The 71326-nt window shown below is 39.9% G+C and overlaps 4 protein-coding genes and 1 long non-coding RNA gene across 10 annotated transcripts; 2 read left to right on the top strand and 3 right to left on the bottom strand.

The window, feature by feature from the left end:
- Positions 1-13609: 13609 nt before the first annotated feature.
- LOC143850767 (CDT1-like protein a, chloroplastic) lies at positions 13610-16130 on the bottom strand. Of its 2 annotated transcripts, none has more exons than XM_077360017.1 (3): positions 15495-16130; positions 14569-14688; positions 13610-14391 (listed from the first exon to the last, which is right to left on the bottom strand). In XM_077360017.1, the coding sequence occupies exons 1-3, from the start codon at positions 15650-15652 to the stop codon at positions 14127-14129; spliced, it is 543 nt and encodes a 180-aa protein (XP_077216132.1). In that variant the 5' UTR covers positions 15653-16130; the 3' UTR covers positions 13610-14126. The 2 variants fall into 2 exon arrangements, with proteins under 2 accessions (XP_077216132.1, XP_077216133.1); XM_077360018.1 differs by having other exon boundaries at positions 14213-14448; positions 15495-16060.
- On the top strand, positions 15777-18039 carry LOC143850768 (uncharacterized). The gene is made up of 3 exons (XR_013236047.1): positions 15777-16458; positions 16635-16793; positions 17138-18039. It is a non-coding gene; the product is annotated as an uncharacterized LOC143850768 (long non-coding RNA).
- A 2162-nt stretch (positions 18040-20201) lies between these two features.
- On the bottom strand, positions 20202-59646 carry LOC143849978 (protein KINESIN LIGHT CHAIN-RELATED 2-like). 5 transcript variants are annotated; one of them, XR_013235919.1, is made up of 4 exons: positions 57862-59646; positions 33463-33682; positions 23614-23691; positions 20202-20566 (listed from the first exon to the last, which is right to left on the bottom strand). XR_013235919.1 is itself a non-coding variant. In XM_077359304.1 (3 exons), exons 1-2 carry the CDS (start codon positions 59538-59540, stop codon positions 33475-33477), a joined length of 1887 nt encoding a protein of 628 aa, XP_077215419.1. In that variant the 5' UTR covers positions 59541-59646; the 3' UTR covers positions 20202-20566; positions 33463-33474. The 5 variants fall into 5 exon arrangements, 3 of the variants coding, with proteins under 3 accessions (XP_077215419.1, XP_077215420.1, XP_077215418.1); XR_013235920.1 differs by lacking the exon at positions 23614-23691 and adding an exon at positions 22063-22113; XM_077359304.1 differs by lacking the exon at positions 23614-23691.
- Positions 26647-27703, bottom strand: LOC143850661 (uncharacterized). The gene is made up of 2 exons (XM_077359885.1): positions 27480-27703; positions 26647-27427 (listed from the first exon to the last, which is right to left on the bottom strand). Exons 1-2 carry the CDS (start codon positions 27701-27703, stop codon positions 26647-26649), a joined length of 1005 nt encoding a protein of 334 aa, XP_077216000.1.
- A 6195-nt stretch (positions 59647-65841) lies between the features above and the next one.
- On the top strand, positions 65842-68657 carry LOC143850660 (uncharacterized). Its single transcript, XM_077359883.1, has 10 exons — positions 65842-65996; positions 66076-66213; positions 66291-66347; positions 66443-66530; positions 66729-67299; positions 67386-67473; positions 67555-67653; positions 67737-67979; positions 68074-68168; positions 68248-68657. Exons 1-10 carry the CDS (start codon positions 65910-65912, stop codon positions 68411-68413), a joined length of 1632 nt encoding a protein of 543 aa, XP_077215998.1. The 5' UTR covers positions 65842-65909; the 3' UTR covers positions 68414-68657.
- Positions 68658-71326: the final 2669 nt, after the last annotated feature.

The raw sequence follows: 71326 nt of genomic DNA, 5'->3' as shown, positions 1-71326 counted from the left end.
GAGATCTCAAAAGGTCAAACGAGAGGAAGAGCGTCGAGCATAGCCACTTGAAGAAGAAATCGAAGCCATTGATAGTGGTATCGAAATCCAAAAACTCGAGAAAGATGGAATGGCAAAACTTTATCTCCCGATGAGCGCAAAGAATTGATAAACCTGTTTAGGGGGGGTTTAAGGTAGTCTTGCTTGATCCTATAAGGATAAACCAGGGGAATGCCCTATCGTTGCTCAAAGCAAGATTTCATTGGCTTTAGACATCCAGTTGAAAAGTGAAGATTTTAAAGAGCGAAACATCAGACATCTTTTGGAGCTGATGAAATATTGAGAGAAGAGTTTCTAGCAAGGAAGTATGATAAATTTGAGTCCTAAAAAAAAAAAAAAAAAAAAAAAAAAAAAAAAAAAAAAAGAGAAAGACAAGGGGTTGTGAAACCTTAAGCATAAATTCAAGATCTTCGAGATGGGAATGGAGCGCAGTAATTGAAGTTTTGCCAGAAAACCGCCAGACTCCTTGAAAAAAAATAAAAAAATAAAAAATTTTCAAAGGCTTTGAACCTTAAGCAAAAGAGCTTGTACATCAAATACATCAGGAGGCCATCATTGGACGTTTGAGCCTTAATAGCCAAAATCCTAACGTTTTAAAAGCCTTTTGAGAACCCTTTGGGCCAACAATTTAAAGCCAATACTTCTTTTCAAACACATTATAAACCCGGGGCATTTATGCGCCCGAACTACGTCGGACCTGATCCCCATCTCTTCAGGGGTACGTAGGCAACTTGATTAATTCAGGTTCGGTCAAACCTTGGGATAAAATCCCTTTCAAAATTTTGAAGCTAAATGCTAAACCATTCTTTGAAAAATCCCACAGCGAACTACGCGGATCTGATCCTCCATTTTTGGGGTACGTAGGTAGTCTGGCAAGACCAGATTCGGTCCAAATCGTTTGAACTTTAAATATCCCACCCCTTTTGAACCCAAGCCCACCTAGAAAGTCCTTCTGGTGAAACAAGCAAAGGTTCAAGGCAAATGAAAGCAAAAACAGAAAAAAGAACGAGAGTCTGAAGATCCACTAGGTTGAAAACCCGAAAGGGCGACCTAAATGAAATCATGTGCTTGCTAAGTCATTAACCAAAGGGATTGGCTTATGCAAAGTAAGGGTAGCGGTCTGCTGGATTGAAATTTTGAAGAGGCAATCTAGTCAGAGGCGAAGAATTCCCATGAAGAGAAAATTGATGAGATACCGAAGGAGTTCTTCAGTTGTGCAGAATTTTCAAAGTTTGAGTAGTGACTTCTTTTGAAGAGAGAAATCAAGGAGACGGAGAAGCATTCTCAAACAAGGCAGGATCCCAGAATCCGAGTAGTGTCGGCAAGACTTGCTTTGATACTTTTCTAAACTAGGGGCATTAAGACTGAGCAATCCGAAGGGGTTAATAACCATGACGAAAATCCCGATGACGGAAGGAAGTGCCTCTTGACATAGTTTTCGAGATTACTGTAGGAGTGGCTAGCCTTACCATAAAAAAATAACATATTTTATCTAAAAGTGAATCAAAATGTAGTCGAGTCCCTTGAATAATCTATACCTTCTTTGATAGAGTCCTTGGGAGTCTATTCCTCATTCATATTTGTTTTCTTTCAAGGTTAAAAAGTTGTATGGCACTGGAAGGAAGGGGTGTATACCTTCCAAAATGAAAGATCCTGGTTTAGGTATCCTACTCTGACAGACTGAATATGTCAAGTTTCATGCAGTTGGTAGGGGAAAGAGCGAACCTCACATAGTGGTCAATGAGAGGAGAAGTCTTTGAGCTTAGCCATTATCCCATCTTTATTCCAAAGAAAGAACCCATGCAAATCCAAAATTTCTTTATCTATCCTTGTTCTACTTTCCTTGAGACTCTTGTCATGGAAGTACAATACACTAGGGGCATCTTTTATGACTTGCGTCATAAAAGATATCAAGCATACAAAGGCAATCAGTGCCAGTGTTTACAACAAGTTGAAGTAAGAGAGATGCGAGCACGTCTTGAGCCAAATCTTTGAACTCTTCAGATGAGCCCTCTTTCTTAAAAGAGTCAAGTTCTAAAGAAAATCAATTTCCCCAGCGGAATCTAGAATTTGCTCCCACAATCGTCAAACCTTAGCAGAATGCTTTTCACTTGTTAAAGAAGGGTAAACACCTGAAAGCCCCGTCGAGTACTTAAGTCCGATCCTCAGCAAGGAACTCGTACTCCCATTTTTCTTAGCAAGAGACGTTTAATCCCAGAAAAATCAATTCTCCAATCAGTAAGTCTTCTGTGTAGGTCTTATGCATTCTTGGCTCTTCGTGGTCTACCATTCAAGTATACCATGGACCCTTGCTTCCCGAGTGGCTCTTCGTGATCTGCCCTTCAAGTTGTATCATGGACCCACTATCCATACTCATTCTATCCATCTCCAGTGCTTGTCATTATCCTTGTTCATTCTTGGCTCTTCATGGTCTACCGGTCAGGTACACCATGGACCCTTGCTCTATGAGTGGCTCTTTGTTATATATCCTTTAAGGTATATCATGGACCCACTATCCATGATCATTCCATTCATTCCCATTGCTTATCTTTGTTCCTATTGGGCTCTTTGTCGCTCATCGCTGCGGACCCCGGGTTTAATGCTTGGCTCTCCACGGTTTATTGTTGGGAACCCCCGATTCCTTTCCAGCTGGGCTCTTTGTGGTTGATTACCATGGACCTCAGATTTATTGCTAGGCTCTTCATGGTTTATTACCGTGGACCCTCGATTTTTGTCATCTTGGCTCTTCGTGGCATAATGCCACGGACTTTTGATATTCCCTGTGCGGCTTTTCATGGTTATTACTCTGGGCCCTCGATTTCCAGTTTCTTTTCAATTATAAAAAAATAAAAAAAATATAAAATCCTCATTGGAATTTGGAATTCAGATTTGCAATTTTCAAAATATAGGCAGAGTTTTTGGTTTACTTGTTTAAAGGGGCCAGTGCCCGCAAGATTTCATCAAATTTCTTTGAGTTGTACTTTGGGTAAAAGTCATGTTTTCCTAATCGCTTCTAGCTATGCTATGTTTTAACTATTTTTCATCCTCTCTGACCTCTAGGAGGTTATGTTAGGAGTGATCTGACCGTCATTTTCAGAATAAAAAAAAATTCGAGATATCATCACCCCATCCGGTATCGAAAGTTTGAGTCTCCTCAAACATTCTTTACCCGTTTTGTAATCCGGTAAAGAAAGTTTGAGTCTTCTCAAACATTCTTTACCCGTTTTGAAATCCGGTATTGAAAATTTGGGTCTTCTCAAATATTCTCTACCCGTCTTGTATTCCGGTATTGAAAGTTTGAGTCTTCTCAAACATTCTTTACCCGTTTTGAAATCCGGTATTGAAAATTTGAGTCTTCTCAAATATTCTCTACCCGTCTTGTATTTCGGTATTGAAGGTTTGAGTCTTCTCAAACATTCTTTACCCGTTTTGAAATCCGGTATTGAAAATTTGAGTCTTCTCAAATATTCTCTACCCGTCTTGTATTTCGGTATTGAAGGTTTGAGTCTTCTCAAACATTCTTTACCCGTTTTGAAATCCGGTATTGAAAATTTGGGTCTTCTCAAATATTCTCTACCCGTCTTGTATTCCGGTATTGAAAGTTTGAGTCTTCTCAAACATTCTTTACCCGTTTTGAAATCCGGTATTGAAAATTTGGGTCTTCTCAAATATTCTCTACCCGTCTTGTATTCCGGTATTGAAAGTTTGAGTCTTCTCAAACATTCGTTACCCGTTTTGAAATCCGGTATTGAAAATTTGGGTCTTCTCAAATATTCTCTACCCGTCTTGTATTCCGGTATTGAAAGTTTGAGTCTTCTCAAACATTCTTTACCCGTTTTGAAATCCGGTATTGAAAATTTGAGTCTTCTCAAATATTCTCTACCCGTCTTGTATTTCGGTATTGAAGGTTTGAGTCTTCTCAAACATTCTTTACCCGTTTTGAAATCCGGTATTGAAAATTTGAGTCTTCTCAAATATTCTCTACCCGTCTTGTATTTCGGTATTGAAGGTTTGAGTCTTCTCAAACATTCTTTACCCGTTTTGAAATCCGGTATTGAAAATTTGGGTCTTCTCAAATATTCTCTACCCGTCTTGTATTCCGGTATTGAAAGTTTGAGTCTTCTCAAACATTCGTTACCCGTTTTGAAATCCGGTATTGAAAATTTGGGTCTTCTCAAATATTCTCTACCCGTCTTGTATTCCGGTATTGAAAGTTTGAGTCTTCTCAAACATTTTTTACCCGTTTTGAAATCCGGTATTGAAAATTTGAGTCTTCTCAAATATTCTTTACCCGTCTTGTATTCCGGTATTGAAAGTTTGAGTCTTCTCAAACGTTCTCTACCCGTTTTGTATTCCGGTATCGAAAGTTTGAATCTTCTCAAATATTTCTTTACCCGTTTTGAATGATCTGGCTCTCGATTCCAGGATAAAAACTCGATGTATCCGGTATTGAAAATGTGAGTCTTCTCAAATATTCTCTACCCGTCTTGTAATCCGGTATTGAAAGTTTGAGTCTTCTCAAACATTCTCTACCCGTCTTGTATTCCGGTATTGATAATTTGAGTCTTCTCAAATATTTTTTTACCCGTTTTAGCACCCGATAATTAGCCAAGTGATTCTTGGTTTAAATTGTCAATCAAAATCTTCATTCTTCAATGCAAGCACCGAGTTAAGAGTCAGTGAGAAGTTATCTCCCCTTTGCTTTTAGTCTTTGAGTTTCATAGTGTTACTTTGATATTTTACCTTTGTGAATACCATTTTAGAATCAAAACCCAAAAAAATTATTTTGTTTTGACAATCGGGTCGGCCAAAATGTGTTGTCTTGTCAGCTTTGCCAATCGTGTGACAAGCACACTCTGCCAAAGAGGGGCATCTGTAGACACCCCATTTTGACCGTGCCCTGCACCTCCATGTTTTGTGCTTAACTTTCCCAAATCAGTGCGTTGGGGTCCCAAATTGCACCCTGAGCTAGCTTAGGGTCCCACCAAGGTCCCTGTGAAATTTCGTCAAGATCCGACCACGTTTGCCTAGCGAACGAGCTAAGTGTAGACACCCCATTTTGACAGGACCCTAAACCCGCGTATTCGAATGAAATCCCGAGGTCAGGCGGAAAATGAATGAATGTGGGGCCCGCTGATATGGGACCCGATTGTGTGGGGCCCGCTTGTGTGGAACCCGCTTGTGTGGGGCCCGCTGATGTGGGATCCGCTCGTGTGGGGCCCGCTCGTGTGGGACCCGCTTGTGTGGGGCCCGCTTGCGTGGGGCCCGCTTGTGTGGGGCCCGCTGTTTTGGGACCCGCTTATGTGGTCAAAGAGAGAATAAGGACAGTCATCATTTTCTTGGTTTTAAAAATGGGCGTAATGAGTAATTTTGGTTTTCGTATGGCATCCGATGCCATTTGAAAATTGTTTTTTATTTTTTTATTTATTTTTTTGCAAAATTTAAGGGAATTTGGGGGGGACAAGAGGGGGACAAAAAATTCTCATTTTCTCCCATCATGATGACTCATGATGGGTCTTCTGATCTCTCTCGCGAAGAAAACCAGGGAGAAGAAAACCAAAAAAAAAAAAAGAAAAGAAGGGAGAACGAGAGAGAGGACAGTGAAAAAAATCAGAGAAAGACCAAGGAAAAGAAAAAAAAGAAAAAAAAGAAAAAAAAAGAAAGAGGGAGAGAAAGAGAGAATTGCAGAGGGAGAGAGCTCATCATCTCCGGCAAATCCGCCGGAGATCCAACCTTCATCTCCTCTTCCCTCACCGGCCGCCACCACCGCCTTCTCCGGCAACCTCTACACCTCCAATCCTACGGCTTCCATTTTCTCCGGCCGTGTTCTGATCGTCTTCCCCCATTTTCCTCCGGCCTTTTCTGCAAATCTGAGATTCATTTTTTTCGATCTAAGCTCCGATCTGAGATCCTTCTCTGATACTTCTCCGATCCATCTCCGATTCATTTCCGATCCAAACCTTAGCTCCGATCGTCTTCTCCGATCTTTGTAAAAGAAGGTATTTCCCTTCATAATTCTTCTCATTTTATTTTTATATACTTTCAATGCTTATGCTTAGAACTGGAAATTTAAATCATGTTTTCTCTGGATGTTAGCTTTTCCTGTGTGATTTTTATTTTTTTATTTTTATTTTTTTTTTATATACAAAGTTTATGTTTCAGTTGATTGTATTTGAGTAGATTTGAATAGGAATCTGCTTTCGTTGTTTTAATGGATGTTCCTAACAATTTGGTTAAAAAAAAATAATAATAATAATAAGAGAAAAAAACTACTGTGAAAGGAAGTCTTCGCTGGATTTTCTGAGATTTTGATATTTCTAGTTATGAGGGCCCGTTTGTGTGGGACCCGTTTACGCTGATGTGGGACCCGCTTTGTGTGGGACCCGTTTGTGTGGGACCTGTTTATGTAGGGCCCGCTGATGTGGGACCCGCTGTGTGTGGGACCCGTTTATGTAGGACCCGCTTGTGTGGGGCCCGCTGATGTGGGGTCCGCTGATGTGGGACCCCTTTGTGTGGGACCCGTTTGTGTGGGACCTGTTTATGTAGGGCCCGCTGATGTGGGACCCGCTGTGTGTGGGACCCGTTTATGTGGGACCCGCTTGCGTGGGGCCCGCTGATGTGGGACCCATTTGTGTGGGGTCCGCTGGTGTGGGACCCGCTCGTGTGGGACCCGCTAATGTGGGGCCCGCTTGTATTCAAAGAGATAAAAAGGACATCATCATTTTCTTTAGATTTTTGCATGATTTTTAAGCATTTAAATGATTTTAATTCATTATTAAATGTGTATGCTTAAAATCACGATCTGCATGAGTGTTTCAAATCCGTTTCGTCCCAAAATTTAATACGATGTTCTACTTGAATAGAGTAAAATAACTGTCAGATCGGATCGGACATTGGATCAAAGGTTTTCAAAAATTTGAGTGAAGAGTGGTATTTTATTTAAAATAAGGGTGAGTCTTAGCCTTGCTTCCCCCTTTGCAAGGGCAATGATAAGGTTACTTGGAGCCCATTTTTGTGTGTGTTTGGGAGACCCGCCCGGTCTCATTCTCTCGTTAGTCCTCTTTGTGTGCCGTTTGGTTTTGGGGAACACCCTACTCGGCTTGGCTTCATACCCCTACCCTTATGGGTATTGGGTTGCACATTTGTTGCACCCTACGGCTAGGTAGCTGTCCGGCCCGGCTGGGTGTTTCACCTTTGCTAAATATGCACAAGGTCTCTTATTCCTTTTAGACCCGCCCGGTCTCATTCTCTTGTTAAACCTCCTCTTTGTGCGCCGTTTGGTTTTGGGAGAACATCCTACTCGGCTTGGCTTCATACCCCTACCCTTATGGGTATTGGGTTGCACATTTGTTGCACCCTAGGGCTAGGTAGCTGTCCGGCCCGGCTGGGTGTTTTACCTTTGCCAAATATGCACAGGGTCTCTTATTCATTTTTACGTCATTTGTGTCTCGGAGACAAGCCTCGTCTCATATAGAGAGTTTCCCCTTTATGAGGCTTACCTAGCCTCATGTTAGAGTGGCCTCTCCTTTTAGAGTTGAGTCTTTAACTCGGTAGTGTTATTAGAGAGTCTCTGACTCATTTGTTCCCCCCCTTTAGTGTTGTTAGTTCGGAGTTTCTCCTTTAGAGTTGTTGATTACTTCGCTCTTATTGGAGACTAACTCAGTCTTATTAGAGCTTTGCTTGCTTGGGATCTTGGATCGTTTTCTCTCTTTTTGGGACACTATCTTTCTTGTTGTGGTTCGTCTCTTTGAGGCGTTAGTTGCTTATTCGGGGTTTCCCCTTTTGGATTTAGGGCTTTGCCCTAGTTTATGGTTGTTCTTGCGTGTTCCCTTTAAGATTGAAAACATTTAAAGATTCTGAGCATTGGAAAAGCTTTAAAATCCAAAAAAACATTTGAAAACTTTAAAAATATCAAAAAAACATTTGAAAATATAAAAAACCTTAAAAAAAAAATCTAAAGTGTTGAGTGTTTCTTTTAGAAGCGTAGTTTGAGAGTTCGTTTCGAACTACGTTGGCTTGATCCTCTCTCACGAGGTACGTAGTGCAGCTTGGGATTTACATCCCAAGTCCAGCCAAACTTTTTTGTAAATAAATGTTTTAAACCTTCTTCAAAAACCTTTAAAATCTTGTTTTCAAAGGATCTTCCTCTAGAGTTAGGAGTTTCTCCTAGATAGAGAGTTTTAGAGTTAGGGTTTTTCTTTTGATAGGTTGTTTGATTGTTTGTTTGCTGTGTGTTTGTTTTAGAGTTAGGGGTTTGTCCTAGAGTTATAGGAGCGCCTCCGTCCGGTCAGTTGGCGATTCACATCGCCGACTGATGACTAGGTCTAGGATGCGTTAGTGATCCTATTGTTTTCCTTAGGACACACAGCCTAGTTATACATAGGTTGTAGGAACCACCTGCATTAGCCTAGGGCTAATCTGCATTTAGTTAGGGCATATAGGGTGTCCTAAAATTCACAATTCACTGGAATTTAAATAATCGTACAATAAACTTTAATAATTGGTCCGGTCTTTTAGATCGAGTCTAGGATAGAGGGCTAGGTGTCTTAGGCATCATAGCTTAGAATAGGCGCGAAGAACTACGTTGCCTTGATTCTCGTGGAGGCGGGGATACGTAGGCTTCTTTGGATGAATACCAGACCATCCGAGGACTCGGGCTAATAATTTAGAGTCTTAGGATTTGTTGTGTAGTCATCGTATGTTTTGATGTGTTTTCTTACTTTTTGTACTGATCCTATACCTTTAGCTATAGCTTGCATGTGTTTGCACATCAGAACTTAGACACCCATTAGGCTTGTCACTCATAACCTAGCTATGCTTAGGTGGCACATCTTTCATTTCATTTTATGCGCTTATTATATTATCATCAGGAAATGCATGCTTAGGTAGACGATTCCTGATGATTGTTCCCATTTCATATGATTTTTACCCAAACTTCTTTGGAGTTAATAATAAATGGCATAAGAGACCAAGTGTTCGCACTCGGGCGAATTGGGGGCGCCTAACCCCTTCCCCATTCGTAACCAGGCACGGACCCTTTGTATCTCTGGTTATCCATTGCAAACAGAGCATTTGTTTTGGTTCCATGGCTCGTCCATGGATGGCGACTCTGAGTTCTTTTTAGGTACATCTCGGTTTCGAGCCCTGGCTCCGGATCGAGACATATCTCTTTCTTTTTATATCGCCACTCGAGCTATGCTGTGAGGGTGGCATCCGTTCCGAGAGTTCCCTGGCAGAGCTCTCATTCACGTTGTGGAGATCCAGAGGGTGTTAGGGACTTGTTCCCTCACCGTCCTCGGATCGGGGTCCACAAAGGGAAAATGTGTTTTTGTTCGAAGGGGGCATTTTTGCATGTGGGGTGCATGTGGGTCCCACCCTAATGCAAAAACCCAAATCGATTTTTCATTTTTCAAATTGAATTCCTGTTACAAAGCTGCTAGCCAATTTTCGATTTCGTTTTTTGACTATTAGATGGCCGAATATGAAAAAGTCATAAACTACAAAGTTGTAATCCTTTCAAAGTTGCTCGAAACGAGTACTCATTTTGGCCAAAAGGTCAGAGAGTTGACTATTTTAGTAAAACGGATCTATAAGCTAAATACACACTTGTATTTAATTTTTCTTATTACATAAACTTATTTCCTCCCATCGAATGAGATAAAAGCTCTATCCATAATATTCTATAATTTTCAAAATACCCCTAAGTTATTAACTCTTTGGGTATTCCAAATGCATCATACGGTGGTGTGTATACACCAAAGGAACTACATAAATCTTTTCCCTCACATCAAATGCGACGAATCTAGTCTGTCCTTGCAATCTAGTAAATGCGGGACCCTTATCCAAATGATATAAATGGGTCACTCGAGTTATGAGTGGGTTCGTTGTAGGGATCTTACCGTCGATCCTGCAAAACCCAATAATGGCCCCACTGCGATTTTGCTCAGTAGTCAATAACTACAATCGCATTGGATCAGTATCCTCCATCAAGACCTAAGCCTGATGATGACCGTCAAATCATTGTACCCCTAATCACATCTGATATTTCCAATTCCTTTCTCCATTCTCAAATCTACTAAGTTAGTTCTACGGGAGTTGGACAATTACTACCTCTGGGCCCACTCACGCTATACCTTCCAGTCAAGTAGTCAGGGGCCCACAAATGCATTTGCAAAAATCATTTAAGAAAAATACTAGTGTTTTAATAAAACATTTGATAAACCATTCATCCAATTCGCTTGGCCAAGCTATTTTATAGGTCTAGTGCTCTGACTGAAACTGTAGATGATATCCCCCTAGTTGTGGTGGAGAATTCCATGCCGAGCATCACTATTAGCCTCGTGGGTTTGTCCAAGACTTCTTTATTCAAAACTAATGAATGTCGGGTCGGGGGTTTCTGCCTTGTCATAAAAAAGGGGAGTTGGGTAAAGCAAACTCCCTCCTTGGACGAGCATTCTACCCTCTTAATATCTCTAGGACCACGGTTAGATAGACTAAGAATCAAGGCCGAGCTCATTGACCAATATGACCTCTCAGGTCTAAGGACATGTAAAGGGTCATGTCTAGTGGAATAGCCTTACTAACTTATGTCCACAGGCTATTCTAGTGTGATCCTGTTCGCTGCGCTGTGCGCAATCCCTATTGTCGCACCCACTCTTCTTGCTTAGGGTCCACTGCCCAAGTAACTGAGATAAGCCACTCCATGACACATGCATGTAGACAAGACTGGTGCTGGTTGTGTACAGGTGAAGATGTCTAAATCTCGACCCCAACTAGAAACTTTTAAGGTCTGCAAAGAACCGGAATACCATATCTCCCTGCTCCTTAGGATCTGTGCATTTTTTAGCATGGTATTCCTACGTTGGAATATAAGGAATAATATGCGCCAGAATAGCCTTACTAACGTATGTCCACAGGCTATTCTAGTGTGATCTTGTTCAGTGCGCAATCCCCATTGTTGCACCCACTCTTCTTGCTTAGAGTCCACTGCTCAAGTAACTGAGATAAGCCACTCTATGACACATGCATGTAGACAAGACTGGTGCTGGTTGTGTGCAGGTGGAGATGTTCAAATCTCGACCCCAACCAGAAACTTCTAAGGTCTGCAAAGAACCTGAATATCATATCTCCCTGCTCTTTAGGATTTGTGAATCCTTGAGCATAGTATTCCTACGTTGGGATATGAGGAAGAATATGTGCCAGAATAGACTTACTAACTTATGCCCACAGGCTATTCTAGTGTGATCCTGTTTAGTGCGCAATCCCTATTGTCGCACTCTCTTTTTGCTTAGGGTCCACTGCTCAAATGACTGAGATAAGTCACTCCATGACACATGCATGTAGACGGGTGCTGGTTGTGTACAGGTGGAGATGTCCAAATCTCGACCCCAACCAGGAACTTTTAAGGTCTGCAAAGAACCGGAATACCATATCTCCTTGCTCCTTAAGATCTGTGAATCCTTGAGCATGGTATTCCTACGTTGGTATATAAGGAAGAATATGTGCCACACATATTCAATCTGTTAATACCCAATAAATGTCATGAAATATTTCCTTTATTAATTTTAATGTGACAAGATATACGAAATATACCGGCTTATAGGGCACTAACTCTAACAGATGATTCTTAGATAGCTGATGTTCTATCAGTTAGCACGGGTATGAATTATTTGTCGGATGCATGAATTTTTAGATTCAAGATGTTAATGGTATATGTGTCATAATAAGAACTGGTTTGATACATATAACGTGTGCAACAGTGGATCAGTGTTAATGGGTAATGATATGACCTATAATTCCATTGGAATTGGGAGCATAAAAATTAAGATGTTGTATGGAAGTGTACGAACTGTTAATGAAGCAAGACATGTTCCAGACCTAAAGAAGAATTTGATATCATTGGGAGTATTAAATTTGAATGGATGGAAGTATATTACAGAAGGTGGAGTGTTGAAGGTTATGAAAGAGGCCATGGTTATTATGAAAGGCCAAAAGGTTGGAAACCTATGCAGAGTATTAGATACAGTTGCAGGTGGAGGGTGGAGCTATCAGTTGGAACTCAGCGCTACAATCAGTGATTTAATTTTCGTTTATCGAGGCAGAATGTATGATAACCATAGAAGCTGCAAATTAAGTTATTTTAGGGACTATTTGATCGGATTAGAAATCCGACCGGGTTTTTCCGCACTAATAAGCTATGCCTGTTTGTTATTATCAATAGATATGTCAATTTTCAATTGGAAAAAAGAAGCAGCTGTGACTGTTTGCTTGGTTGATTTCTAAGACTCATTAGCTTTCTCTACGGGACGAATAAACTACTAAACTTGGTTTCCAAACAACCAGATACCCAACTTTAAATATTAAGTCATTCTAACACGGCTAGATATTTAGCATAATTTAGACCATAATTTATAGTACTCTGAAGATATTTCTACACCCTCATTAATGCTTCCTAATGAGTATTTTCGAGATTGCAGGTGTAGCTTGATATACGATTCATTAGGTATATCAAGCTACCTGTGCCTTTGGAGTATTCCAATTGATTCATACCATGAGTATTCCAATTGATTCATACCATTCACTTTTTTTTACTACATATTTTTATTTTCGAGCTGTAGGATGTAATAGGTTTAAAATCAGAAATTTTTTCTTTTTGAAAATGGTAGATAGAAGGTTTAAAATCCTATCGATTCATCTTTTAACCACTTTCTCAGCATAGTGTGATTTTGATAATCAATTGGATTTTCTTGTATTTTAACAAAGAGGATAACATTAGTTTTACCCATGGTTTTAAATTTCGACCGAAATCCGAAATTTCGGACAAAAGTTTCGGATTTTGGTGGAGACCGACACCGAAACCACACAAAACCGAAATGGTCATTTATTTCGGTCGAAATTTCGGAATTTCGGTCGAAATTTCAGTTTTTCCGAAATTTGACACAAAAAATCTGTTTTTTAAATATTAATTTAATATTTCAGCCGAAATTACCGAAATTTAATAATGAATAAAATATTGTTTTTTCGTTTTGTACCAAATTTCAAGGTCCGAAACCGGTACCGAAATCGAAATTTTAAACCTTGGTTTTACCCCCAAGTCTTTCGAATCAAATTTATTAGACCAAAAAAATTTCAGTGTCATTTATTGCCTTAATGTCTATTTAGATTAGGGCTGCAACTCGGCTTGGGCGGGTCGGGTTTTGGAGAACCCAACCCTACCCGAGAAATATCTCGCGTCGGGTTTTTTTTTCGGAAAACCCACGATTCCCAAACCCGGCCCTACCTATGATAAATCTCGGGTCGGGTCGGGTTTTTTCACGTTGACGCAATTTTTTAAAGAAAACTCTTGTTTGGCAAGGCAACTCAACTCATAGAAGCAGAAATTACACTCACATTACACTTGAATCAAACAATGATGTAATTACAGTCACATTACACTTGAATCAAACAATGCTGTAATCAAACAATGCTGTAATTATAATCAGACAATGCTGAATCAAACACTTGAATCAACTCAACTCATAGAAGCAGAAATTACACTCACATACTATAACAGTGCGTGCGTAGGTTTTCACTTTTAACTTTTAACTAACAATAAGAAAAAAAAATACATACTATAACTTATGTAACTCAGGTCGGGTCAGGTCGGGCCCCTTCAAACCCGGCTTGACCCGAGATTCATGCGGGCTTTTGGATGCTCAACCCGGCTCGACCCGAAACCCGAGAAACCCGAACCCAACCCAGGCTATTTTCGGGTCGGGTCGATGCGGGTCGGGTAAAACCTGGCTCGAGTTGCAGCCCTAATTTAGATGATCAACCTATCGCTATTTCAAAAAAATAAAAATAAAAATGATCAACCTTTCATCCACATAGAAATATAATATCGCACCATTGTGCTCATTAAATTTACTCTACAGACTCATCAGATTCATTAATAATGATTCTATTAGACAACATCACACTCAATTTTTTATGCCATTGTTCCTTGCCCTATTTTATACTAGACTATATAATGACTTAATCAATTTGCACGCATTGTTTTATTTGTCTTTGAGGGGTTCACTGTTTAAAAATATAGTTTTAACATCTATTTAATGTATCCAAGCTATATACAGTTTTAACATCTCAGGATGTGCATTGACAAAATCCAAAAGCCGTGCTCGGAACACCTTCGCCAAAATTGAATAACCATCAAGATTTTTCTTTCCATTATTTTTTAATGCATCAAGTTTCAAGGTAACTTGAAGATCTGGCTTCATACAAAGCGTCCTCTCATCGTGCACAAGGATCTTCTTTATACAAATGGCCTCGGGCAAAATGAACTTCAATTGTGCCAAATGACCATAAGAAAACCTCCTAAATACTCAAAAAAAGCTTAGTATATATTGTATGTTAACGTAAGCATTTAGGGACCTGTTGGAAATATTACACGAAAAGGTGCAAATTAAGTGATAATAGGTAAACTACAAAACAAATTAAAAAAAAGAGATATTAAATGCCTAATAAAATTTTCCTGGTAAGATAAAAAGATACCTATCAGTTAAAGTTTCAATCTTTGGAGAAATGTTTGAAAATGTTGTGGTTGCTCCTTTCAACTGAGTCAGCCTAATTGAACTCTGCAACCTGTCAAAGAACTCTCCCAACAGCTCATACCTAATCATCCAAGCAAATATTAAAATTTCAGGACATAATCAACCTGGTAAAATTAACAGAATTTTATAAGCATTGCTCCAATATAGAACAAAATTAAACACTTTCCAAACTTATGTTGACAACCCACAATCATATTTTATCAATAAAGAAAATATCTAAAAATGCCAAAGTCAAAATAAAGAGTGAAATATAAGAGTTCCAGCAAATTATAGTGTTAGCATTAGTTCTGTAAATATACTTTGGACACTGAACTCTGAACTCTGAACTCAAGCTCATGGATCTTCTGATGACATAGAACAGTGCAAAAATCCCCAAAAGAAACAAAAATGAAGAGCAGAGCAGATCTGGACTGACTACATAATCTCCATACTTTTTTGTTCTAACCATCTTCTAAAGGCTACTGATCTGGTATTTAAGATCGCGTAATCAACATTAATGATGATGAACCCAGATGGGTTAATTGCTTCAAACCAGAAACCTAATAATTTTTAAGAACATCAGGACAACAAAAAATATCACCATAATATTTATACAAAAACAACAAAAAAATAGAAGGATATAACAATTGACTATTACATAAAATGCATTTCAATTTTCAAGGCCCAAAACCTAAAAAATGCCCATAAATAACAAAAAGGAAAAGCAATATGAATAGAATGAATTTCCCCAAATAGAAATCTGGAAAATGCAGAAAAAAACTCTAGAAAATAGAATAAAAAATCAATTTATTTTATTGAATCACATCCAAATGCCAGATAAGTTTATAACAATATTAAATAACTCCAAAAAAGGGGGATAAAACTTACTTTTCAAGGAGCTTGAGATTGGATTTATCCTTTGAGGCCTTGCGAAAGCTCGAACTGATATGGGTCTGATCCCCGGATAAGAGATCTGTGCTTGATTTGAAACTATCTTGGTGATCAGAAGAACCTTTTTGTGATTTTTCAAGCTCTTGAGCCATCATCTTTACTTCCTTCAAAGAAAGGGCTACACCGCGGTTTCGACTCCGCTATGGGAGATGAATTAGCTTTTTGGGGGTTTTCAAGCTCCATGGTTCTTGATATAATAGTTTGATTTTGTCAAAGAGCAGATTTCAAGCTTGATTGGGTACTGAGTGAGGTAGAAGAGATTGTGTTCTCGGGTCCTAGTGGGTGTGAAGGAGAGGAGGGATTTATTTTGGATTCCATGGAGAGAGAGACAGAGAGAGAGAGAGAGAGAGAGAGAGAAATGAGAGAGATGGAAGGGTAAAGTAGACGTTGCTTGGCGGGAGTTTTTTGGCGGGAAGGGTGAGTTTGCTAACGAATGCATGTGGGTAAATACATACCTCCTCCTTAGGGTTCTCAGAGCCGTTGATCTTGGACATTCTGTGTGTGATGGGAATAGTTAAAAAAATCCCTAACAATTATTAACTTTTTGGGCCATGCCACGGCCGTACGATCACATGTGCGGCCCAGATTAGAAAGGCTTATAACCGGGTGATTGGGTTATCTGGTAAGCCATCTTATCTCTTCTCCTAATCTAATCTTTAGGGCTGATGATCACGAAAATCCAGTCCTCTCTCGCAATTCTACTGGTTCCTCCAATGGTCTCTTGCTTCGCAAAAAAGTTCCACCCTCAGGCATCCATGGTCACGGCTGATTAAAACTACAGCCGCAATCCACCTACATGAATTCTTTGAACACAGACCAAAGAGTAAAAATCAAATTCTCTTGACTCTAAGAGCAGGTCTAGCTACCATGAATTTTTCCTGGAATATTAGCTTACCCAATGGTGAGGAAGGATGGGAGTAACAATCAAATCTTCTTGACTCAAAGGGCAGCTTTGTCTACCCTGAATATTTTTCCCTGGAATATTAACTTGACTAATTCTAGTTTCAATTGTTATCTATGTCCCTTGATTTATCTTTAAAAAAAATTGCATAAATGTCTTCTATGAATCAATTACAGGCAGTCACATTAAAGAGATATCCAGCCCAACTTTCACTTACAACATGGATGAGCTTTGTTGGGGGTGCACAATCAGCTGTATTTGCAGTGTGCGTAGAGCATGAACCAGCAAAATGGATCATTGGATTCAATATTGACCTCTGGAGTATCATATACTCTGTGAGTAGACCTTGCTTTCTTTCTTTTATTTCATATAATCTAAATCCTTAGGCCCTGTTTGGATTGTAATAAAAACATTTATGGTGGAAAATTTTTCTTAGGATTTTTTTTTTCTTTTCTACAATTTAGAGGGAAATGATATGATTATGATATATTCTTATTATAAATTGAAGGTCCCTCTGGTTGGTTCGAGTCATCTTCTTTTGTGTGTAAAAAAGTAGTAAAATTTAGAATATTTTTCTTTCCAAATTTTCCAGAAAATTCCTGCAATCCGAAAGGGGCCTTATTATGAAATAAAAAGTTGAGTTTTCATGGAATTCTGACCCTTGGATGATGTTTTGTAGGGAGTGGTATGCTCTGGTCTGATCATCTTCATTCAACTGTGGTGCACAGAAGTAAAGGGCCTGTTTTTGTGACCATGTTTAACCCCTTTTCAACAATATTGGTAGCATTCCATGCATTAGTAGCCATCGGATTACCAAAGTTGTTAGCCAGCCCCATTCTTCCCATCCGTTTCTTCTGCAAAATGGATGGTCGGGATGAAAATGGCTCATGGTTTACGTGCGAGATGCAAAATTTAATTGATCGGACGGTCTTGATGACAACAACAACCCATCTACAATGCGCCCCATTAGGTTATTTATTCCAATCACACCGTACATGGTTCACGATGAACGGTTAATATTTGGGCAGATTACCAACATTGGTAGTTTACTTAAAAACTACATGGCTTGGATCATGTTCTAAGGGTTTGCTTTTGTCTGGTTTTGTTTAGCATTGTGGGAGGTGTAATTGTCATCATGGGTCTTTACATGGTGCTTTGGGGCAAAGAAGGGGACCAACAAGGCCACATCCAATCTCAAGATTTATCTTACTCTACTTGTGAAGAACAAAAGAAGGGAAGCCTAGAAGCCAAAGATACAGGTATTTTTCTAGGAGAAAAGGGAGACACCTTAAAGGCTGTGCCTTAGAGATCTAATGCTTCCTATGCTATCAAAAAGTTCACAATAATATGTTTTTACAAGGGCGTGACATGAACATTTCACTAAGAGATGAATCTGCCTTGATGTCTCTATTCCAAGCATTTGCAAACTGACCAAGAACTTTTGTTCATTCATCTTGTCTTAGCAACTAAGTTTTATTCTTGTCTGTTGGGTTAATTTTTCAGTTGTTTGATCTATTTTATAACTGATGAAGAATTATTTGGTCTTGAAGGAGCATGCCAAATTATAATGGTGCCAAGTCACATCATGCGACACCGTCATGAGAAGATCAATGTATTATGTGACCAAATTGTAAAACTTTAATTTGATCTAACCGTTTAGATATAAATATAATACCATCAGGATTTATAACAATCAACACTGTTGAGACAAACCTTGGTATGCCATCAAAGGCACTCAAAGTTTTGGTTTTTTTCTGTTGCTGCGAGACGATATCTTCCATTACTTCTCTCTTTCCTTTGATCCTTGCAATGGGACTAGGTCTCTTCTGTTGCATATGGTAGTGGAGGACAATCCCTTATATGATCAGATCTCTCAGAGTAATTTCCATCATGATCACTGATAGATTAAGCCATGTTGTCCTAGATTTAGGGTACACCTAATGTAATTAGGCATACATAATCGCCTCCTTAATCTGGTTTATATGACAATTTTGCATTGGCAATCTCAACAATCTAAACTACTCATGCGGCCGTAATCAATGAAAGCCACAAATTCTTACATTCTCCCACTTGGGTAATCATTAATTATGAAGTTGAAACCTTAGAACTTTTTCAGATTGGATTATTGTTAGAGTATGCAGCAATGATAATATTTATGTAATAAATCTTTAATTATTTGATTGATTTCACGACAATTATTGGGCAGTTAAAAGGAACATGTAGTGTACTTAATCATTGAAGACATATTTTTCCTAGGTAATAATATAAAAGTATCAACCCCAAGGATTCAAATACGCTAAGGGGCAGGTACATAAGATATGATATTCCAGTTCTTTGTAAATCTAAAAAGTTTGCCGAACTTTTAGCCAATATCAGCCATTCTTGAACACTCAGTCTACCTAGAAAACTCATGTTTCAATCTTCATAATAAGCTTGGAGCCATGCAGGGCTTAAAAGTTACCGAAGAAAGACTACTCCTTTACTAGATGGATGATTTTCCTCAACCAAGGAACAGTTTCCATGTATACAGGAGGCATCCATTTTTGTGTGGCATTTGAGGCTAGGGTATACAATGGTGCATACAATTGGCCATTTGATTTTTACAGGGCAATGTCTTGTTTAGGTAACTCATAAGACTTCCTCTATAGTCATTTAGACTAAGAGATTATTCATTCCATGCTGCATGAGCCTAAACTACATGATTCTCCTGGCCTGTATGAGTGTATAAACTGTGCACAAGCAAACCCTCAAACAAAAAAAAAAGGAGGATTGGGCCTCTTCAACAAGTTTCAATCCCAGCTTGTCTGATTTTAATTCAATTTGCGTACGTCATTTGATGCATTCAAATGTATGGGCTCCAACCCCTCCACGGATATCATTTGGGAAATGATATCAGTACAACTATGTTATGATAATTGCAAAAACCCTGCTTGTCTTTTCTTTTTAATTGGCCTGTGAGAGCTAACCTTTGACAGCTCTTCAAGTAATATTGAGTTAATGCAAATATCAAAACATGGTTGTGCTGATATCATTTCCCTTCATTTATTGGCGACTCATAGTTTTTTCTAGATTTGATTATACATGCATATACACATGAGATGTAATACAGTATTTCCCTTTGATGATAATGTTTTTGGACCATAAATATAGGGAAATGATATTTACGCCCCTTTCATCACCAGGGACACCCATTTGCCAGTGTACTTTGCAATCAAAGCCACTGACATAAAGTACATCATCTCCCTTTTTGCCATTGATACACTGACGTTGGGTGTCCCTGGTGATCAAAAGGGGCGTAAATATCACTTCCCTAAATATAAGGTATAACTTTATACACTGAAATTTCACAAAGGGGGTCAAATCAAATGAAGGTGGTGAGGAGATTTGAATTTAGGATCAGAAAGAAAATGGAAATTCCTTCTCAAATCTGGAATTTTAAGGTCATGCCTGGGGTTTTCTTAAAAATGTGCATAAATTCAGCAAAAAGTTATCTATCAAAAAAACAATCAGCAAAATATGCTGGAATTCAATAAAGATCAGTTCTAATACTAAATTTGATGTGGAATTTTGAGGTTCTGCTTCTGAATTTATAAAATCGGATCAGAGACGCTATTTATAACAGTTTGAGTAGAAATTGTACACAAAAACAGATCAAAACAGTCCTAAAATCAATATGTTCTTGGAATTTGCAGAAAATATCCAGAAAATGCAGAAAATAGGCTAAAATTGAAGTAAAACATAAGTTGAGCAAAAACAGAGATGAATTGATTCTTTATTGAATTTCAATGAAGATAACAATAAAAGGAAACTTAGCTCGGTCTAAAGCTCAAAACTGAGAAGTAGATAAAGTGGATGGCCTTCTTGAGTTGGAATTCCCTTCGAACAATCTTCAAGCACCTTTAACAAGTGATTTTTCTCTCCCAAAGCTTGAGCTCCAGCTCTTACAATTCAAATCTCTGCTAAAGTCCCCTAAAATTCAAAAGAACCCCTATTTATATGGGGTGACCAACACTAGACTCCCCACATTACAAGAATACCCTCACTACATCTCTCAATTACTTGAATGCCACTCCTCGCTCACTTATTACAAATACTAGTAAGAAACCCCCTGCAGTGCACGGGGCGAGAGAAAAAATTAATGGGAAATGATGAGAAGCATTAACAATTTTAGAATAGAAAAATTAAATAAGAAAAAATGGAAAACAAAGCCTCTATTAAAAATTTGAAAACGTGAAAAAGAAAAAGTTTCTTCAAAATCTAGTTCATGGGATGAAATTGTTCATAGTACAAACGTAAATAGCATTCAAGAAATAAACTTAGTTGATGTTTATACCTACTTAGCTGTGGGATTATACAATTTCTTAGTTGATGTTTATACCTGCTTAGCTGTGGGAGTATACAAAATCGAAAAAGGAATTCATCCATATAGATTAGTGACATATTATTGGAAGAAATAAACTTGTAATAATGCGCAATAATTTGGTGAGAGAGCCTATAGAAGCAGAGAGGAAAAGTAGATTGCAAAAAAATAATACATAATATGGTTTCATATAACATACGCCATCAAGCCCACCAGAGGGATCTCATCTGAACTAAAAAAGTAATAAATCATTAATTTTTTTAAAGAGGTAAATTTCAAAGAAGCTTAAAGTGGTGATATAAAGTTTTCATAATGGACCATACGAACCGAGAAATTTCATTAAAGGTTCTCTTAACGTACCCTGAAATCCTCTAGAAAGGATCACAATTGAGAAAACTTCCCATGGCGTAATTATAGGTCTAAAATTACATCGAAAAGGTGTCCCTTATTAAAAATAGTCCAAAAATTCAAACGGAGCTTCAACCGTTTACAATGCCCAAATTTGTGATGCATTAAAGAAAGTCTTTAACTGGTTATTGGACTCAAGATTAAACTTAAATTTCAGTCTGCTAAACAGTTTCAGATTCGCAATCAGTTCTCGAAATTCAAAACAAACAGTGTAAATGTAATTTTGAGTCCAATAATGATCAGTTTCTGACTCACAATCGGTTGTCAAAATTTAAAAACAATAGGGTAAATGTAATTTTGAGTCCCATAATCAGTTTGGAACTCACAATCTGTTCTGAATTCAAAAACAACATGGACTTAGTAGGAGCAGCCCCTCTTATCCATGTTGGAAAAACCCATATCAACTACAAAATTTCAACATAGGGCCTTTCAAGTTTCACAACCATTCCAATATCCAAAAATCTAAATAACAAAAGGAAAGAGAGACTGAAGGGAGAAAAATGAAAGAATGAGGTTCAATGTATTTAAAAGTCTACATTTGTGAAAATTATCACTAAGTTTTTAGCTTTGTTGTATTTGGTGTAGGTAATTACAAAGCGTAAAGCGTAAAACAGAGGAAGAAAGGTTGTTATCTAAATATGGAACTGCGGATCGAGTAACATAACAGTCACAGGAATGACACGAACTGAGCATATCTTACACATCTGAACTTTTAATTAGCTAATTTTTAAGGACAACATGATAGATGAAGAATTGAAAGCCTGAATTTGCAAGGGATATCTTGCCCAAGTGCTTCAAGCACAATAATTTTTCAGCTTTGTAATGAATCTCAATACCTTGAAAGAATCCTTCATAACTTTGCCTCTTCTTTCTGATTGATTTGGTACCTATTAATAGGTGTCGAGTGTCAGTTCAGTTTTTTGGTTTGTTTTTTCTTCTGGATTTTGCTTTGTCTTTATTTTATGTTTTTGTTTTGTTTTTTCGACAATAAACAAAAAGGAAAACCCCAAAAGTAAAGGTAGATAAAAGACGAACAGAAGGGACATTTCCCAAAAAAACTCTGAACTACCTCCTTTTTATTGTACATTGAGGGTGAAAATAGTTATCATCGGTCAATTGTACTGTGTAGAATTTGACATTCAAAAGATTTTCACATAAATAATTATGGTAAATCATATACATTTATGCAAACAAAACTGACAGAGAGAACTTATAGAAAAAAATACAGAGCATTGATGCTAGTGTAAAATGAAGTTTTGAAGCAACCGTATGCAGGAAATAGAAAGATAACTATAAGCATGAGTTACAATAAATACCTGAAACATTTGCCTGAAGAAAACAACAATTCCACCTAACAATGCAAATTATCACTAAGCGTTGTTTCTTCCAGTATCTCAAAGCTTTACCAATGCAAACACTAAGCTTCGTGGGTAATGGCAGAACCATCCGAAAAACAAAGAGAGGAAAATGATGGCTTGCCAAAAAAAGAAAGAAAAGTCCAAAGATGCCCAAGTTTGTGATGCATCAAAAATGTTCGTAGCTGATTATGGAACTCAAGATTAATCTTAAATTTGAGTCCACTAATCAGTTTCAGACTCAAATTTAGTGTAAATGTAATTTTGTGTCCAATAATAATCAGTTTCGAACTTACAATTGGTTCTCAAAATTCAAAACATCAAAATTCAAAACAAACAGGGTAAATGTAATTTTGAGTCCAATTATCAGTTTGGGACTCACAATCTGATCTGAATATTCAAAGCAGAAGGGCCTTAGTAGAAGCAATCCCTCTTAACCCTCAGTTCTAGTTTCCAGGGTTGTGGCAGTTAATAAATGTAGAAAAATTAGAGGCCCCATGAAGTGAAACAGAATATCAGACCAAAATTGGTTTCAGATATGAAAAGGCACAAAAACAAAGGCAACAAATCAGTCCCACTATGTAAATCCAGCTACAAAACAGGAATAACAATAAAAAGTAACATTTGCAAAGGCAAACTGAAAAGAATGAAATTATAGCCACCAAGATCCCAATTGCAAAAGCACTATTAACCTAGTTAATATACTACCATTCAGAAAAAAAAATTGACAAAGTGTGTAGGAGAACAATAAAAACATACCATTCTGAAACAACAAAGAAACATAAACATGGGAAGCTAAATAAGCATGTATGAGCACTAAAGACCTACATCAGGAAAGTAGGTTCTTCGGAAGGAAAAAAGGCCTGTAATACCTGGAAATTTCATATAGGGTTGTCAATACAACCAACAAAGGCATCCATTTTAGAAAAAAGAGATGGAAAAAAAATTGATTCTTGTACAAAGCATCATCAGAACCATGAGATCATCAAAGAAACTATCCCAAAGCAAAGCAACCAATATAAAGAAACATACATTAAAAATGCTTGAAGAATTCGGCAGAGGTTGAGACATGAATAATCGTGGAGAGAAGCAGAAAAATTCGAGGCATGCCTGAAACCCCAAAAAAAAAATTGAGAGATGGAGGCGAAAACCAAACAAAGGATCCAAACATATTCAAGGAAAGAAATTCTCCTAAAAACTCGTAGGATCAGAGAAAGAATTCTTGATCAACTACTTCAAAGCTCATAAAAAATATCATTCTCGATCTCACATAGATGCCATGCTCTTTCATAAAACCCCAAAATTTCCTATTACCATTAATCCATAAAAGTGGCTTTTTTTTTGGAAAATACCGAAGTTTAGGAAGAGAGGATTGCCGAAATAAGAAAAAATCCATGTTCACCGAAGTTGAGAGAGAGGATTGCCGAAATAAGAAGAACTCTATTATCGGAAGAGAGACATAAAGGGATAGAGATTTTAGGATGCTAGCCGAGGTTTTAGTATGTGTAGAGAGAGAATTCGTTCAATTAAGTTCGTCTAGAGTAGAGAGAAAGAGTTGGGCCGTGGAGAGACAGCGAGAGAGAGGCAGAGATAGAAAAACTTGCGTCAGGAAAACATAGAGAGAGGAACTTTCATGAAACTCTCTTCGAAATTTTTGGTATGGGCGAAAATCCAGGGATAACATTTGTTTGGGATTCTTGAAGTCTTTGAGTCTAGGTGCCACGTAGATCAAACGCTAGATGGGGGGACTGTCCACGCCATCGTGAACAGTAAAATCCCCATCCTGCAATATTATAATAGATATCCCCCCTACATGTGATGTAGCACCGTGAAGAAAAATTGAGGAAAGGGAGAGAAATAGACGAAAAGAGATTGAATTAGAAGAGAAGAAGACGAATAGAATAAATCTGGGAGAGAAGAAGAGAGGAAATTAGAGGGAGGAGAAGAAACCTGTAGAGGGGAGAAATATCAATCTTTATTCAATAATCATCAAAGTTTTCAATAAAGCTGTAAAGAGGCCTATAAATAGGCAATTAACAATCTAAAAGATATTAACCTACTAAAATAAGAATTCCTAAAAAACTAAACTTTCTAATTGTAAATAACATGGAAAATAAAAGCCTATAAAGTAAATAACATAGAAAATAAATGCCTAGAAATCCTAATGGGCAAATATGCCACTTATTGGCCTATTATCTGCATCAACATGTATGCCCTACAAGTATACGAATTTAACAAGAACTGGCCCTCTTACACTTTGGCCTAGACCCGGTCCTCATCAAAATCATACAAGACATTGTGGTTGAACAACTAGCTAGCCATGACAACTATTCAATCACAATACAAGAACCATGCTCTCTCCCATACCCTAACTACATATCCTTTGTTCCTTTCCCCCGAACTTCATCATGTTCCTTTCCCCTGAACTTTATCATTCCCCATTTCACTCGTTACAGTGGGACTCGAAACCCTTGTTCTCTTATAAAATCTTTAACCTTTAAGTGTTAATGTCTAACAAAACGAAGCCTTATTAATGCAACTTTTTCCCTAAAGTCTCAATGGCATAGCCTTCACTTGGTTCTCACAAATCCCAAGCCAATCTATTACCTCATTTCTACAACTGTCTCGTTCTTTTATTGAAAATTCCTCATATAACTTAGGCACTGAAATATATCTTGACGATCTCACCAACATGAAACATAAGTACGACGAAACATTTACATAATTTTACAACCGATGGAGAACTCTAGCCAATCAACTACCGGGACGATGGAGAACTCTAGCCAATCAACTACCGGGACACCACCATGAACCTTTCCTCATCTCCACGTTCCTTCGTGTTCTTGCACTAGAGATGATATTTCTGTTGTCTGTCTTATGTCCTACCTCATTTGACAAAGTAATTGATGTAGATCTGATGTACATTGGCTGAGCCTTGGCATGGCGTGAACATTGATCAGCTACCAAAATTTGGATAGGCATGGTTTAGAGATGAAGAACCTATGATTTGGCTTGGATAGGGAAGCTATGATGTGGATTAGTAGTAGCAGATGCATTTAATTGTGTATTTACATGTGTAAATGAGTAAGTGATGCAGATTTTATGCCTAAATAAGTGACATATTTGCCCATTAGGATTTATTTTCCATGTTATTTAGTTTTTAGGCTTTTATTTTCCATGATATTTGGAATTAGGAAGTTCAGTCTTTTAGGAATTCTTATTTTAGTAGATTTCTATCTTTAAGGTTGTTAATTGCCTATTTATAGACCTTTTTACAGTTTTATTGTAAAATTTTGATGATTATTGATATTGAATAAAGATTCTTCTCCCTTTAATTCTTGTTTTCTTCTTCTCTCTTCTGATTTCTTCTCTTCTCTCCCTAAATTCGTCTCTTCTTCAGGTTATTTTCGTCTCTTCTTCTCATATTCTTCTAATTCTATCCTCTTATTTAGGCCTAAAATCTGCATCAGTAAGTGAGCCATAAGTATAGGTGTGTGGATCACTAATGTGTCGGCCGCTTAAAGGGGCTGAAATGTCTATAAATAAGGGATGGGATAGAGTTTAGGGGAGTTTTGAAAATGTAATTTTTGGAGAGTTTGGAGTTTGTAGTGGGCTTAGAGATGTTCTAAGAAAGGAGATGGAGGTTTCATCCGTTAGAGATTTGCACCGTCATGGAGTGATGTGCATTTCCTCTTCGGATCGCCTGTTCATCTTGTCGAGTGCAAGATCCGGCACCTTTACGTGGGAAAATCTTGTCGAGTGCAAGATCACATGAAGTATGTAATTTTCTTTTCCTATCTTGGGAATTCTATCCAATTTTCTTTGCATTATCCTTCTTTACAGTTCTTAGATCATATGAATTCCTGTTTGAATCTTTAATTTCATCTTGTTTTTTATCCATAGTTTATTGAGAGAATAAATTTCCCGATCCGTATTTTAGACATTCCAATCCCTAAATTTCTTGCAAATCAGCCCTCTTTTCATGGGAATTTCCGCACATTTGTTGTAGATTTCAGATCTAAATCGGATCTGAATTTTTTCGTCATTTTCACCGCTTACCCTGCGTCAAAATGGTATCAAAGCAGTTGTGAGACAAGGCTTATCCGTATCACACTCTCTAAGCATGTCATACATGGGAGATGTAAATGAAAGTATATACTCGATAAAATCCCACCAAATGTCATCTAACACCTTCTCTTTCACAAACCTTGCTTTTTCAACATCATCCTGCTGATAGCAAGTCCATTTGTCACTAATCACTATTGCTTGAAGACCTTGCCTTAAGAGTTTAAATCTCTTAAGCATCACAATCACACTTGCAAATTGTGTCTCTGCAATGGAAAGCAACTTCAAACTATTAAACTCGTTGAAAATGACTAATCTCGTCGAATGATTTATGATGAAATTCTTGATAACCATAACATCTCCCGCAACATCCGAGATACAACTACATTCTTCATAGGCAACTTGATTTGTTTCAACATTCTTTGTTGCACAAATATTCTTCGAAGTAAGGTTGAGTGTGTGCAGCACACGCGAGGTCCAAAAAATGGAAGGAAATTGAGCTTCAACAAGTTGTCCGGCCACCTTGCAATTTGGAGCATTATCGGTAATTACTTGGACAGCATTATCATGCCCAACCTCATTAATTACCTCCTCCAAAAAGTTAGCAATGAAATATTTATCCTTTGTTTCCCCCAAACAATCTATCGCCTTAAGAAACATATGCTTACCTTCCGTTACCACCATGAAATTAATGAGAGGCCTCCTTTGTGACTCGCTCCATCTATCGCTAACAATGCTCACGCCTTTCTCCTTCCATGTATCTCCAATAGGTTGCAACAAACTATCAATATTACCCCTCTCTTTATAGTAGAGTTGTCTTTAGCAAGTTGTACCTCGGTGGCAAATAACCCGAAAGTGCATTATTGGCCGCAAAAGTGTATGAACTAGCGTAGTATTGGTTCATTGCTAGGTGAAATGGCAAGCCACCGGAGTAAAACATCCTAGCAATCTGGGCATGTAGTTGATCACGGGCCACCATGTTGAATGCCTTTACAATTGCACTCACACTTCCACTTGTCTTTCTCTTCTTTAAATCAAAACTTGGAGGGACAAACATACTTGTACAACCCAATTATCTACTACTAGATGGTTGCGGCAATGGCAATTTCTTGGGAGCATTTTGCCTCATGATCTCTTTAGCTTTTTCCTCAAACCTTTGCACTGTAACTAGATCACTCATTTTCACTTTAGGGCATGCTCTGATTCCTTGTCCGGCTACCTTTAACAAGTGAGCCCTAACCCTTGTGTATGAGCTCCTAAAACTCTTCTGACAATAATTGCATTGCCACTTCACATTCCATCCACCCTTAGGATCTCTAACAAATCTAGAGACATGCTTCCAGAAAGGCTTTGAGACATCTTCATCACTGGAAGGTGTATGTGCGGCACTTACACTAGCACCAGATGAAGATATTCTTAAATCTATTAAAAAACAAAAACAATTTTAGTACGCAAAGTAGCAAACCCAACAAAACAATGCAACAATTGAAACCTAAATAAGTTTTGGGTTTGGCCCTTTTGGGCTCTCAATCGATTGTCACGGACTCAAAAAAACAAGGCCTAAATGTAACATTGTGAGCCCCAAACAGATTAATGGACTCAAAACTTCACAATTTTGAATCCAATAATCAGTTTTGGGCTCTTAATCGGTTGTCACAATCTCAAACAAACAAGGCTTAAATCAATCGAAAAATCAAAAATAAACAAGGCCTAAATTAAATTAAAATATACAGGACCTAAATAAAGAGAGAGAGAGAGATACGGAGAGGGAGAGAGAGAGAGAGAGAGAGAGAGAGAGAGAGAAATAAAGAGAGACAAAAAGAGATAGAGAGACAGAGACAGTGCGAATAGAGAGACGGAGAGAGAGGATAGAGAGACAAACATAGAGAGGTGAGAGACAGTGAGTCCCCGGGAGAGAGAGGAGGCGAGAGAGTCCCAGAGAGAGGGGTGTTATCGTGAGAAGCCGGGGGTTAGGGGGACATTGTGGGGTTGTCGGGGGCCAGCCGGAGGGCAGGGGAGCTCGCAGGAGGGGAAAGAGCAGGGGTAGGGTTTTGGGAGAATGGGTTGGGGAGAGAGGTCAAGAGAGAGGAGGGAGATTTGGGATGGAAAAGAATAGTAGGTCTCTTTAGTTGTTTTTAAACCCCCCTCCCATATTTTCTAAACCCACCCCCGTTTTTTGTTTTTTAAAAAAATGGTTTAAAACGTGTCGGGTGTACTGGGGTACGCATCCCTAGCGCACCCCGACACACTTTTTTTGAAAACATAAAGGGGTGTGTATCTCTGTCTCTCTCTCTCTATCTCTATCTCTATCTTTTTCTCTCTCTATCACTCCCTATCTCTCTCTCTCTCTCTCTCTCTCTCTCTCTCTCTCTCTCTCTCTCTTCATTTAGGCCCTGTATATTTTATTTTAATTTAGACCCTGTTTATTTTAGATTTTTCAATTGATTTAGGCCTAGTTTGAGATTGAGTCCAAAAATCTGTTTGGGGCTCACAATGTTACATTTAGGCCTTGTTTGTTTGAGATTGTGACAATTGATTAAGAGCATAAAAGAGTCAGACCAAAACTTATTTAGGTTTTAATTGTTGCCTTGTTTTGTTGGGTATACTACTTTGCGTACTAAAATTGTTTTTATTTTTTAATAGATTTAAGAATGTCTTCATCAAGTGCTAGGGTCAATGCCGCACACAAACCTTCTAGTGATGAAGATGTCCCAAAGCCTTTATGGAAGCATGTGTCTAGATTTGATAGAGATCCTAAGGGTGGAGGGAATATTAAGTTGCAATGCAATTATTGTCAGAAGAGTTTTAGTAGCTCAAACACAAGGGTTAGGGCTCACTTGTTAAAGATAGCCGGACAAGGAATCAGAGCATGTCCTAAAGTGAAAACGAGTGATCTAGTTACAGCGCAAAGGTTGGAGGAAAAAACTAAAGAGATTATGAGGTAAAATGCTCCCACGAAAGTGCCATTGCCGCAACCATCTAGAGAATGTATGACATGCTTAGAGAATGTGACACAGATAAGCCTTGTCTTCATTTGGTTTATAATATGTGGGACACAATTATTGAGAAAGTGAAGACGGCAATATATAGGCAAGAAAGAAAGACGAAAGAAGAGTCGTCTAGCTTTTATTATGAAGTGGTGCATGAAATTCGTTTTGATCGTTGGAATACAAGCAACACTCAACTTCATTACTTGGCACATTAATTGAATCCAAGTTAGGTAACTTTAAAATTTATTTGGATTAGTAGCTATGTTTATTTTTTACTTTTTAACTTGAAACTAAATTATTTTTTTTCAATTCTTAAAGGTATTATAGAGAAGAATGGCTTACTGCAGGTTCAAATCGAGTTCCTCCACATAGGGATATGGAGATTCATACAGAGAGGGTAAAGTGCCTCAAAAGGTACTTTCCCAATTCAGCGATCGCACGAAGGCTGATGTGGAGTTTGCTCACTTCTCTATGAAGTCTGAATTATTCAATGGCATTGATTCAATCAATGACCGAGCTACTTTAGAGCCTCATGATTGGTGGGTTGTCCATGGTACATGTGCTCCTATGCTTCAAATCTAGCTTTGAAGCTTCTTCGTCTTGTGCCGAGAATAATTGGAGCACTTACTCATTTGTGCATTCCCTGAAGAGGAACAAGATAACTTCACAATGAGCACAAGACTTGGTTTTTGTTCATATCAATCTTTGTCTTCTATCAAGACGATCTCCGCAATATAAACAGGGAGAGACAAAGATGTGGGACATAGGTGATGATTCATTTGATTCTTTTGAGGATGTTGGGGTGCTTGAAGTTACTAGTCTCTTTAATTGGATGAGCGGGAGTTGGAGGCCATTGTTTTTATAGATGATGTAGAGGAAGATATTGGAGATGAGGCGACGAACGTTGTCTCTAATGAATGATGCGATCATGTACTTGGAACTTATGAAATATGAAATAATATTAGATTTTGCCATTTTGGTGATGTTATTGTTATTTGATTGTTCTCCAATTGTTTTTTATAATTGTTATAAATATATAATAAAATATTAAAATATATAATAAAATATTTAAAAGGAAGACCGAGGTGGTCCACCCAAAGTACAGAAAAAGACAGATAAATACAAAGAAAAATAAGAAAGAAGAAACGAATCACGGTCAAGGGGGAACGAAGTCAACAACTCCAAACCCAACTTCCCCACACCATCTCTGGCAAGCCTATCCGCCACACTATTGGCAGATCTGTGGATTGCTTCAAGACAATACACGACCCAAACACGAGATCAAACATCTCGTCAAAAAAGGAAGCAAATCTCCATGGGGGGCAGCCAAGCCACAAAGCCATCCGATCACATAATTTGAGTCACCCTCCACTATCACCTTGTCCAAACAAGCCCGATCAAGAAATTTGATACCTCATAAACAGCCCTAGCTTCTGCCTCGCTAGCATCAGCGATCCCAAGAGGACTAGAGAAAGCCTAAAGAGCAATGCCGGAAGAGTCAAAGACCACCTATACCGGCAGAACAAAGATGGGCCATCAAAGTTGAGCTTGAGCAACCCAGGGGGGCTCCTAATCTTGAACGATGTGAGGGTGCCTTTCCACGCTGGCACAACCCTCTTGCCAACCCTCCGACAGATCAAAGGCCGACACAAAACGGAATGAGGAGAAACTTCGCAACCAGGCAATAGACAGTGCTATCACTTTAATGAATAAAAAAAGGGTGATTTAGCCACTCCGTCAAAAACTCTAGCATTCCTTTCTTTTCAGATGACCCACAAATTAGCAAGAAAGCAAATAAATCAAAGCACCTAGCCTTTATTTTTCCAACGGACTACCTCCCATTCCAAAAGAAGATAATAACGGGTAGACGAGAAAACCCAATGAATACCAAACCCGGAAAGAATACGGCTCCATACTTCAATGGCCACTCTACAATGAATAAATAAATGATCAATCGATTCCCCAGCTTCAAGACAAAGCGAGCAATGGTCTGCAAGCCACATCCTTATTTTCGAAGGAAATTAATCGTTTGAATCTGCCCTACGACACGCGGCCCAACCAAAGGTACAAACTCTAAGCGAGGCTTTGATACTCCAAATTTTAGCTGCAATGGAAGGAAAAAAAAAACAGAGCACAAGGTGGGAGTAGAATGATTTGACAGAAAAACACTCCACAAGATTCCCAGATCCATACCCTTTTGTCCACCCCAGACAATTTAATATAGCACCCACTTCCAGAAATCTAGACACCGATTCCAGTTCCCTATCAAATAAATTTCTTATAAAACCCAGCCGCCAGTTCACACGACCCTCATAGCGCACAAAGTAGTCTTTCACAAGAGAATCCTTAGTAGAGGCGACCTCAAACAATTTGGGGAAAGAAACACAAGTGGAAATTATGGAAATTAGACCTTCGGCCAATAATTCGGAGCAAACATCCAGGATTTATGAAAATTAGACCTTCGGTCAATAATCAAATCATAGCATCTAAGAGAAACCTTCAAATTCAAAACCTAAAGGATCTGGGGAGCAACAAAAAGAAGAGTATCATCTGCAAATTGGAGACGGGATACCTCCACCCTGTTATGACCAATTTTGAAACATTCAAATAAGCCAGCATTTCTTCCTCTTACAAAAAGACAGGTCAAGGTCTCGATAGCAATGACATAAAAAGGGGAGAGTGCATCTCCTTGACACAACCCCGCGAACATTTGAAAAAACCCCTAGGGAGCCGTTGATGAGAATAGAAAACCAAGCTGATGATACACAACTTCTTTTCCATCCTCTCCACCGATCCAAAACCCATCCTCTCAAGGAGATAATCTAGGCATGCCCACTCCACCCTATCATAAGCTTTTTCCATATCTAGCTTGCACACAATACCCCCAGTGATGGCTTTAGACAGAAAATCCACTGCCTCATTAACTATCAGAGAGCAATCCAAAATTTGCCTTTGACTGACAAAGGCACACTGACTATCAAAAATAATCATAAGGAGGACCGGCTTAAGACGTTTTGCCAAAACCTTTGTCAGAATTTTGTATAAGCAACCCACAAGGCTAATATGGCGGAAGTCTGACACCTTAGTAGCACCATTCACTTTAGAAATTAAGGCAATAAAAGTCGCACCAGTACCTCTATCTAAGTACACCCCTTCAAGAAACTCCCTGAAGAACTTCAAAATATCCTCCTTGACATAATGCCAGCAACTTTGAAAAAAAAAGCTAAACAAAAACCATCAAGGCCTGGAGCTCGATCTCTCCCAAGCGAACAGCTCGAATGGTTTCTCCAATGCTAAACTATCCTCCAGTCCCAACCTATCGAACTCCACATGATATGGGCACAGGGCGCACAATCCTTCTGAAGAGTAAAAACTTCGTAAAACCCCACAATTGATATAATGATTTCGAATTTACTGCTCACCAGTTAATAAAGGTACAAATATTAGAGGCTTCATGAAGAGAAACAGCACATCAGTCCAAAATTAGTTTCAGTCCAAATGCAGAAATATAAACATTTGATTTGCAATAAAAATGAGTTAAACAATTGGGATTAGCGAGAAAAATAAAAGATAATATACATTCGATGGACCTGACCATGAATCATGAAATTCTAGCATTGGGGACCATGAGCTCTGTTTTAGAAGCTGATGAGGTTGAAAATCTATCAAGAAACATGTGATTCAAGAGTAAGCATAGAGGTACAACTTGGGTTGGGTCAGATTTTGCTTTTGCTAAAAAAAGAATTGGAATCAACCCAAACCCAACCAGATTTTATAGTAAAATCTCAACACGAATTCCCAAACATCAATGTACTTCATAACTGACCTCAGCATCAAGTTAGATGCCTTTGGTGGAAACAGAAACAGAATCAATAGCATGGGGCAGCGGCAAAGCCTTTCTGTGAGTCTCATCCGATGATCCGCGTGCCTTTTTCTTTAGCTGTTCAAGAAGTCGGTGAGCTTCTCTGAACTCATCAATCGCATTTGGCCCATGGTTTCCCCACGCGTCAATTACTCGCTGCTGGAACTCCATTGCAAGGCCGTAGCTGCACCTCAAGACAGAGTATTAATCACATTACTCCCTCATAATGAAAAAGATTGGACAATTATAGAGCCGCATAGAGAACTTATTAGTACTTCCACATTGAGTCACTTAGATAGCTCACATGATATTATTAGGTTGAGTGTCCTGATGTCCTCTATTATTGATAGAACCCATGGTGTTTTGTGGGTGATGAAATATGGAAGGGGAGAAAGATTAATTCTTTAAATCAATTCAAAGAGTGCATTGAGTTACATGCATGCTGGAAATATAAAGAAAATACCTCGATGTCCTTCGCTTAGGGATATGGAAGAACATGAAGGTAATCTAAGATAAGAGAACCCAAGGAACAGTTGGAGAAACAAAATACTGGTGCATAAAATTTCCAAGATAATGAAAAAATAAACTCAATATATGTCTTCTTTTATATATAACAGAGAAATTTAAAAAGAATTAAAAAAAGTTACATAAGGCGATGAGCTTGCCCAGTTACAAACTCATGCCCCGATAGTCATTCGCTTGCCAAACTATCCACCATCACATATATGGAATAAGAAACATAAAAGTCTGTTAATATCCTACTTATTGACTCTAATGCCTGCCAGCCTCGAAGAACCTTCTCACTGTGTTCTTTTAGAAAAAAAAAAAAACCTACTCCTAACTGTCTTTATGCCCAAGCAATAGCATTGAATTAACCTTCTTCAAAGGACCGAAATGCTCTTTTCGAAAGATTGAAGGTCAATAAGAAGCTGTCTTCCCTTTGAATTGTTCAAATATTTAACACCAATTGGACTGGAGAGCACTTTAATGATATCATTTTTATTGACTTGCCACTGGAACTCTGACAAAATTCAACTTCATAAAAATTTTAACAGAGGTGGATTCCACTTAGTAGATACTCTCTTCTTCACATCACAATTGAAACTAGCTACTTCCGATTCCTATCAGGATCTGGAACTGTTGAGCCCCAAAAGTTCTATATAAAAATCGCTCACTTAAACTCAATCTCGAATGGGAAGGGTCAATACTTTAAACTGCGCACTTTAATGTAAAAATGACTGGAACTCATCAAAAAGGCTTTCAACTCTGTTTGAATAGACCCAACACATTTTGAAACATCATGAAAGGAAAATACTTGCCACCATACTATGTATAGAAACGTGTCTTGACAATGGATACACTTCTGTACACATGAGAAATCTACTGGCTAATCTTAACTTCTTTCTCTTGAGCATCACAAGTACTAATTTTGTTTCCCACACTTCTTCATTCTAAAATCTACAATCAACTTCTTTCTGTGGTGATCTACAGGGTACAAGTCAAGGCACGAGCATGTAGATTGAAGTTAATAAAACCCCAGATAGTAATCTTCCAGATCCAAACCCCTTTTGAATGAAAATTCTCTTGCAGCACCTGAGAATGAGTCGGAGACAGCGGGGAAGAACAATGTTGGGGGAGAGGAACTAGAAAGTAATGATAATATGGGGAATGGCATGGAGAATGAAAGGTTGGAATCTGCAAGCAATGGAAATATGGGGAAGGGATTGGAAAATGACAGGTTGGCTATAGTGTTGTGCACAGAAGACAAGGTGTTTCCGCTAGCATGGCAAGGCCCAGAAAAGGATTTGATTGAAATATTCGTGAAACACGGATTGTCAACAATTAAGATTTTGGGCATTGCATTCGCAGGCTTAGAGGAGAGTTTGAGGGGCCTATTTAATCAGGCAGAAGTCCGGGAGTTTCAAATGAGAGAAAAGTTGGATGGGTCCAGTTTGGAGGCAGCTAAGAAGATGCTAAGAGAATTGGCCCGGCTACAGTCAGAGGATAATTATGATGGATCAGGACAGAGTTGTTTGAAATGGAAAGGAGGAGGAAGTAGTAGTCATAGGGGGGAAAGTACTCGCCATTGCCATTCCCCATGAAGATTCTATCTTGGAATGTAACGGGCTGGGCTCCCTGGAAAAAAAAGGTCCATGTCAAAGAGATGGTTAGAAAACATAAATCAAGAATCATATGCATCCAAGAAAAGAAGATAGCAGCGTTGAATAGGGCAGACATCAAAGGTTGAGTTCGAAGTCACTGGGATTTTGCTTCCCTGTGTGCAATTGGGTGCTCTCTCTCTCTCTCCCTCTGTCTCTGTGTGTGTGTGTGTGTGTGGAGGGGGGGGGGTCGTCATCGGCAATTGAAGTCGATTCCACATAGTAGCCCCCTTCTATCGATTGTAAGGGCTTACCCACCGGGGCAGGATTTGATTCATAAACTTGTGGATAGAGTGGTTGGTTTGGGGCATCAGATGAGGGATTAGCTTCATTGAAGGGAGGAAAGACACCGATTATGGAAGGAGTCGGAGGAAGTGAGTGAGAGATCATTCAACCCCCGGTGCACTGGGGGGAGACTTCTATGAGTTCAATCGAGGTGAGTGCAAGGTGCAACAGATCCAGCCAGAACATGGTAGCTTTTGCAGATTCTATTACCCGACATGAGCTACTTGATTTGCCTCTGTTGGGGGCTCAATTCACTTGGGCTAGGAAAGCGAGTCGGAGTAGGATCGACCGCTCCCTTATATGTCCTTTCCATAGTTGCTAGAGTGGGAAGCGAATACGAGAAGCGATGCGGGAAGCGAGGGATTTAGAAATGAGAAAATGCGGGGAGAGAAAAGCGAAAAGCTCTAAAGAAACTAAAGAGAAAATATGTGGGAACTGGGAAGTGTCATTGAAAGTGTCATTGAAAGTCAACATGAAGCATGTAATAAGACTAATTGGAAGTGAACATGAAGTACATAGACTAGACTATAGTAGGTTAGGGAAGAATGATTAATATAGGTAAGGATTACAAGTTGACAAGAAGACTTTGTGATTATTTAGAATCGCAAGTTTTAGGAATTTACAATTTTTTTTTTTTTTTGAAAAGCGACATAGAATCTATTAATATAGAAGTTAGACGGGACCAGGAGTCCCATTCTACAATACAAAATATTAAGGAAGATTGGAACGGGCATACCCAAACCCAAAACAGTTTAAACCAACACCGTATAAATACGTTGAAGCAAAGACAATCCTGCTCAGACTTCATCCTGTTTTCTTTTAGCTATCCCCATACTTTTCGATACTGAAAGTAGGTTGGCTACCTCTCAGGCAAACCTGATGACCCTTCAGCCGAGCCTAAAAAAACCTGGAATATACTTTTCCAACACTGCCTCCAGTCTTACATGCTTGTAAAAGTAGAGCAAATCTACAGAGACGCGTAAGCAAAGGAACAGCTCACGTCAGGCTATAACTAAAGGCGAGTAACCACTGCTGAAGAGATAAATGCAAACATACTGCTGATAGACAAAAGTGTTACAAGAAATGTTATCCCTAAAATTCCACTCCATTCTTCCTCTTCAGACTAAAATTAGCCATCTATCTGCGTTTGGAACCAGCAGATTTTAGTACTAATAGAAGAATTCCACTTCCGAATCACATATGTCCCTAAAAAGACTCTAAAAAAGCCATAATATCTCACCCCTACCAAGAATTCCTTCTGTCCTTAAACAAGGATAACTATTTTCCCCCTCTTGGCCAATGATTGGGCTCATAGATGATTCATAATCTGCCTTAACCAAGAAGCTTATGTCAAAATGGAGCCAATTTTTTACTTACGACCCTTTACTATCGGTCCTTATGGTCAAGACCATCCTCTTCTATTCTTTCCTCCCTTTCCTTGGCATCCCTTTCTCGTATGGCACGATACATGTCTTTAGTTTTATCCAAATTTTCATCATAAGCAATTCCGAGGACATCCCCTATTCTTAGAAAATTACTGAACTTTTCCGGCTCTTGAGGCTCAGGAGATGTTAATATGTCACTAAGGCGTCTGCTTTTTCCATGGATATCCCCATCAGGTCCTCTCACCTCTTTGACGATGGGTTCAATTGTTTATTCATGTATATTTAATGTTTAGGTGTTTGGGAAAGATGCACTCAACTCAACAGAGCCTTTGTCCCAAACTAGTTGGGGTCAGCAAAATGAATCCTTTAAAAAAATTTCAAGAAGAAGGTGAAAAGAATCTACCCAGCTCTAATCCCATCTGTAGTTGGGTTCGTCTACATGGATCATTTTCTTCCATTCTATCCTATCAAAGGTCATGTTCTCTGTTATGTTCCTAGCTATCAAGTCTTTCCTCACTATTTCTACCCAAGTTGTTTTCGGTCTGCCCCTACCTCTTTTTACTAAAGCAATTTGGCACAAGTCGCCTCTTCTCACTGGAGCATCTAAAGGCCTATGTTGGATATGTCCAAACCATCTTAAGCGGTGCTCTCTCATCTTCTCCTCAATTGGTGCCACTCCCACCTTTTTACGAATGTCTTCATTTTTAATTCTATCTAACCTTGTGTGGACACACATCCATCTAAGCATTCGCATCTCCACTACACTCATCTTATGCACATGCTGCTTCTTGGTGGCCCAACATTCTGAGCCATACAGCATGGCTGGCCTCACAGCTGTCTTATAAAACTTTCCCTTCAACTTGGTAGGGATTTTACGGTCACACAGAACTCGTGAGGCAAGCTTCCACTTCAACCAACCTGCTCTTATTCTATGGTTACATTCCACTTCAATCTCTCCTTCCTTATGTAGAATTGAACCAAGATAGCAAAAGATATCCCTCTTAGGTACCTCCTGTTCAATCATATTTACTACATCCTCGTCCCGCATCCTTACATTACTAAAGTTGCACTCCATATACTATGTCTTAGTCCTACTCAGTCTAAAACCTTTGGATTCCAAAGTAGTTCTCCATAACTCTAACTTAGCATTTACTCGTGCTTTGGTTTCGTCTATTAATACTATGTCATCTGCAAATAACATACAACACGGCACCTCATCCTGGATACCCACATAATTTTTATTTGAAACTTAAGATTGTTTCCAAGTTTTAAATGCACTCTTTTTTAAATACGCTCTTTTAGCATTGCTAACTTACCAACTTCTCCAAAAGCTTAAGCTGATGGAGAAAGGCGTTATTTATCTTTTATACTTTAACACTCCCCCGCAAGTGCGGCCCACTTGGCAAACACGTGGCACATGTGGTCCCATTTTGGGCCGACCATCGCATGTGGATTTTTCCTATCCGGGAGGTTTAAATTCGAGACCTTTGGCTCCGATACCATGTTAACTTACCAACTTCCCCAAGAGCTTAAGCTGTTGGAGATTCACATTAATTATCTTTTATACTTTAACACTCCCCCGCACATATGGCCCACTTGGCAAACATGTGGCACATGTGGTCCCACTTTGGGCCGACCATCGCTAGTGGATTTTTGCTATCCGGGAGGTTTGAACTCGAGACCTTTGGCTCTGATACCATGTTAACTTACCAACTTCTCCAAAAGCTTAAGCTGTTGGAGAAAGGCATTATTTATCTTTTATACTTTAACAAGCATTGTCAAAAGGAGAAAATATTCTTTTAAAAAGAAACAATAATCTAAATAGGACGCATTTGGGAAACGCGTTTCCCCTATATTTGGGAAGTGAGAAGAATAGCTTTCGAAGCGAGTTTCTGGGATGCAAGCTTCCCATCTAACTAGGAAGTTTCCAGTAACCATGGTCCTCTTTGGCTCCCCAGCTTTCCAAAAGTATGTCAATAAGCTCTAGTTCACTCAATCTCATATCATTGCCCCCTTATCTTGGATCCTAGGGCTGGAATACTGGGGCCCTACTCCTTTCAGATTTCAGATAGCTTGGCTAGAGTCACCCAAGATGGAGGAGAGACTGGGTGTGTGGTGGAATGAAATCGGGGCAGATGGGGCCAATGGATGCGGCGATAGGGAGGAAACTTTGATACATCAAGATGAAGCTAAAGGAATGGTATCTAGACAATCGAAGGACGGGGGAAGAATGGAAAAATTGGCCGACATCTAGAAACAAGGAGATTGCAGAGGGTGAAGAAAGAGGCCCAGCCAGTGTGGAAGAAGTGGAAGTTGTGGGAAGATTAAAAGAATATAACCGTTTTCTTTTGCAGGAAGAAATCTCAGGGAGGAAAGAGTCTTGGGTTAGATGGCTGAAAGAGGGCGACAAAAATACCGCTTATTTTCATGGTACAGCCAGTGAAAGAAGCCGAGGAAATAGGATTGGAGTCTTGAAGGTAAATGGAGATATGCCGGATAATAAGAAGACAATTATGAAAGAAATTGTGGATTTCTTTGCTGACCTTTACTCGTTAGAAAGAATCGCTAGCCCAGTCCCTGAGGGGATTGAATTTAGTAGTCTCGAGGAGGAAGATATAAAAAATTTGGAGAGGCCTTTCTCATAGGAGGAGATAGAGAGAGTGGACTTTTTCTTTGGGAAAGGATGGAGCGTCGAGCCCAAACGGTTTCTCCCTAGATTTTTTCCAGAGGTGCTGGGAGGTTGTTAGGGAAGACATTGAGGTTCTTCAAATAGTTCTACGAAAGTTTGGAGCTAGATTGGGTTGCAGAAGCAACATTCATAGCCTTGATCCCAAAGGTAAAAGAAGCCCGTTAATATTGCTGATTTCCGGCCCATCAGTCTAGTTGGATGCTTGGATAAAGTTCTTGCAGAAATCTTAGCGGAACGTCTAAAGAAAGCCCTGCCCAAGATTATCCCTAATAGCTGCATTTATCCATGAAAGACAAAGTCTAGACTGCTCTTTGATTGCAAATGAGGTGGTGGATTTCTACTCAAAATCCGAAAATGGGAGAATAGTATGCAAACTTGACATGGAGAAAGCTTATGACCATGTTGAATGGGAGTGCTTGGACTATTTGATTAACAAAATGGGATTTGGAATCAGATGACCCCGTTGAATGGGAGTGTTTAGACTATTTGCTTAATAGAATGGGATTTGGCATCAGATGGGGACTGTGGATGATGAAATGTGTATCAGCAGCATGGTTTTCAGTCCTCATCAATGCCTCTCCTAAAGGGTTCTTTAGAACCTCCAGGGGACTAAGGTAAGGAGATCCCATGTCCCCATTCTTGTTTGTGATTGTTGCATAGACCCTACACAGATTGACAGCCAAAGGAAGAGAGAAAGGATTGATAGAAGGTTTCAAAATTGATATAGGTGGGACGGAAGCTTAGTTGTGAATACCGTTTAGTTTCGGCCAAAATGGCTGAAACATACCGGTTTCGTTCGAAAACGGGAACAAAATTAGCTGAAACGTACCGGTTTAGTTCAAAAACCAGAACAAAATGACAAAAAAATATTGTTTCGTTCCGGATTTCGTCCAATTCCGGTAATTTTGGATGAAATTTTCTGGAATCCGCAAATTCGGATGAAATTCAGATTTCGGCCGAAATTGGTTCATTTAGTTGTTTTTGTTCTACTCTCCTTGCCTCTTGTTGGTTCTTTTCTCTTCTTAGTATTTGTATGTAAAGTCATTTTAAGTAAATGTACATTTACTTAAGATTTACATGTAAATAATGGAATACCCCCCATTTGGATCTATTAAAAATAGTTTCAAGACCTAAATCTAAAAGGATAAAATGTCAACTCTTCAATTCTAGTACAAAATTCGATAAAAAAGGGTTGGGTCAAAATCTTAACTTCCAAATGGTGGGGTGTTTTTCCAATTTTAAAAATTCACAAATTCTATCATGTCCAAAAATTATTAAATCCCAAAAGTCAGGTAAAAAATCTCATAATTTGGTCTCCAAATTTTTTTTATCTTTTCCTGTACTGGTCAACACACTGGTCAACAGTAAACACAAGCATTTCAACTGACTAACAGTGATTTTCCTTTAAGTAAATGCTGGATCTTTTACATATTTGGTTCATTTAGTTGTTTCTTATATTATTCTAGCAATTTCTAATTTTTTGGGTTTTTTCCATATTTTTAACTATTAAAAAAAAAATTGTCAGCGTAGGGAACGAAAAGTGTCGAAAGAAATCGAAACAAAATTACCGGATGACCGAAATGTACCGTCCCGGTGACCAAAACGAAATGGTCACCGAAACGAAATTTACAACTAAGTTCGGAAGTATCCCACTTACAATTTGCATATGATACCCTTCTCTTCAACTCTTAGAAGCGCTAAGCAGGTGTGGGGGCGGACAAAGGGGCGGTGAAGCATTGGGATCAAGAGGACTCTAAGATTGGGAGCATCGTGGGAGCATTTATGTAATATTTTCTTTATATGTTTTTCAAAATTCAAAGGGCCAATCGGGGTGGCAGATCCAAATGACACGGAAGTACGGGTCGTGCAGCGAAGAATTAAACTACTTCAAAATGTTGACCTGAACAAGGTGGTGGTGGAAGGGGACTCCCTCAATATCATTAGATGGCTGAGAGACTCAAAAGCGGTACCTTGGAGGTTTCCCGCCTTATTTGATGATATTCAGGATAAAATTGGAATGGCGTCCATATCCTTTACTCATGTAAGGCGATCAGCGAATGGCGAGGCGGACAGGTTAGCTAAAGAGGGTGATTCCAAAGAGAGTTTCGAGCTCTTTGACTTCCTCCCTCCCTAGCTCCTCATTTTATGTATACTTGACTATGTTTCATACAGTGTTTAAAAACTCATTGACTCGACTCATAACTCACCTGAGTCGACTCCTTTTTACCTTGGGCGTGTTCTTCATTGCTTCCCATCCGCATTCCGCGTTTTGTCTTACATAGTCAATAAAAATTCTTTTGACCGTCCCAAGTCAACTCCTTTTTACCTTGGCCGTATTCTGCATTGCATCCCATCCGCATTCCGCGTTTTGCCCTACAGAGTCAATAAAAATTCTTTTGACTCTCCCGAGTTATGACTGAGTCAACCACGTTCTTGGTTACATCCGCGCCGAGTCGACAAGGATTTCTCTTAGCCGTGTTCTGCGTCACATCCGTGTTTCTAAACACTGGTTTCATGTGTAGGCTTATCTATCGCACTTTTCGGGACCCTCCCGATCTCTGCCTTTGTTAATGGAATCTCTTTACCATTAAAAAAAAAAATGTTTTCAAAATTCAAGTACATCAAAAAATAGTAATTTCTAACCATCATTACATATATCATTCAAATTTTAAGTATATCAAAAAAGTATTAATTTCTAACCATCCTCATTTTTGTTCATCTTTCCTCATGTCTTATGAAGATGCCTTTGGGCTTGCTCCAATGAAGTCCTTTGAAGAGTTGGACGAGTTTGATACAAGGAAGTTGGTGATAGTAGGATTGATGGTGTAATAGGAGCAGGTTGAGAGAGCCATGGGAGCGGTTCCCATCTCTTCGGAAGCGTCATGAGAGCAGTTCTCATCCTAAGGAGCGTCGAATCATGGTTCTGTAATGGGAAAGGCACCCATGAGGAAGGTTCCTGCTTCTAAGCTTCAGCTCCCCTGATCTGATGAAGGTTACGAATTAAAAGCCATCTTAAGGTACTACGAATTGATTACAGGCGAAAGGTCAAACCTTCACAAATCAAGATTATTAGGAATCCATTTAGACTCTGAGGTGATTTAGGGTATTGCGATGATAATGGGATGCAAGGCGGGACATCTTTCCCTCTCACTATCTAGGTCTGCCTTTAGGGGCGGGAAGACCTGAGAAGATGAGCCCGGATCACATCGTAGAGAGAGTAGAAAAGAGACTAGATACATGGAAGCGAAATCTAGTCTCGAAGGGTGGTAGAATAACCCTTGTAAAATCTAGTCTAGAATGTGAAAGAAAACTATGCCCCTACTTAAGCTAAAATGGCCATAAAGGACAATTAGAGCACAACATAACCAAACTACCCCTACTAGTACAAAATGACATAAAATCACATGTAAAGCCACTAAAATGACCAAACTACCACTAAACAAAAGAAAAGTCTATACTAATGAGCAAATATGGGCTGATGTAGTAAATTCAAAGGGGATGCACCTGCATCAGTATTCCCTTATTTAAGCATTTAGTTTTGCCTGTTTTGGACAAAACGGGACCAAATCCCATGTTTCGGCCGAAACAGGATGAAACGCCGAACGAAACGGAACAGAAACCAGTTCTATTTCGATTTTCCGGAGGAAACGAAATGTTTCGGCCATTTCGGCTGAAAGAAAACGAAATTCACAACTATGGTTACCACAGACAAGCTATCTGAAATCAATGGCGGCCTTACTGATGTCTTTGTATCAGCTTAAGTGAGAGTGTGGAGAAATAAAGGTTTTATATGTGTCTACAGGGGCAAAATTAGATTTTTCCATCTTTCTCACATATTAGTGGCATTCTTATAAATATTACACTTCATTAATATATAAGGGAAAGAGTGGTCAATGGACAAGCAGTCTTTCTCTTCATGATTTCTCTCATCTCCCTCTCTTTCTTCTCTTCCATCTCTTCACCTCCCTTCATTTTCATCCATCACTCTAAGACTTCTTGGTTTTTTGAATTTTCCTAACATTCCAAGATTTTATTCAATATTTCTACTCAATCATGTTCGTGTTGGTGTTAAAAATGCAAGTGATAAAATTAAAAACGAAATCTTGTTCTTGATGTCATTCTAGGTTTTTGATAATCATGTTCCCTTAGAAACTATTTGTTGATTTTTTGTGGGAAATGATTTCACCACAAACATGTTTTGATACATGACACTCATGTTTCTTGTCTTTTATATTTAAAGAGCTGTAAAAGGGTTTTTATCTATGATTTGTGGACACGGGCACGAGCGTCCCGTGTCAACACGGACATGGAGTGTCGGACACGGCAAACCGGCAAACTTTAGAAACAGGGACACGGCTAAAATAGAAAGTATATGTAATCATGATTTGTGGATAAGGATTTGTGTGTCCAGTTCGACATGGATACGAGTTCTCTAAATGAGGTAAACAGAATATTCAATAAAAAAGCAAAATGTCAAACTTGACATGGTACAAAAACATGTCCACACACCCACATTAAGTCTAACACTTACAGCAATACAGGTAAAAATGTCCAAAGGAGTGTCGACACGTGTGGACAAGCGTGTCGTGTCGAACACGGCAGGACACATGAGTCGGCAATAAATTCGAAGTGTCGGCCAAATCATAGGTTTTTATGGTCCCCAAAAAGCACTTACTGGCAGTTAAATGCTAAAGACAAGATACATGAGCGTCATATATCACATAGTTGTGCTGAAATCATTTCCCTTTTTTGTGATCATTTCTCAAACGCACTACATTAGTGACACATAAGGAGAAGGCCTCCTACAAGGGGTAGAGACCCACAAGGAAATAAAAATAAAAGCCATCATGATATAAGACCAAAAATAAAAGAAAAGGAAAAGGATAATGGGGGAAAACAAAGATGTAAAAAAAAAGCAAGTAGAAACTGAAAACTTCCCATATCCCTGCATGTGTACATGTGACTAGCAAATTGGACCCAATCCCTCCATTCATTCGGCCCTTTCCTTCACCACCAAAAACCCTATGTTTTTAAGAAGAGAAATCCACTGATAAATGAAGAATATTATTACATCTTTATCTTTTTTTATGCATTGTTTTCCTATGCCTCTTGTCCCAACCTTCCCCTTTAATCTCTCTCTCTCTCTCTCTTTAATCCCTCCTACATATCTACCTTCCAACACAAAAGAAAACAAAACAAGTCCATGAAGAAAAGAAAACAAAGAGATAAGCAAAGTACAACCTCGTCTTACTCTTTCCCTCTTCAAGAACAGAAATTTGATCACAGATGTGGCCATTTCTTGGCTCCTCACTGTCCACCAGAAAATTAAACACCGGTGTTTTTTTTTCAACTTTGTTTTGTTTTTGGCCTCTTAGGGAGCGACCATCATCGTATCATGATCCGCCTTAGCTTGCTCCACAACCCGTCGTTGTTCTCGGCATAAAGGGGAAGAGGGACAGAGGAAGGAGGGTAGAGTCGTCATTGTCAGTAGTTAAGAGATAAGAAATAGAAAGAAATCATGAGAGAGAATTACTTTCTTTTACCAGTTGTTGAAGAGGGGCAGAGGAAGGAGGGTAGAGTCGTCATTGTCAGTAGTTAAGAGATAAGAAATAGAAAGAAATCATGAGAGAGAATTACTTTCTTTTACCAGTTGTTGCCAGTTGTGAGGCTGGAAACGAGTAAAAGGGGGCAAAATGTGGAAATAAGGTAATCATTCAACAACAACAAAAAAGGTGAAAATAAGGCAAATGTATCATCTCCATATATTCGTAGCCAAGCTTATTAAGTAGTTGCAAAGGAACTTCTTATGGGATGACTCAGCTTAAAAGAAAGTGTTGTCCGGTAGAATGGAAAGAAGTATGTAAACCTAAGAGTTGCAGAGGATTGGGTTTTCGAAGCCTAAAGATGATTAACAGAACCCTTCTCGACGCATGTAATTGGAAGTTCGGGGAGGACAAAAACTTCCTTCGGACGAGAGTTATTGCAGTCAAATATGGCAAAGACGTAGGTGGATGGGCCCCTCTAAATGAGTATAGAAATAGAGGGAGTACGGTCTGGAGAGGTATTATGGCAAGAGGGATACAATTCCAAAGAGAGATTCAGTACAAAATTAGGAAAGGTAATCATATAAGATTTTGGCATGATTTATGGTGTCAGTGCATGCCTCTCAAGTCTAAATTCCCAAATTAGGTCAGGGAGGCCACGGACCCAGAGAGCTTACTTGGGAACACATTTTAGAGATAGGGATCCAAAGTTTCTTGGAGAGTTCAGTTCCACAGAAACTTTTTCGATAGAGGGATGGAGTTACCGGAAACTTCCTTGTCGGATGGGAAGCTCGCTACCCCGGAAACTCACTTCAGAAGCTAAGTTCTTCTTGCTTCACAAATTTAGGGGAAGCGCGCTTCCCAAACGCTTACTAAATGTTTCCTCTTAATTAATAGTATGCATCCTATTTAGGTGATTATATCTTCTTAAAAGAATATTTTCACCTTATGATAATGTTTAAAGAACGTATTTAATAAAATAGTGCATTTAAAACTTGACAACTCATCTTAAGTTTCAAATGAAAATTAAATGGATATTTTTCAAAAACTTAACATTAAGTGTACATGAATAAAACATATGAAATTGTAAATTCTAATTAGTTGCAAATTATTCTTTTCTACTTTTAATCCTTAACTTTATTGATCATTCCTCTCTAACCTACTATAATCTCACACATTTTCTCTTTACTTTCTTTAGCGCTTTTCGTTTCCCGCATTTCCCTTTTCTAAAACCCTCATCACTTCCCTCTTCACTTCTCGTACTAGCTTCCCACTCTGGAAACTATGGATGGATAGGGTGGTTGTGTTTCTGGAAACTTTGGATTCAGCTTATATTAAAAGGGATGTTGAGGACAAAAGCATTTAGGTTTGGGAGTTGGGTGGAGTGTTCTAGGTCCGATCCTTGTGCAGGTATCAATGTCGTCTACCTCGGCAGCCCACACAGCATGGAGCACAAATATGTCTCCCAGAGCATGCATTTGCTTGGATAGCATGCCACAATAAAATCCTAACTGTTGACCACCTCGGAAGTCGGAAGATCATTATCATCCACTTTGCATTATGTCTTCGTGCAGGTGAGACAGTTGACCACCTGTTGATTCACTGCTGTTTCACTAGAGAGATGTGGAATTTTGATTTCGTGCTCTTAGATATCGCTTGGGTCATTCCGGCACTTATTGAGGACATTTTTGAAGCCAGTCTCTAGCATCGTGGCCAAAGAGGGGTCCCATTCTTCGGAGCCTTATCATGCCCACAGTCATTTGGAGCATTTGGAAAGAGAAGAATAATCAGTTGTCCAGAGGTAGCTCTAAAGGAGTCCGCAAATGGCAACGGCAGATCCGCTCCATGGTAACTGGTTGGGCCTATGCGTGTGCATTGATGGATTTCAAAGGAACTTGCGAGAATGAGTTAAGAAGATCATGGATTGAATATATTCTAAGTGGAGTGTAGAAGATCAAAGCGACCCCTAGTTGGACTCCCCCACTGATGGTTTTCTTAAGCTAAATTTCGATGGGTCAAGCCTAGGGAATCCCGACCTGACCGGGGTCGGAGGTATCTTTCGAGAGCATGATGGCTTCATGAGATGGGCTTAATTGGGCCCCTTGGGGCGCATGGATGCAATGATGGGGGAAATTCAGGTCCTTCTAGCTAGAATCTGATTGTTAGAGGACTCGGACCTAGACCAGGTCATTGTAGATGGGGACTCTAAAAATATTATTAATTGGATGGAGCAAGGATATAAGTACCTTTGGAGATGTGCGGATGCAATTGGTGAGATCCGAGACAGAATTGAAGCTCACTTCGTATCATTTCAGCATGTGTTGAGATCTGCCAATAACGATGCAAACTAGTTGGCCTGTTTGGGCACTTTTATATCTGCATTGGAACATGTGAAGTCTCTGCCACCCGATTACAGTTTGGCTTCTATTTCGCAGTTCAATATATCTTTTCCTTTTTTTCTCCTCTTCTCTATTGTGTCGGGCCACCTCGATCCCTGGCCTTTGGCCCTATATACAGTACCCTGTTCTGATGGGATGGTTCCCTAAATTGTTTGGTGTCCTTATTAGTTCTGTGGACATTATCAAAGGGGTGCCAAATTATGATAGTTGTTGGTATATCAACATTAAATGGAGAGAATAGAAAAGAAGAGAATGGAGAATACGGTGGAGAAGAGAATTGGTTCTCTCTCCATACGTAAATAACATATATATATTTGAGTGTTCAGTAGGGTTACATAGAAAGACCAAAATACCCCTCTTAAGAGGAGTAATTACAAATGTCCACTCTCAACACTCCCTCTCAAGCTGGAGTGTATATATCATACATCCCCAGCTTGTTCCATAAGTCATTAAGCCTTGCCCTATTGAGTGGTTTTGTGAACATGTCTGCTATTTGATCAGCTGACCTTGTGAACACAATGGTAACTCTCTTTTTTGGATTTTGTGACGAATAAAGTGACAATCCACCTCTATATGCTTAGTTCTCTCGTGAAACACAGGATTCATGGCTATATAAATAGCAGACTTGTCGCAATGGAGCGACGCAGGTGATGAGTAGGGTAACCCGGCACTGTCGCTTCCTGTAATGATGATATCATCTACATACACAATTAGGAATATCCTGTCATCTTTACCCTGAGAGCTAAATAGCAAATGGTCTACAACGCACTGTTTCAATCCAAATCGTATTACTGCCTCACTGAACTTCCCAAACCAAGCTCGGGGAGACTGCTTAAGGCCATATAATGCCTTGTGTAACCTACAAACAACATTCTTCATCTCCCCCTGAGCAACATACCCAGGAGGTTGCTCCATGTACACTTCTTCCTGCAGATCACCATGTAAGAAAGCATTCTTGACATCCAGCTGGTAGAGAGGCCAGGACATGTTGACTGCAAGAGAAATCAAAACGCGTATGGAGGGAATTTTAGCAATAGGAGAAAACGTATCAATGTAATCAATGCCATAAGTCTGTGTGTATCCCTTAGCAACCAATCTAGCTTTCAGTCGCTCAATTGTCCCATCAGGCAAATATTTAACTGTGAACACCCACCGACAGCCAACAACATGTGCCCCTAGAGGTAGAGGAACCAACTGCCATGTATTATTCGATCGCATAGCACCCATCTCTGCATCCATTGCGGCTGGCCAACCTGGATGAGCCAAAGCCTCTACAACCGAACGAGGAATGGAAATAGAAGATACTGAGGATAAAAACGACATATAAGAAGGTGACATGCGAGAATAAGAAACTACACTGGAAATGGGATGATGAGTAAAATGTGAACGTGTACGAGAAGAAATAGGGGCATTATCAGAAGCAACGATTGCCTCAGGAGCAGGGGGCGACCTAGCAGACTGTGGAGGAGCTGGCGGGCATGAGGTGTCATTTGAACATGAAGGAGGCAACGACTCCTTATCCCAACGAGTATAAACTTGCAATGGCTTAGGTGGGGTCACATGTGAGGGAGGTGGGACCACAGGTGAGGGAGCTAGGGTAGGAAATAGTGACGGCAACGGAATCTGAGACTCAGGCACAGGTGTAGAACCAGACTGGATAAAATATGGGATATCCTCAAAGAATGAAACATCAGCAGACACATAAGTACGACGAAGTTGAGGACTTATAGCAACGATACCCCTTTTGAGTGCGAGAGTACCCCAAGAAGACACACTTGATAGCACGAGGAGCAAACTTATCGAGCCCCGGGGTAAGATCATGGACGAAACAAGTACAACCGAAGACAGGAGTAAGTAAGGGAAATGGATTAGCAGAAGGGTGTAAAACAGAGAATGGTGAAGGATTATGTAAAACTGACGACGGAAGACAGTTCACCAAGAAGCACGAGGTGAGAATCGCATCAGCCCAATACAACTTCGAAATGTGCATCTGATGAAGAAGAGTCTGAGCCATATCAACGAGGTATCTAAGTTTCCTCTCTGCTACACCGTTTTGCTGAGGTATGAGCACATGAGGACTGATGAATAATGCCATGACTAGATAAAAATTCATGAAATCCATTAGAAATAGAGGAGTATTCACGGGCATTGTCGGTGCGCAAGCATTTTAAAGAACACGAGTACTGGTTAGTTATCTCAGCATAAAAAGAATGAAACACAGTAAATACTTCTGAACGATCTTTTATTACATATAACCATGACATCCTTGAAAAATCATCCACAAATACAATGAAATAGCGATAGCCAAATAAGGACGGAGTCCGACATGGACCCTAAACATCAGAATGAACTAACTCGAACAGACGCGAGACACGACTAACATAACGCGGCTGAAAGGAAACATAATGGTGTTTTCCATACTGACAGGACTCACAATGAAAGGGACTAACTAGACTAGACACAATGGACGAATGCTACAGATGATCTGCTCATGGGTGACCAAAACGACAATGCCACATATAGGAGTCAGCCGAAGTGCGTAGTGCAGTAGGCGGAATGTCACCATCAGCGACAAAGTAGTAGAGTCCATTCACCTCATGGCCACAGCCAATCCTCCTCCCAGTTGCAAGGTATTGAAAAACACAATAAGAGGGAAAGAAGGTCACAAAGCAGTTACGGCGACGAGTTAACTGACTAACAGAAAGTAAGTTACAGGGAAAACTAGGAACACATAACACAGAGGAAAGAGATAGAGTAGGACCAAGGTGAGTGTTCCCTGTACCAGAAATAGGGCACATCACTCCATTAGCTAGAGTAACAGATGTAGAAGTAGATGAAGGTTGGAAAGGACTAATGAGACTATTGTTACCAGTTATATGATGGAAGGCCCCGGAATCAATGAGCCATGAATTTGAGCGACTCGGAGAGCAAGATGGGTTGCTACCTTCGAATGCAAGAGTGGCAGTGGCCTGGTTCCCCTTTTCCTGTAAACGTAAGAGTGACTCGTACTCAGCACGGGAAACCACCAGCGTATCAGAGGAAGTAGTCGTGGAGGGGACAACATTAGAGCTCTCAATGGGAGCCTCAGAAACATGATGTGCAGCTCGGTGGGCTCGTTTTGACTGGAGGAGGTCAGAATAAACAGCACAAATCTTCGTAAGATTGTTAGTTCCTGAGTACAGTGTCTCTGCACGCAACCAGACAGCTCGCGATGATCCTAAGAACAGCATATGACTGGAAATCCGAGGTTCCATACTCCGACACAGCAACGACTGAAGAAGAGCATCTTCCTGGCTCCACTTATCATAAGTGGAGTCCTTACGTGATGGTGGATCCGAGGTAATAAAGCTCAACTTTGCCTGGCCACGGAGATAAAGCTTAACCGATTGACTCCAGGCAGGGTAATTGGATCCATCAAGTTTTATGGAAGTCATGGACGTAATAGGGAAAGGACCAGAAACAGAAACAGTGGACGAAGCAGAGGGCGTAGTCATGGTGAATATCCACACAAAACCGTAACACGATGATCCAATCAATGAGCCAACAATCCACCCACTATGTACCCAATCAACTAGAACCACCAACAACAGTCTTAGGCACTATGTACCCAATCAACAGTCTTAGGCAAATCCACGCATAGAACCACCAATCACCATCACCTTAAATATTACTAATCTCCAAAAAAATAAAAAAAATAACAGCCACTATTGGTCTCCAACAATAACAACAACCCCACTACAATCAAGATGAATAAGAATCACCATCAAACAACAATCATATCAATAACAAAGACAGCCAAAGAGGCTATTGCACACATGAACATACGATTCTATGGCAAAAATAAGTAATAATCCACACACAAACACCATTAATAGAGAAGAATCACCAAATAAGTGCCCAGAATCAACCAAGAAATGATAAAGATCGAAGATGACTGATTTAGATCATGAATATAAATGGGAGCATGAACTGTTTTTGATGAAAAGAGATAAACTAGGGCAATAGAGTGTGTATAGAAGGGGGTTTAGCAAGGGTTAAAAACTAGGGTTTGTGTGTGACTGAAAAACTAGGGTAAATGGCTTGGGCGGTTGGGCAGAGGGGTGGAAAAAAATGGAAGAAAAGTGAAGAAAGATGGGTATATGGTTCAGTTAGGGTTAGGTTTTGGAAAAACCCAAATCAAGGGTTTCGTAGGTGTAAAAACTATCCTATAGGATAGATAGGATGAATCTAGGGTTCGAAGAGGTGAAAGAAAAATGAAAGAGAAATGGATCAAGGGTGCGGCTAGGGAACTCTTTGTCGTGTGGCTAGGGTTAGGGTTAGGGTTGCGATTTTGAGTATGATCTGACGAGGTCGTGTGATCTTTGTCTTCGTGAAGGGAACTCTTGAGCATCCTCCCCACTAATCATCTAACTTGGTGCTCTGATACCATGTTGGTAGATCAACATTAAATGGAGAGAATAGAAAAGAAGAGAATGGAGAATACGGTGGAGAAGAGAATTGGTTCTCTCTCCATACGTAAATAACAAATATATATTTGAGTGTTAAGTAGGGTTACATAGAAAGACCAAAATACCCCTCTTAAGAGGAGTAATTACAAATGTCCACTCTCAACAATAGTGTATCCTTATCATTGAAGATTAATGACTTGAAACCCATGCTTCCTGAGATTGGTGTGCTGTCATCTTACACAAAGGCGTGATGCCTTAGATCCTATGGTGTGATACTTAGGAGATTCCTGGTGTGATGCTATGTTAGTTTTCTTGTTTCTTCTCATTACTATCTTCTCCCTTTCTCTAATTTCTTTTCTCTCTTGCTCCCTTCTCTCTTTTGATTACATTGTTCAAGGCTTTGTATGCAACCTTGAACCCATCCAGCACCATTAACATTGCACCTCCATTGTCCCATCATCAATCCATCGACCAACAGCCTTAACCAAAACCTTTCACCTATCAACTAAATTCTTGGGCCTTCATTTAAGACTACCCATAAACCTTACTACATCACCCAGCAGGCCATATGACCCTTCCTTCTCACCCACTGCAACCCAGAACTGGACTGCCAACCAGTTTTTCACAACTTTTTCTTTCCAATACCTTGAGCCCCACGACAGTTTTCCAAGACCTCGAGTCATTACAGATTCAAGATACTTTCTAGATCCTTCATCCTATTTAATTACAGACTTCAAGCTCCACCCAAATCCAATCTTTCCCTACCCCTTCCCAACTCAGCCCCTATTTCAAACCCTGCAGACTCATTGTGACGTTACAGTTAAACGTTCGTGTACTATTTTACCTGTGGAATCCATATATTATTTTACACCCATAAACCGTAATGATTACAACTATCATTCTAGGAACCCTTTAGACCCTATGCTCCTTGACTGTAATTCGTATCAGACCCTTCCATCCCATAACAGTCATTGCAGCAACCGGAAATAGTGCAACACATAAAGCTTATACTGCCTAAGTTTACATCAGTGCTCACATCCTTAGCCAATCTGAAATTTACGCACCTTTATTACCTGAAATAAACCCATTTCTATAGTCATTATAGATCTCTCCCAACCTGCACAATCTTCCTAAACCTTACTAAATCACAACAAACCTTGTTCTCCTGCTTTCTAATCCTGTCCAGAAATTCTTCAAAATTCAAGAGGAAGAAAGACAAGGATCCTACCGTGAAACTATCCACTTGCTTGAGAATCTAGAAACCTTGACCGATGTACCTGACCACGAGAGCATACAAGTAATTAATTTCTTTAGCCATTCATATCCAAACTTGTATGAGTGTATTGACCGCCCAAAGATTGATTGAATTCAAGCCAAGAGCAGCACTAGTGATCCAAAATCAATACCTGCATTATGTGACTCTTTCCAATTATTTACAGATAAGGAATGTGGCAGTTGCAATTCAAAGCCAGTACCAATAACGCATGGTTCGACTACATTATTTGAGGATTAAAAAAAACCCCATGTACTCACTATTTAGATGGTCTAGAGAAGAATCGTTGCTAGACCGGCGTTGTATATGCTTCAAAAAGCGACAACAGTTATTCAACATGCCTATAGAGGAGTCGTTGCTAAAGCAAAATTCTGAAATATCAAATTGTGGCCACTGAAGTTAAGATTAGGGAAGTTGTCAAAGTCAAAGTTGACAAACAAGTTCAAGACACGACCCATACATTGATTGAGGTATAGCCAAAGTTGTGCACAGAACCTAGTCAATTACTGATGATCTTGCTGAGATCATTTCACCTCCATCCCGCTTAAGTGCATTGCATAGAAATCAACCTTCCGCTGTTTTATGACGGGCTGAGGTTAAAAAACATGCTTTTTACTGAGCTTCATCTCAGCCCTTCACAAAACAGCGGAAGGCTGATTTCTTGGCGGCAAACTTAGTCGTGACAGAGGTGAAATAGCCTCGATCTTGCTCTTTATGGAATTGAGAATGTTACCTCTCTATACCTCCTATTTAATTGAGAAAGCACAGGGTGAAGTTTACAAATCTGCGGATAAAGATAAATCAAGTTTTTATATGCAAAAGTTGACTCAGCACAAAGAGTCAAAGAGTATGTTGGCGGGGCATCACAATCAGAAGAAATGATAGACCAAAGTTGCTCATACATTCGAAGCACCTAGTTCGATCTAAAGGACATTCATTTTCGCCATGCACAAGGATCACCACAGACAAGCTCAAACAAGTACTGCAGAGTGCAGACTACTATACTCGACGGAGTTAGGTTTCCCAAACGGAGGAGTGTGATGGGGACCATCTATGGCACCCTAAATTTTGGATATCCTCATCATTTTTATGGACATAATTAATTGGGGTGCCAATATCATGAGAGGATATCTTTATCATTCTGATAAGATTATCAAAGACGGTATCAATATCATGTCATGGTGTCTTTATCAATCTTGAGGATATTATCAAAGAGGGTACCCGTATCACTTTCAATTGGGATCCAATAGAAACTTATGACATAAGGGGAGATCAAGCAATTATAGTCACAGAGGGGTCCATTCTTACCGAGAATGAATCCTCTTGGTCAGTGATTAGAGAGTCCTATTGTTGCTAGGAGTTTCAGTTGAGTTAGTATCTTTATTTTAGTTTGTGTAGTAGGATATTAAAGAGTACATGTAATATTAGACTAAGATTTTGCTCTTAGAAACTTGAATGAATCAATGGACATGTGTCAATTTACTATTGGCAGAAAATAGGAGGCCTTAGAATATCAGAATTCTATTTTAAATAGCAAAGTCCATATAAAAAGAGTCTTGAGTTGATAGGAGTCCAAGTAGGTATAAGAATAGGTGTTTAAAACTAGATTTAGGTGAGTTTTAGGAGTTCTAATCCTCTCTTAATCATGACTTACGTAAGAGTTAGACTCCATGCATTGTTATGGCCTTTGTCCTTTGAGAACCATTGAAGATTAATGTGAGTCATTGGAGAATAATAAATTGAAAACCTTTCTTCCTGAGATTTGTGTTATGCCAGTTTACCCTAAGGTGTGATACCTTAGATCCTATGGTGCAATGCGTAGGACATCCCGAGTGTAATGCCAGTTTATTTTTCTTGTTTCTTGTCTTTACTCTCCTCTCTCTTCTCTACTTTCCTTGTTTTAACTTCTGGTTATTTTCTCTACCTCCATTTTCCTCTTACCCTCCTCTCTTTTGTTTACATTGTTCAAGCCTGCGAAACTTAACAGTTACTCTAAAAGCTCAAGTTGTTGGAGACGGCATTATTTAATCTTTTATACTTTAACACTCCCCCTCACGTGTGGCCCCTCTTTCTAGGGTTAGCCTACACGTGGCACATGTGGCCCCTCTTTTTTGGGCTTGGCCATTGCATGTGGATTTTTGCTATCAAGGAGGTTTGAACCCAGGCATTTGCTCTGATACCATGTGAAACTTAACAGTTCCTCCAAAAGCTTAAGCTGTTGGAGAAGGCGTTATTTAATCTTTTATAATTTAACAAAGCCTTTGCATGCAATCTTGAACCCTTTAACCTTCCACCAGCACCTTTCCATCCTTTATCAATTTATCAAGCAACAGCCCCTAAACATTTCATCTAACCACTAAATCTCCCAACTTTCATTTACGACTAACCAGAAACCTTTCTACATCACTAAGCAAGCCATATAACCCACCCTTATCACAACCTACAACTCAAAACTGGACTGCCAACCAGTTTTTGCTGCTTCCCATTTTCCTCCTTTTCCTTTCCATTGCCTGGCCTAAAACCAACATCAGAGCTACCCCTTAACCTGCTATGCAACCCTAAACTTTAGATCTGAATCTGACCTTTGATCACCTGGATCTCGGATCATAGCCCAAATTCTTCATCATTTCTTGACTATTAAAACATGTAACCCATTGTCCAAACCCTATCATTTTCTTAAGACCCAAGACAGTTCGCCCAACCTTGAGTCATTACAAATACAAGATCATTTCTAGAACCTTCATCTTGCTTAATTACAGACCTCAAACTCCACCCAAATCCAATCTTTTCCTATCCCATCCCAACTCAGACCCCTATTTCAAATTTCAAACCCTCCCATTCCAACTCAGACCCCTATTTCAAACCATGGCTTCAAATTTCGACAGAAATCCAAAATTTCGGATTTCGGTGGGGACCGAAACCGGAATTTACCGAAATTTTGGTAATTCCGGTCCGAATTTTCGTTTAAATGCCATTATTTATTTTTAAAAAAAGTGTTACAAAAATTCGGTCCGAAATTTCTAACCAAATTACCAAATTTCGGACCGAAATTTCAGTTTTCGGTGGGGTCCGAAACGGTTAACGAAACCGAAATTTTAAACCATGTTTCAACCCTGCAGACTCACTGTACCGTTACAGTTCACTTTTGTGGACTGTTCTACCAATGAAATCCAAAACGCCGACCTATTTTACACTCACAAGCCCAAACAATTACCTTCTATCATTCTAGAAGCCCTTTAAACCCTATACTTACATTACACCCTTCCATCCCATGACGGCCCCCGCACCAACTGCAGCAGTCCAGATTTCTTGCACACAAAGCTTATACCGCTTCATCAGTCCTAATATGATCCTTATCCTATGTGAAAGTATGCACCTTTATTGCCTGAAATAACCCAGTTCTATCACCATTACAGATCTGAACAACCTTTCTAAACCTTATTAAATCACCAGAAACCTTGTTCTCCTGCTTTCTAATCCTGCCCAGAAATTCTTATTGAGAATTTGCTTTCCAGAATAGAGAGAAAGCTTAGCTCACTTGGCTCTCCTATGCCATGTTCATTCATAATTCTCAAGTTTATAAGCATTTTTAGGAACTGCATGTTCAAATTCGATAAATGTTGGTTGATCATATCTTGCATAATAGTAAGATGATTCAAAGCATCATTTCCTATTTGATCTCTTTGAATTCCATATTCAAAGTTCCGATCAGATATATTCATTAAAAAGAATCGTTTTGATACCTTTCTTATGTACACATAGGTGTTATATTGGATTCATATCAAATTTCGGATCAATCTTTATTGATTGACCACCTCAACTATGTTGTTGTTAGCAAATATCTCGAAAAAGTGATTGATTGATGCGAATTGGTATGATATCTGAGATTGATGATATCAATGAGATTGCTATTCAAATATTTCTCATTAGAACGTATTGATTGGACCCCATAAGCTGGACCACCAGCCAATAGCATGTTGCAGCCAGAAGCAGAACCTCATAATCTCCAAATTGTTCCCGATCTTGCAATTTTCTAATTTTCACAAGATAGTGCATAGAAATCATAGAATCAGACATAACCACTATCGAATAGAATAGCAACTATATGACAATCTCAGAAACCCATAAAATAGCAAATCAAATAAAGAAAAAATGAATCCATAAGCAGAAAAGCATCCTAACCTTCCCATGGCCCCATATGCATTTGCAAGATTCTGACATGTTTCTATAGAATCAGCATGATGCGGTCCAAGCGAAACATCCATGATGTCCTTGGCAAGTGCAAACATCTGTGCCGCTGACTGAGGCCTATCTAGCTCCAAATACGCCGCACCCAAATTGTTATAAATATATCCCACCCCAAAATGTTTGGGCCCAAAGCTCTCCTTCAACCTCTCCGCCGCATTCTCCAAGTATGGAATAGCTTGTGGCACTTTCCCCGTCAACAAAAGCAACCACCCTATACGCGCAGAGGCACTGCCTTCCGAATGTTGTTCTTGAGGAATTTTCTCAATTATAGAAAGGGATCTTTTCAAAAGTGAAATTGCCGTTTCAAATTCATTCATAGTCTCATATAACATCGATATCTCCATATAAGCCTCCGCCACCTTTGAAGGAGAGGCTTGCTCTTTTTTGTCAAGAATGCCACATGATATCTCCAAACATCTCTTGCAATCTCCAAATTTCTCCTGATTACACAATGCTTTTGCCATTGCAATAAACACCAATGCCCTAATCTCACTCTCCTTATCCGTTTGTTGGACAACCCCCTTCAATGTATTAATTGCCTCGTCATATTTTCCTAAAGCAATTTGTATATTCGCTGCATCGATCTCCGCATGAAGAAGATCAGAACCCAATCCCCAATTCTTCATAACCTTTTGGGACAACTCGTTCTGCTCTAACGCCTTTTGGTGCTCCTCCAACCCGCTATAAATAACACCGAGAAGCCGACGATCGTGGGCCACCTCCACCGAGTTACTCCCTAATTGCGCCTCGTGTATCTCTAGCGCCTTCAAACAAAGTGGTAGAGCCTCTTTAAAATTTAAAACAGTTACATAAGCTTCCGCCAAATCCCGATTCGCAACACCAAATTCCCTACTATTAGGATCCAAAATCGTCTCTTTTAATTCCAAACACATCTTAAGATTAACAAGTGCCTCCTCCCTTCTACCCATGGCGGTTTTCGTGTTTGCCAATTGGAGTTGAACAGCATGACTAACAGGCCTAACATCAAAATCACCACCAAAACCCCCTTCTTCAATCCTACCCAATACCCTATTAGCCCTATTTAGAAACCCTAAGCTCTCATTAAACCTTTTTAAGCTATAATTAACAGAACCCATCAAATGTAAAGCCATGGCTAATGGTACTAAAGATGTGTTATCATCTTTATCCAATATTTTCAAAGCTCTACTTGCAAAAGAAAGGGCTTTTTCAGGGTCAATACCTTCAGAATCCAAATGTTGGCCTACTTTTAAACAAGCTAGTCCCAACCTTTTGTCATCCTCATCAAAGGCAGACTCCATAGCTTTGAATGCTTCAAAAATCTCATCAGTTGTGGATGCAGACTCGAATGCTTCTTCAAGGGCTTCTTTGTCTTTGATTTTTCTCTTTCTAGGAGATAAAGGAGGGGTTTTCTCGACAAGGGTTTCAAGTTTTCGAGATGGGTTTATTTGAAATTGGTAGTTTTTGTTGGTGTAGAGTAGAAATCCATGGCTTTTGTGGCAAGATTTGAGATGAGAGGTTGAGAAAATTGATGGGTTTTCTTTGACATCTGAAAGGAAACATCTTGAGATAATTCTACAAGTGTTTTTGGTTTGGGTAAGGTGAGAGAGAAGAGAAAAAGAAGCTCTTCTCATGGCTAATGGAGGGGTTCGGGTTTGGTAAACTGATTGCAGAGGTGGGTTTTTCTGGGATCAGCATAAAACCCTTGATAAACCCTTCGGACAATTATTCGAAGCGATATAATTTGTGGCTTTTGATTTCAGAATGCTCTGTTTGGGATAGTTATTTTGGTAATTTTCATATGTTAGTACCACGTATTCGTAATTTTTTTGCAATATTACTACTTTGTTTCCATTTTTCGATCACAAATCTAAGGAAATTAGACATAAGGGAGCCAAATAAAAGGCATAATATCAGAGGGGTCAAGGGTTTGTTGGAAATGACAGAAGGGGGTCAAAATTTGGATTTCGAAATTTCGAATGACGAGAATGCCCCTCTGGCAGAAACAGTGAAATGACTAAGAAAAAATAAAATAAAAAACATTTACGTTTTCCCTCCTCTCTCTTTCCTCTTCTCTCCTCTCGTCTCTGTTAAATTTATTTCGTCATCTCCTCCCTCCGGCGATCTCTACGGCAATCACTCCGGCGATCTCGACCAAGGTGAAGTACGTATCAAACCTCGCATTTGAAGGAAACCCTACCTGGTACGTCGTTTCCTTCCCTTCCTTTATTCAATCTCATTTTTATTTATTTTTGAAGAGGAAAATCAGGTTGAGAGATGCAAAAGGGGGGGGGAATCCTTTTTCATGCTATATGTTTTTGATTTTTTTCAGTTCATATACATGTCAGTTACTGCATTTCCTCCTACAGAGTAAAATAGTTGTAAATGCTTTTAAATGTTGTTTGTTGCTGCTAGGGTTTTATGTTTTACATTAATTTGTGAAATGGAGAAACGTTCTGCTGTTTATTTATTGTAGGGTTTTCTTTTGTACATTAATTTGTGAAATGGAGAGATGGGATTTCATTTCATACATGCGTATCCACCTACAGAGTAAAATAGAGTTGCATGCTACGGTATTTGTTGATGCTATGGTTTAATTTTTGACGTTAATTTGTGGAATGGAGAAATGCGATTTTGTTTCATTTACATATGTTAATGCTAGGCTTTTAATTTTACAATTTGTGGAGTGGAGAAATGGGATTTCAAAATCACCTTCTTGAAAACCATGTAGAGCTCCCCTATATTGGCCTTGAAAACCCTCTTTTGGTACTAGTAGCTGGAAACCCTTTTCTGTGAACTTGGGGACCATGTTAGGCAGTTGATGGCCCCTCTATGGCGACTTCCTCTAGGTACTAATAACCCCTTTTTGTAGTTGAAAACCCATGACTTTCAACTTCAGGACTTTCTTCTGGATTTGATGGACCCTCCAAGGGTACTTCTTCTACCCCATTTGAGTGCCCATAATCCCTTCTCTAATACCATGCATAGCTCCCCTCGGTTGCCCTTGAGAAGCCCCCCTTAGGTACTAATAACCCATTCTTTGTAGCTGAAAACCCATGCCTTTCACCTTGAGGACCTTCTTCTGGATTTGATGGACCCTCTGAGGGTACTTCTCCTACCCCATTTGAGTGCCCATAATCTCTTCTCTAATACCATCCATAGGTCCCCTCTATTACCCTTGAGAAGCCCCCCTTACGTACTAATAACCCCTTTTTTGTAGCTGAAAACCCATGACTTTCATGGACCCTCGAAGGGTACTTCTTCTACCCCATTTGAGGGCCCATAATCCCTTCTCTAATACCATCCATAGGTCCCCTTTGTTGGCCTTGAGAAGCCCCCCTTAGGTACTAATAACCCCTTCTTTGTAGCTGAAAACCCATGACTTTGAACTTCAGGACCATCTTCTGGATTTGATGGACCCTCCAAGGGTACTTCTTCTACCCCATTTGAGGGCGCATAATCCCTTCTCTAATACCATCCATAGGTCCCCTCTATTGGCCTTGAGAAGCCCCCCTTAGGTACTAATAACCCCTTCTTTGTAGCTGAAAACCCATGCCTTTGAACTTCAGGACCTTCTTCTGGATTTGATGGACCCTCCGATGGTACTTCTTCTACCCCATTTGAGGGCCCATAATCCCTTCTCTAATACCATGCATAGCTCCCCTCTATTGCCCTTGAGAAGCCCCCCTTACGTACTAATAACCCCTTTTTGTAGCTGAAAACCCATGACTTTCAACTTCAGGACTATCTTCTGGATTTGATGGACCCTCCAAGGGTACTTCTTCTACCCCATTTGAGTGCCCATAATCCCTTCTCTAATACCATGCATAGCTCCCCTCGGTTGCCCTTGAGAAGCCCCCCTTAGGTACTAATAACCCCTTCTTTCTAACTGAAAACCCATGCCTTTCAACTTGAGCACCATCTTTGGATTTGCTGCACCCTCCAAGGGTACTTCTCGTACCCCATTTGAGGGCCCATAATCCCTTCTCTAATACCATCCATAGGTCCCCTCTGTTGCCGTTGAGAAGCCCCCCTTAGGTACTAATAACCCCTTCTTTGTTGCTGAAAACCCATACCTTTCAACTTGAGCACCATCTTTGGATTTGCTGCACCCTCCAAGGGTACTTCTCCTACCCCATTTGAGTGCCCATAATCCCTTCTCTAATACCATCCATAGGTCCCCTTTGTTGGCCTTGAGAAGCCCCCCTTAGGTACTAATAACCCCTTCTTTGTAGCTGAAAACCCATGCCTTTCACCTTGAGGACCTTCTTCTGGATTTGATGGACCCTCCGAGGGTACTTCTCCTACCCCATTTGAGGGCCCATAATCCCTTCTCTAATACCATCCATATGTCCCCTCTATTGCCCTTAAGAAGCCCCCCTTAGGTACTAATAACCCCTTCTTTGTAGCTGAAAACCCATGCCTTTGAACTTCAGGACCTTCTTCTGGATTTGATGGACCCTCCGAGGGTACTTCTTCTACCCCATTTGAGGGCCCATAATCCCTTCTCTAATACCATCCATAGGTCCCCTCTATTGGCCTTGAGAAGCCCCCCTTAGGTACTAATAACCCCTTCTTTGTAGCTGAAAACCCATGCCTTTGAACTTCAGGACCTTCTTCTGGATTTGATGGACCCTCCGAGGGTACTTCTTCTACCCCATTTGAGGGCCCATAATCCCTTCTCTAATACCATGCATAGCTCCCCTCTATTGCCCTTGAGAAGCCCCCCTTACGTACTAATAACCCCTTTTTTGTAGCTGAAAACCCATGACTTTCAACTTCAGGACTATCTTCTGGATTTGATGGACCCTCCAAGGGTACTTCTTCTACCCCATTTGAGTGCCCATAATCCCTTCTCTAATACCATGCATAGCTCCCCTCGGTTGCCCTTGAGAAGCCCCCCTTAGGTACTAATAACCCCTTCTTTCTAACTGAAAACCCATGCCTTTCAACTTGAGCACCATCTTTGGATTTGCTGCACCCTCCAAGGGTACTTCTCCTACCCCATTTGAGTGCCCATAATCCCTTCTCTAATACCATCCATAGGTCCCCTCTGTTGCCGTTGAGAAGCCCCCCTTAGGTACTAATAACCCCTTCTTTGTAGCTGAAAACCCATGCCTTTCACCTTGAGGACCTTCTTCTGGATTTGATGGACCCTCCGAGGGTACTTCTCCTACCCCATTTGAGGGCCCATAATCCCTTCTCTAATACCATCCATAGGTCCCCTTTGTTGGCCTTGAGAAGCCCCCCTTAGGTATTAATAACCCCTTCTTTGTAGCTGAAAACCCATGCCTTTCACCTTGAGGACCTTCTTCTGGATTTGATGGACCCTCCGAGGGTACTTCTCCTACCCCATTTGAGGGCCCATAATCCCTTCTCTAATACCATCCATAGGTCCCCTCTATTGCCCTTGAGAAGCCCCCCTTAGGTACTAATAACCCCTTCTTTGTAGCTGAAAACCCATGCCTTTGAACTTCAGGACCTTCTTCTGGATTTGATGGACCCTCCGAGGGTACTTCTTCTACCCCATTTGAGGGCCCATAATCCCTTCTCTAATACCATGCATAGCTCCCCTCTATTGGCCTTGAGAAGCCCCCCTTACGTACTAATAACCCCTTTTTGTAGCTGAAAACCCATGACTTTCAACTTCAGGACTATCTTCTGGATTTGATAGACCCTCCAAGGGTACTTCTTCTACCCCATTTGAGTGCCCATAATCCCTTCTCTAATACCATGCATAGCTCCCCTCGGTTGCCCTTGAGAAGCCCCCCTTAGGTACTAATAACCCCTTCTTTCTAACTGAAAACCCATGCCTTTCAACTTGAGCACCATCTTTGGATTTGCTGCACCCTCCAAGGGTACTTCTCCTACCCCATTTGAGTGCCTATAATCCCTTCTCTAATACCATCCATAGGTCCCCTCTGTTGCCGTTGAGAAGCCCCCCTTAGGTACTAATAACCCCTTCTTTGTAGCTGAAAACCCATGCCTTTCACCTTGAGGACCTTCTTCTGGATTTGATGGACCCTCCGAGGGTACTTCTCCTACCCCATTTGAGGGCCCATAATCCCTTCTCTAATACCATCCATAGGTCCCCTTTGTTGGCCTTGAGAAGCCCTCCTTAGGTACTAATAACCCCTTCTTTGTAGCTGAAAACCCATGCCTTTCACCTTGAGGACCTTCTTCTGGATTTGATGGACCCTCCGAGGGTACTTCTCCTACCCCATTTGAGGGCCCATAATCCCTTCTGTAATACCATCCATAGGTCCCCTCTATTGCCCTTCAGAAGCCCCCCTTAGGTACTAATAACCCCTTCTTTGTAGCTGAAATAGAGTTGATTTTCAACTTCAGGACCTTCTTCTGCATTTATGCTAGGTTTTATTTTTTACGTTAATTTTTGGGATGGAGAAATGCGATTTCATTTCATGTACATATCAGGTACCACATTTCCACCTACGGAGTCAAATAAATGCAAATGGTCGTCTGCTATTTGTTTATTCTAGGCTTTTATTTTTACAATATGTGGAGTGGAGAAATGGGTTTTCAAAAACACCTTCTTCAATACCATGTAGAGGGCACAGTTTATAGTTGATGGGCCTTCTTTAATACCATGTGGAGACCCATATTCATTGTTGAAGCAGTAATGGTTCACTTGTTTTATCTTCGATTTCATTTATTAAATTATTAGTCCAATGGTGGTCATTGAATTCCAATACCTAGTGCTTATCTGCTTTGTTTCTCAAAAGGTCTGATGCTATAAGTTTTTTTTTAAATGCATGTGAGCTAATACTCGCCTGATGCCCATGTGGATGAGAATTTTAACAGACCTCCTAATCTGTTTTGGGGGTTTGTCCTTGTTGTTGTGCTTTCAGAAAATTCATATAGAACACTGATGGTTGCACTTATTGGTTAGCTCTTTTATTTCTTCTTTGCTTTGCTTCATATCTAAGAAGCCAGACATTAGAGGTTACAGACATGATACATATTTTCAGGTAAGTATGAGAATTGTAATAATTGTTGGTTTGCTTGGTAGCTTTTCTTCATAATAGTACTGATTGGGAATATGAGTTTATGCTATGGGTTGGATTTTATTGATTTTCTTGGTAATTTATTTTAGAGATGATGAGGACGAGATTTTTAATGATTGTCAATATAACTGAGTTTTTGGGTTATGAATTGATCTCGGTGATTTTGATTTGGTTGTTCATTGTTATACAGTTTTTATCCGGTCAGGAGCCATTCAAAGCCTTGAAAGATGGTGATGCGAAAAAGTGATAGAGTGAAAGTAACAAAGCCTCCAAGAAGGACAGAAAGGAGTTTAGAAGGGGAGGAGACGAAAACTGCAGCTGTGAAGAAGAGAGGAACAGATGTAAGTGTGTATGTTGTTAATTGTATCAATGATAGTAAGTTAATTCATTTACGACATATATTTTGGCGATGTAATTTGTTTTGCAGGCTCCATACGTCCCAGCACGATGTTCTCCAGCTTCTTTCAAATCGGCAATGGACAGGATAAAGTTCAAGCCAGTCCATTTTCATGCCATAGAAAAGACTCCTTTCCGACATCTGTTTGGCATGGAGGACATTATCATGCACAGGCCTCTCATAAGAGCTATCCACGATAAGTGGACTCCCGGCACTAACACGTTCACGTTAGGGAGTATAAATGTCCCCTTCCTTCCAAGAGATGTGGCATTGGCATTAGGACTGCCACTTACTGGAGAGCGAATGGACGTGGTGAGGGTTCTGTCATTCGACAGGACAAAACCGCAACCTAAAGTGCCTGGCTGGCCATTTCCAGAGGCCAACGTCAAGGCATCGGTTATTGAGAATGAAATTACAGCATTAGTTAGAGAACGCAATAAGTTTCGATAGAGAAGACAGTGAAATATGTTCTCCTGCATCTTTTTGCCTCTGTCCTTTTCCCAAAAAGCGCACATCGAGCTGACGAGCTCTTCTGGCCCTACATCGACAACATAGGAAACATTGGCAACTATAACTGGGCGATGGCAGTGTATGACTGGCTCGTAGATTACCTAGACAGAGTCAGCAAGGGTGGCAGGTACCTTGGTGGCTGCTCGTTGGTAATTCAGGTAATTTGGACTCATGACATTTAATATTCTAACCGTGCTGTTTATAGTTTGATTAACATGGTGTTTCGTATGTATGCAGGTATGGTTATACGAGCATACCACATTTTGGATTCCCACCAATCCAACTGCTCGTCCACGTGTCCTTAAATGGGACTGGAAAGCAAACGAATCAAAGACATATCGATTAGTGGAGCAGAAGCAGATAAAGAAATCGGAGGTGAGATATGAAAAATTTGTTAACGTATATATCAATACTAGTATCTTGATAACTGACTATGTTTTCCAAAAATTCAGGTGGTGGTGACATTGAAAGTATCTCTGTTAGAGAAGTCACAGTACCTACAGGATGAGGTAATGCAGTCGAGCATGACTATGTTGCGTACGTTATTTTATTTTACTTATTGATTTTTTAAATTTGATCATTGACTGTCATGTTTAAACATTAGGATGTTGATGAGACAATGGAAGTCGATAAGGAACGGTTGGAATCCGAGGGGATAGTTTTGGGAGTAGAAAGTGAAATGGAGAAAGGAAGTAGTGAAGATGAGTCGAAGCATATAAATTTTTTGGCGAGAGAGGGAGATGTAATTGATAGACAGTGGCAGATGATTACAGCAGCATGGGAAGAAATAAGAAAAAGAGAGGAAGATGTTGGAAAAAGAGAGGAAGATGTCAGAAAGAAAGAGGAGGATTTGAAAAAAGGATGGGAGCGTATGCGGAGAACAAATGAAGGGACTGGGGGAAGAATGGAGGGGGTTGAGGTGGAGGGGGTTGAGGAGGAGAGGAAGGGCGAAAATGCATCTCAAGGTGCACGATTCTCTTCGCAGCTGTGCGAGGATTGGACGGATTTAGCTGACCTTGGATGTGACATGGATGCAGCCGCCACCCTAATAGATGTATCGGCTCAGAACCCCAAGTCACATGAAGAAATATTCGGCACCACAGACGGGGTGATCCTTAACCCTTTACAACGATTGTTCGAAATGGAGGTGACCAAGGAAGAGGCACCATCTACTGAAGTTGAGATGAAAGTGAGTGGTGTAAGGGATGAGATGGTGGATTCCGAATTAGGGAGCATTGTGAGGGGTGTGAAGATGGATGGAAGGAGTAGGAAACCTGGGAGAGCCAGAAAAAGCCCCTACTATTCAGGGAAGACCCGAAAGAGGAGGCAGAAGGAAGGGAAGAAACAGGGGGAGGACCCCAACATACCTAAACCACCGCCCAAGAAGAAAGGGGATGACGGGAAGATGCGTAAGGGAAGGAGAATAGCTCTGATAGAGAGACTTCTAAAGCATGATAAAAGGCAAGTAGATGTGAATTATATTATACCATGATTTAAGTTGATCAGAATTGAAAATTATTAACTAACAATTTAATACAATTTTGCAGTGATATCCTCATGGAAACGGATGATGTACACCTAATAGTTGAAGACCTACAACATCTATGGAATGTCAGACAATACCTGACTGGCACTGTAAGTGTCATTTTTTATCATTAATTTCTACATTACTGTAGGGAATAATGTACATCTGACATTTACTTCTCTTCCTTGAAGATTGTCGATATATATGGGAAGCACGTGCAGTCCTCCAACGACGATGGGTTAGCAGATCCTACAATGGGGGGAATTGTCTTCGTTCCATCGGTGGTACATGTAAGTGTTATTTCTATCATCCCACATTGAGGTTTACATAAGATTTTATCTGTAGTATCCCATTGAATTCCTTTTTTTTATAGGGAACTCTTACTGCAGTAGGGACCGAAGTCACTGAGGTCCAGAGGGTAGAAAAGTGGAGGACAGCGAAGGACGCTCTCCACAGTAGACTTATAAACCACCACCTCGCAGCAGTAAAAATGGTACTATTACCATTATGTGAAGACAACCATTGGGTTCTCCTCATTGTCGATATGGTCAACAAAATCTTCCACGAATGCAATTCCTGTAAAGGAATAGAGTTCCAGGAAAGAGCAGGATTGACCGTAAGTGGGTTAGCATCTTTAATGTTTTCCTACTTATAAATCTATACGTATAACACTTTTGTTTCCTAAACCTGTCAATGTTAACCACTTGCAGGTTGTGTTGTTGAAGGAGTACTTAAAGGAAAGGGGCTGTGATATAGACCACTTTCAATATGCGCAGATGGAAAATTTCCCACAACAGGCCAATGGGTCAGTATATTAGTATATTTAAATGTTTATTTTTCTAGGCTATGATTTTGATTCGCTCAATACAACTGTTGTTATGCAGGTTCGACTGTGGTTTGTTCGTGCTTAAAGCGATCGACCATCTGTATGCAAATGATCCATTTACTTTCAGCAAGTCTGACATTCCCGCTTATCGGCTGCAGCTCTGCGAAAGATTCTTGCGCGGAGAGTTTGGGGACTGTGGTGATTTCCTTAAGGGGGATATATGACTGAAAAATGAAGAACCTCTCTTCAAGTTCTGATGGATGTTGTAAACATGGTGGACATTGATGGTCTTTCCAGTGAAGTTTTCTGTGTATTTGTAAGCAAAATGGGGTAAAATGGGCTACATTTATTTGTTGGGCGCATATGTGTAGGACAGAAAGCAGGGTGTAGAGACACAGAGGGAGGGTTTGTTTGTATCTCAGCATACTGACAACTATGTATTTGTAATGAAAAATCAAGTTCTGTGAAGTGATGGTGTTTGTGGCATTGGGTTCATTGCGAAATATGGTAAAGGTCTTTGAAAATCATCAAATATTTGTTCATAAAGTTTTGGGGGAATTTATATTTCTATTGGATGGAAATATGATTTATTTGTAATTGTGGTTATTCTCTCTACTTTATATTTTCATTGTCATAGTTGGCAATGGGACCCCTGTTTTTTGTGCTTTTCCGGTTTTGTTTGGTTGGTTGAACTGTTGGGAAGAAAAAAATTCTTCCTCAAAGTTGTTCATAAATTGGACACTTAATTTCTTACAACACCCACCCTCTTCTTTCCAAATGGACTTTCCACCCCACACCATAGGATGATCCATAACGTCCATTTGATGGGCCACAATTTCAATAGTTTGTGTAGCAAAAGACAATTCATACAAAATAAAAATATAAAATAAATGGGTTAGCAGATCCTAAAGTAGAACCTCCAAGGATTCTCAGAATTCCGAGACAATGTCTCGGAACTCCGAGATTCGGTCCAGTATAATGTGAAAACAACCGTCTATTCTCAGAGCTCCGACAAATTTTCTCGGAACTCCGAGATTCGTACCAGTAGCCTAAAAAAAAAAACCTGTATATTCTCGGAGCTCCGAGAAATTTTCTCGGAACTCCGAGATTCGTTCCAGTAGCCTAAAAAAAAACCTGTATATTCTCGGAGCTCCGAGAAAATTTCTCGGAACTCCGAGATTCGTTTCAGTAGCCTAAAAAAAAAACCCGTATATTCTCGGAGCTCCGAGAAATTTTCTCGGAACTCCGAGATTCGTTCCAGTAGCCTAAAAAAAAACCTGTATCTTCTCGGAGCTCCGAGAAAATTTCTCGGAACTCCGAGATTCGTTCCAGTAGCCTAAAAAAAACCTGTATATTCTCGGAGCTCCGAGAACATTTCTCGGAACTCCGAGATTCCTTCCAGTAGCATATCCAAAAAACCTGTATATTCTCGGAAGTCCGAGATTCGTTCCAGTAGCATATACAAGAAACCGGAAATTGTCGGAGTTCCGAGAGTAATTCTCGGAACTCCGAGATTCAGGCAATGGAAAAAAAAATTTCCTTTTGTTCTCGGAACTCCGACACAGTGTCTCGTGTAGACACCCCATTTTGATCGAACCGTAAAGTGCCCGAAATTGATTAAAGTTCCCAAAACCCGAGTTTCGAAACCGAATTCAGAGTCAATTTCAAATTTTCAAAATCGATCTCAAAATTTCTAAAAAAAAAAATCTAGTCGTGAGTGCGAGAGAGCCTGAAAAATCCAAAGTTCCCCCGTTTACATAAAAAATATTTTTGAAAACCCGGAAACAGGTACTAATATCATTTTTCTTCATTCAATGTTGAAGGAGCGCGTTTTATCGAAGCGGAGATGTTCCCATGTCAGTTCCCATCTACTTTTAACCCAAAAGAGAAAGGGTGAGCTGGGGGAGTGCTTTTACCAAAAAATAAAAAAATAAAAAAATAAAAATGGTTGCTCTCATATCATTTTCTTAGTTAAACAAGACTAGAAGGGGGTTTATTTTGGACAAGGGATGTGTGTCAATACCAATCCCTTTGTCCTAAAAGAGAAATGATATATTTGCCCCTCCCCTATGCCTAGCCACCCTCCATATGATGAGAGAGTAGTGATAAATACACTGGTAGGGGCTGCCCATGGGAGAAAAGGGGGCTAAATATATCATTTTCCTTTGAATAAAACCCGTGAACTAGGGTTTCCAAAATGGAGGAGGGATTTTTCTGCAGCCGGATAAAAGGAGGAAGAAAGAGGGGAAAAACGAAAAAAATCGGCAGAGGAAGAGAGAAGGAGAGCTACCATCTCCGGCCATCTCTCCGGCTGGCCATCGCGACTCCCCATCCCCACCACCACTTCTCCATCTCCACCTCCATTCTTTGCCTTCTTTTTCTTCTTCTTCAGCCGCCCTCGCATCCTCTCCGGTGGGTTTGCCGGAATCCGGCAAAACCATCGCAACATCCCTCTTTCTCCGGCAATCTTGCCGTGGATCAAACCCACCCTATCAGTTACCATCTTCATCTTCCCATCCATCTTCACCCAGCTTCGGCCAAAACCCATTCTCCGACCAACTTCCGGCCGGAACCCGGCCAAGTTGCCACCTCCTACAACCCACCACCACCACCGTCAAACACCTTCTTCCCCTCTGCAACCACATCCGAATCACCACCAAACCCATCTCATTTTTACCCAAACCCATTTTATTTCCACCCATTTCTGCACCCTAAAACCCCTTTCCACCGCCACCATCACTCCCTCCGTCCCTCTTCACCTCCATCTACCTCTTCATCACCATCAGCCTCTCCTTGTAGCCACCGCGGTTCCACATCCATTCCCATTGATTCCGGCCACCTTGCCGGAATCCGACCAAAACCCCACAAATCCGACCCCACTCCAACAGCAACCCCCATTTCCTTTCACCCAAACCCACCACCACCATCCACCTCCTATTTCTCTACAAATCCGATCAAGCCCTCATTTCCCCAAACCCTGGCTTTCTCTCTCTCTCTCGTTCAGCTCTCGGCTCAGTAATCTGAGGGGTACGAACATCTGCTACGAGGTAATCTCTCTGCTATTATTCTTCTTAGATTCAGCTGGATGCATGCAATTCTCGATTGGTTCGTTGTTTTTAACAGTACTATCTGGTTTC

This window comes from Tasmannia lanceolata, unplaced genomic scaffold (assembly GCF_043159265.1).
Source record: "Tasmannia lanceolata isolate RefF3 unplaced genomic scaffold, GAP_Taslan_0.1 ptg000018l, whole genome shotgun sequence".
NCBI classification, from domain to species: Eukaryota; Viridiplantae; Streptophyta; class Magnoliopsida; order Canellales; family Winteraceae; genus Tasmannia; species Tasmannia lanceolata.
The sequence above is the reverse complement of the archived record's forward strand: the minus strand, read 5'-3'. Positions and strand labels throughout refer to the sequence as shown.

Bases quoted from the DNA above. Each gene is read 5' to 3' on its own strand.
- LOC143850660 (XM_077359883.1), top strand. From the start codon at position 65,910: ATGGCAGTGTATGACTGGCTCGTAGATTACCTAGACAGAGTCAGCAAG. The intron at 67,300-67,385 runs GCAAGTAGATGT...ACAATTTTGCAG, and splicing joins CTTCTAAAGCATGATAAAAG to TGATATCCTCATGGAAACGG. The intron at 67,654-67,736 runs GTAAGTGTTATT...TTTTTTTTATAG, and splicing joins TCGTTCCATCGGTGGTACAT to GGAACTCTTACTGCAGTAGG.
- LOC143850661 (XM_077359885.1), bottom strand. From the start codon at position 27,703: ATGTTTGTCCCTCCAAGTTTTGATTTAAAGAAGAGAAAGACAAGTGGA. The intron at 27,428-27,479 runs GTACAACTTGCT...TAATATTGATAG, and splicing joins TCGGGTTATTTGCCACCGAG to TTTGTTGCAACCTATTGGAG.
- LOC143850767 (XM_077360017.1), bottom strand. From the start codon at position 15,652: ATGATGGCTCAAGAGCTTGAAAAATCACAAAAAGGTTCTTCTGATCAC. The intron at 14,689-15,494 runs GTAAGTTTTATC...TTGGATGATTAG, and splicing joins AATCTCAAGCTCCTTGAAAA to GTATGAGCTGTTGGGAGAGT. The intron at 14,392-14,568 runs GTATCTTTTTAT...TTGAGTATTTAG, and splicing joins ATTGAAACTTTAACTGATAG to GAGGTTTTCTTATGGTCATT.
- LOC143849978 (XM_077359304.1), bottom strand. From the start codon at position 59,540: ATGAGAAGAGCTTCTTTTTCTCTTCTCTCTCACCTTACCCAAACCAAA. The intron at 33,683-57,861 runs GTTAGGATGCTT...CTTGAGGTGCAG, and splicing joins GCATATGGGGCCATGGGAAG to CTACGGCCTTGCAATGGAGT.